The 72089-nt window shown below is 33.7% G+C and overlaps 1 protein-coding gene across 1 annotated transcript; it reads left to right on the top strand.

Moving 5' to 3' along the window:
* The first annotated feature begins 53668 nt into the window (after positions 1-53668).
* LOC107897630 (protein RADIALIS-like 3) lies at positions 53669-55171 on the top strand. The gene is made up of 2 exons (XM_016823144.2): positions 53669-54342; positions 54950-55171. The coding sequence occupies exon 1, from the start codon at positions 54094-54096 to the stop codon at positions 54334-54336; it is 243 nt and encodes an 80-aa protein (XP_016678633.1). The 5' UTR covers positions 53669-54093; the 3' UTR covers positions 54337-54342; positions 54950-55171.
* Positions 55172-72089: the final 16918 nt, after the last annotated feature.

The following is a 72089-nucleotide window of genomic DNA, read 5'->3' as shown; positions in this document are numbered from 1 at the left end:
CAACCTTCTCAAAACATATAAAGCAGTCGCCTTTGCACACGTTGAAAAGATCACCTTTTAAGGGACATGGACGGACGCGTCAGCCCCGTAATGTGGAGAAGTGATGAATATTTTTCGAAAAGACTAAGTATGAATTCTAAGCCTCAAGAACCCTTTTTGGGGAATTTTGACAACTCTCGGCTAGATAGATTTAGTGGCTCATGATTTTTAGGGAAAAAGAAATAAATATAATGAAAAGAGAAATTTTATTGAAGAAAATATGAAAAGAACAAAAAGACTAAATTTATGGGGGAGAGAATGTTTATAGCAAAAGATGGATCAAATTTGTGTCACTTCATCCCTTATTTATAATACTAAGAAACCTAACCTATTACTAATTAAATTCTAAAAGATAACTAGAAATAAATAAAGATAACTAAAGATAAATGATAATAAATCCAAAAATTAAATCTAAATAATAATCCTTAAGAATAATCCTAATATAATTAAACATTAAATAGAGTCTTGTGCCATAAAATCTCTTCTTTTGCACTTTTGCCCTTATTTATTTCATACTTGCATTTATGGCACCACCTTTTTCCTTATGTTGCATGTTGGCCATTGTATCTTCAAATTTACGCTTTTTGCCCTTAAATTTCCTTTTGCCTTCAATTTAGTCCCTAGAAGATAAAAAACCATAAATAGCTCAAATTAGTAGGGTCATACTCAAAATAAACATGCAATTAGCACATAAAAATATGTCGTCCTAAAATATTATCAGAAACCAACTCAGAACCCAACAGTCGATGTTTACCCAATAACACAACTCCTTAATATATCATCCAGTATCTGAATCACCCTCCCCGATTGACCATCGGTCTGAGGATGGAACGCAGTAGTGAAGTCCAAACTTGAACCCAGAGCCTCATGTAGCTTTTTCCAAAACCGAGATGTGAAGCGAGGATCCCTATCAGAGATAATGTAAATCGGTACCTCATGCAGTCTCACTATCTCAAAAATATAAAGCTTCACCAGCTTCTGCTGAGAATAATATGTCCTAACCGGTATGAACTATGCAGACTTGGTCAATCTATCCATGGTGACCCATGCTGAATCCTTCTTAGTGGGTGTTAAAGGCAACCTACTAATGAAATCCAGCATTACTTGTTCTTATTTCCATAAAGAATCTTAACCAGTTGCAGTAAACCTGAAGGTAACTGATGCTCAGCCTTAAGCTGCTGGCATGTCAGACATCTAGCCACAAAATCAGTAACCTCTTGCTTCAATCTTAGCCACTAATACAACTTTCAAAGATCTTGGTACATCTTATTCCCACCAAGGTGCATAGCGTAAGGGCTACTATGCGCCTCTCTCAGTATAAACTGTCTTAAATCAAAATCATTCGACACACATATCCGGCCCCGGAAAAACAACAAACCCTCAGAGTTCACCCCAAAGTGCGTAGTACTACCACTCTCAATCTGTCAGAACCGAAGACCCAAAGACTAATCCTTCATCCATTTACCCTTGATCTACTTGATCCTAGTTGGTTTGACTTGCAGCTCAGCCAACAAACTCCTATTGTCAAACAAGCTAAGTCGAGCGAACATCGCTCTTAGATCTGTCATAGCCATACGGCTTAATACATCGACCACAATATTGGCCTTGCCAGGATGGTACTCAATGGTACAGTCGTAGTCCTGAAGTAGCTTAATCTATCTATGCTGCCTAAGATTCAACTCCTTTTGAGTCAGGAGGTATTTGAGGCTCTTGTGATCAGTGTAGATGATACACTGCACACCATATAGATGATGCCTCCAGAATTTTAAAGAAAAAATTACGGCGGCCAATTCCAAATTCTGCGTTGGGTAGTTTGGCTCATGTGTCTTTAGCTGATGAGATGCATATGCTCCCACCTTACTATCCTGCATTAGCACGCAACCTAAGTTAACATGCGATGCATCACTGTTCACTACAAACTCCTTTCCAGACTCCGGCTGTATCAGAACAGAAGCCTTAGTCAATACGGTCTTGAGCTTCTCCAAGCTCTCTTACTGCGCATCAGTCTAGACAAATGGTACACCCTTACGTAGCAGCTTAGTTGAGGGTGCTGCAATCAATGAGAAGGCTTCCACAAACCTTCGATAATAACCTTCTAGCCCAAAAAGTTGCGGATCTTAGACGCATCTTAGGTTGCTTTGAATCCAACACAACCTCAATTTTTCGAAGATGGAATTGAATCCCCTTAGCAGACACAGCATGACCCAAAAATGTTACTTCACTTAACCAAAACTCGTAGTTTCTAAACCTAGCATAGAGCTTCTTTTCCCTCAAAGTCTGAAGAACCACTATTAGGTGCTTGTCATGCTCCTCCTCAGTCCTCGAATAAACCTATATGTCATCGATGAACACCACTACAAACCAGTCCAGGTAGGGCTAGAACATACGGTTCATCAGATCCATGAAAGCTGTCAGTGCATTAGTTAGTCTAAATGGCTTCACTAAGAACTCATAGTGACCATAACGAGTCCTAAATGCCATCCTTCTTAACCCTCAACTAATGATTCCCAGAACGCAAGTCAATTTTAGAGAACATAGACTCCCCTCAGAACTGGTCAAACAAATCATCAATCCTCAGAAACAGATACTTTTTCTTGATGGTCAGCTTATTTAGTTGCCGATAGTCAATACACATCCTCATGGATCCATCATTTTTCTTAAGAAATAGTACCGGTGCTCCCAATAGAGACACACTAGGGCGGATGAACCCACGATACAACAACTCTTGAATTTGAGCCTTAAGCTCCGTAAGCTCCGTAAGCTCCTTCAGTGCCATTTGATAGGGAGCGATAGACACCGGAGCTGTACCCGGAAGAAGCTCAATCCCAATCTCCACTTCTTGATTCGGAGGTAAACCCAATAGCTCCTCAGGGAAGACGTCTGGAAAATCTCTTACAGTACGGATATCCTTTACAGTAGAGTCCCTAGAAGCGAAAACACTTACAAAGGCCAAGTACACGTCACATCCCTTGCGAACTAGTTTCTCAACTACCAGTGTCAAGATCACGTTAGATAAGTAGTTTCGGTGTTCTCCAATCACGGCTACTTTATCATTCTCCTCAGTTCTGAAGACGACCCTCTTAGTCATACAGTCTAGACTGACACGGTGCTCGACCAACTGGTCCATCCCTAAAATCAGATCAAACTCCCCAAACGAAAGCTCCATTAAGTCAGGCAAGAAGATCGCCCCTTTAACCTCTAACGGTACACTCTGAATAGCTTATTAACCCTTATAGACTGCCCTAACGGACTCTGTATAGTAACCTTAATCGTAGTGCTCGCAATTGAAATCCCCAAGTTTTCAGATATGTTGCTAGCTACGTATAAGTGAGTAGACCTTATGTCTATCAACGCAAGATATGGTATATCAAGAATTAAAAATGTACCGTTGATGACGTCAGAAGCATCTCTATCCTTTTGACGACATGTAGCATAAACTAAAGTAGGCTCCTTTAGCTCAGTCTGTCTAGAACCTCTATTCAGTGCTTTCTGTCTATGGCCCATACCATTACCACCCTAGCCTGATCACGACCTCTCGGTGGCTGCTGTGCTGCCCTCTATGGCTATGTAGTACCAGTACACTGAGCTTGCATCTAATCGGCCCTCAACGGATATTCCTTAATACGGAGATCCATTGAGTCACACCTCAGACACGCCCTAGTCCTCCTCTAACACTTCCCTTGATGGCGTTTACCACAATCTCCATACAACTGTAATCCAGTAGAAGAAACAGGGGGCCTAGCTTTAACTGGTCCATCAAATCTGGTCTTTTTCTTAGGCCTCTGTATAGAACTCGAGGGCTCTGAATCACTCTTGTTCTTACCCCTTTCTTTATCTCCATTTTGTCGCTTAGCGCGCTTAACCTCCTTGGTGATCTTCGCCTTCTCGACCAGGATAGAAAAATCTCGCTCCCTCTGTAAAGCTATCAGAACTCTCAAATTATCTCTGAGGCCATCCTCAAATTAGACACACATCTCATACTTCGTTGCCACCATAACTCGTGCATAGTGGCTCAATCATAAGAACTTGGCCTCATACTCAGCCACTGATCGATCCTCTTGAGTAAGATCCAAAAACTCCCTTCTACGAGCTTCTACGTAATTGACTCCCATATATTTCCCCTAGAAGGTGGTTTTAAAGAACTCCTACGTCAGACGTTCAGGCTGAGTGTCCTCCTTAACAATCAGTTACCACTGATAAGCCTCATAATGCGGCAACGAGACTGCACCCTTTAATTTTTGCTCAGGGGTGAAATCTAGGTCATCCATGATCCTCTTCGTGGCCTCAATCCAGTACTCAGCCACATTAGGGGCCACTCCAGTGACACCCCTAAAAAGCTCAACTCTATTGGACCGGAGTTGTTCCGTAACCGACACAAGGCCCCCAGATCCAATATTTGGCCTTACGACCTTCTCCAATATCCTTAGCATAGTCTGGGACAATGCGTTGTCCCCAGCCATGTGATCTTGAGACCTAGTTTCCGTAGCAGGCGACACTAGCGTCTCACTCGTGTCCAGATTTGGCATACTACCCAGTGAAGAGGACTTAGCTCGAGCCCCTCTACGGCCTCTACCTCGGCTTCTAGTACCTTGTCTGCGGATACCTCATGCACTCATTGCAGATTCAAGATTTTATCTACATTAACAGTTTTATGAATTAGTTACAGTTTCGATATTTATTAGCAAATATTTTATGTAAACAGTTTCGGTAATTTAGAGTGGTTTTCAAAAATCACAATCTTTATCAGTTTTGCTACAGTCTTAGTTTTACTACAATCTTAGTATACACTATCTAGAGTGTTTTCAGTTTAAACTTATCACAGTTTTAGAATACTTATAGGATCGACACCGGAGACTCGGTGTACTACAAACTAAGTCAAATCATTTTAAAAAATTTCAAGATTAATTCTTTAAAAACTAATTTTTTTGAAACCTAAAATCTACAGCCGTGTTTTGTAACCTGCCTCTGATACCACTAAATGTAACACCCTAAACCTGGCCCAGACGTTATGGTCAAATGTAGCAGTGTCACATGATAGGGTGTTTGAAAACTAAGTTTTTATGATAAATCCATTTCCGTTTAATTACCCTTCTTATCTCTCATTAATTTCAAAATCCTTACCCGTTTAATCGATTGTTTTAAACATAATTCGTTGCAAAAGCTTTTAAAATCGTTTTGAGTAAATCGTGGGTTTAGAGAAAACTTTATTTTTTTGAAAATCGAGTTTTCCTACATCTAGCAGTTATAAATCCATAAAAATAAGTAAATACCAAATTTAAGCAAAAGTTCCAACAAGTCCCCAAATTACATCCAAATAAACCACGGTAACTAAAACCATAAATCATGAATTATAAATCGTAAAAGTCCAAAAACTGTGGTAACCATCAAGTCCCCCGCTGTTCGATCTGTTTAGGTTTGGGGATTACCTGTGCACATTAAACAGAGAGGGGTGAGTTTACGTAAGCTCAGTGTGTAATCCTACAGAAAACAAACAACAGTAAATAAAGTGCAGCGTCAAAAAAAGTCTTGGGCCTAAGCCCCTTTCAGTATCAGTATCAGTATGCTCAAGGGCTTTAGCCCATCACAGTATCAATAACAGATATACAATATTCAGTAACAAAATCCTACCCAATCAGCCTCTACACATCATCTCCGTCCAACCCTACACTCCATGTGGGGATTAAATCAACACACCCATCCCCAAGCTCCAGGTAGTACTGAATGCGGCACAAAATAGTAGTTTGTAGCTGAACTGCCAATATATTAGGCTTAAGAGCCTTTCAGTACACTTCCTCCAAATAAAATCAACCCAACACCATGCAATGCAACATCCAATACATGACATGCTATCTCATGAGATCAATACATATAATCAGTAAATGTATACATGCATACTATCATCATATTCAATATATATCCATCAATCAATCAGCTCACATAATTAGGGGTATAAGTAATGCTTACCAACCCTACAATAGGTTCACAGTCAACTTGGGTGACCCGTGTGACCTTCGCAATCAATTCAGTGAAAATGGGCTCACACATCCATGTGGCCTGCTTATGTGGCCCACATGGCGAAAGTTGGAGCTACACCATCTGGCCCAAAATCCTGCAGCCAATGTGGCCCACACGACCCAAATCAGTCTAGTCTGTGTGCCGCACACAGCCTACTTGCCATCACATGGCCGTGTCTTACGCGCACGACCTGGCCTTTTCGATCATACGCCCATGTTAGGCCACATGGGCTACCACACGGGTGATCACATGCCTGTGTGGCATCGACAGTGGGGTGTTTGATTTTTGCTAAAACCCTACTTTCTACGTTTTCAGGTACACATCTTATCGTTTTTGACGCGTAAGCTCTCCTAAGCCTCTAGAACCTAAAAATCGACTAATGTAACACTCAATTAAACAATTGTTCGTCATTCAATCAAAATCCTATAAAATCTATCATCGGTAATCTAATGAAACCCTTACCGTCAACAATCGAAATCGCAACTCTTAATTTTCTATAGCAGCACCGATCAATTATTGCCCTTCGCCTAATAAAAAAGAACCACAACAACCTTCTTTAAGAGACTGCACACGAAACCAAAAAGAAAAAGGCAAAACCGATACTTATAGAACAACGAAATCACATGCTTATACAACGAGAACAAATGGAAAAAGAAAACGAAAAGAGAATAGATGAGGGGGAATGGATTTCGGCAGCAATGGTGGGGGATGAAGCAGGAAAACGAAAGAGTGAGAAATAAAATTTGAGATGGGAAGTATTTTTGGAAAACAAAAATCAAATCCTATCAAATTTTCCCCAACTCCTCACTAACACACAACTTTCACAGACTTTCAATTCCAGTGAAACTCATCCACGCCAAACGCTCCGTGCAAAAAGAATTACTCCCTCGCTCACGCAGGGATTTGAACACAAGACCTTTAACAAATTAACACTCCACTTAACCACCAGACCAGCAACCCCATTCTGTTATTTACTTGCAAACTTTTAACTAAAAGCCACTGACCAGAGATAAGGATTAATTCATAAAATATCAAAATTTTCCCAAGTCATGGCTTGAACTTGGGACTTCCCAGATACACCTAGAACACTTAACCATTGAAGCAGACAGATATTTCTGCCATACATACGTAAAAACAAAAGTTAAAATTTTTGGGGCGTTATATGTAGTCAGTTAAATTCTCCAACATTTGATCTATAAATGGAAAAGGAAAATGATCTTTCCTTCTAGCATCATTCAACTTCCTGTAATTAATACAAACTCTAAATCCCATGACTGTTGTTGTTGGAATCAACTCGTTCTTCTCATTAACCACAATAGTCATGCCTCCTTTCTTATGAACAACCTGCACAAGATTTACTTAAGTACTTGACAACTTCCTTCATGTTGGGATTTAATCTTGTTTGAACTTACACACATGGTTTACATTTTTTTCCAATTAAAATTTTGTGGGTGTAAAAAGAAGGATTGATCCTTCTAATATTAGAAACTTTCTAGGCTATAGCTATTTTGTGTTCCTTTAGAACTTGCAGTAACTCATTTTTCTGATTCGGCTTTAAATCTGAAGCAATAATCACTAGCAATGTAGAATTGTTTCCAAAGGAAGGCATACTTCAAATGATTGGACAATTACTTCATTTTTAATTTCTGAGGTTCTTTAGTAGAGGGTTTCAACTTCAGTTTTTTACTTACCTTAATGGCATAGAAAACTTTATGTCTCAGTGGAGACTCTTTAGTATCTAGATTAATTTTTATCTCATTTATCACAGTATTATCTCCATCGACCTCCTCTCCTTGAATAAGACATAGTTCCAACGTGTCCTTATGAACAATTCTTGCAATCAATCTTGAATAGCATGATCAATAGAATCAATAAAATAATAGGAATTATCTTGCTTTTTAAAAAATCGCATTGAATCATAAATTTGAAAAGTGATCCCATTATTACCTACCCTAAGCACAAGTTTATCATTACCCACATCAATAATAACTCTAGCAATGGCTAAAAAGGGTCGACCTAAAATTAAAGATACCTCAATATCCTCATCCATGTCAAGTATAACAAAATCAATAAGGAATATGAATTTATCTACTTTCATAAGTACATTTTCAATAATGTCCCTTGTATATTTAACAGATCTATCAACTAATTGAATACTCGTCCTAGTGGGTTTTGGTTCCCCAAGACCAAGTTGCTTGAACATTTTATAAGGCATCAAATTAATACTAGGACCCATATCAGTTAATATTTTTTCAATGTTTAAACTACCAATAAATTAAGGGATAGTAAAACTTCCTAGGTCTTTCAGCTTAGAAGGCAATTTATTTTGAAGAATGGATGAGCACTTCTTGTTTAAAAATTTTACATACGTGGGCATTTACGAAAGAACTTCAACAAAAGGTAAGTTAATGTGTAATTTTTTAAAAAGCTCAAGAAATTTACCAAATTGTTCATCCATGCGGTTTTTCTTCAACTTTGCTGGATATGGGATTGGTGGTTTATATTCTTTAAGCACGGTGTTTAATATTTTTCTATTTTTGTCACTCCATCATCTTTCTCATCAGTTTCTTGTTTTAGCTTCTTTTCAGGTTTAGACAATACCTTCCCATTCCTCAATGTAACCACCTTTACATCTTCCTTTGGGTTTGGTTCAGAGTTATTAGGAAAGCTACCTTGTTGTCTTTCCAAAACCAGTTTAGCAAGTTGTCCAATTTGATTTTCAAGTTCAGGAATTGATGCTTGTTGATTTTTCAAAGGTGTTTCAGTGTTTTGAAATCGACTTTTTGACACCAAAATAAGTTTAGCTAACATCTTGTAATAGTCCGGTTTAGACCCTAGTTGGAATAGTGGTTTCGAGACCACAAATTCGAGTCAGAGAAATGTTTAAATGTTATTTTCTGTGTTTAAATATTATTTCAAAATCATCATCAAAATTAGAAATTGAGGCATGGGTTTGATAGTATACGAACCAACGATTACAAAAACGTATAAATTATCAAAAACCGAACAAAATCCATACCTTAAACACCAATCAATGTGTCGAAACCCTAGAACCAAATTTTCTTCTTCTTTTTCTAATATTCGGTTGATGAACCAAGAAATAAAATGAATTTGATAGCTTTTCTTTTAATTATTATGACTTTAATAACCAATTTCCTATTTTTCCCCTTTTAAACAATTATAAAACCATTTAATGGATGGTTGTTTTAGTCCATTAACATTTCTGATGGACAAATAACAACATAAGGACCTTTGCTTTAGGAAGCCAAATCAAGTAGGCACTTTTAACATCTAGCACATAGCTTTTACCTTTTACGCTATTAGGTCCTTTTTATTAAATTAAGCACACAAACATTCAAAATTTCATATAAGACTTTCACACATGCTAATTCACTCGATTTTTGGTCTCAAAACCACTATTATGACTAGGGTCTAAACCGGACTGTTACAATTCTCCCATTTGGGAATTTTCATCCCTGAAAATCTTACCGTTGAACCGATACGTAAATTGCTGTCTCATAGCATCTTCAGGCTTCCACGTAGCCTCTTCGACACCATGTCAATGCCACAATACTTTTACTAACGAAATTCTCTTATTTTGCAACTCTTAAACCTCACGAGCTAAGATACGAATCAGTTCTTCGTCGTAGGTCATATCAGACTGCATCTTAATCTCAGACAGAAAATTACATGCGAGGGATAGGATCTATATCGTCGAAGCATTGGTAGTTGAAATACATTGTGAATCTTTTCTAGCTCGGGTGGCAACAACAATCTATAAGTAACTGGCCCAATACGCTCAGTAATCTCATACGGTCCGATGGACCTCGAACTCAGTTTACCTTTTCTACCGAACCGAAATATTTTCTTCCATAGGGACACTTTCAAAAACACTTTATCGCCAATCTCAAATTCAATGTCTTTTCGTTTTAAATATGCATAAGATTTCTATCGATCGGAAGCTACTTTTAAACTATCTCGAGTCACTTTTACTTTCTGTTTAGTTTCATTAATCAAATCAACCCCGTGAATTTTATTATCGTTGAGCTCAATCCAATATAAAGGTGTACGAGATTTGCGACCATATAAAGCTTCATACGGTGCCATTATAATGCTCGATTGAAAACTATTATTGTAATCGAATTCAATCAAAGGCAAATATTGCTCCCACAAACCTTCAAACTGAAGAATGCAACATCTCAACATATCCTCTAGTATTTGAATAATTCGCTCAGATTGACCATCAGTTTGCAAGTGAAAAAACTGTACTGAAGTGCAATTTCGTACCCAGAGCATCTTGCAATTTCGTAACCAATAGATGATGGGACACCATGCAATATCACAATATCGAAAATATATAACTCAGCTAAATTATCAAGTGAGTAATCAGATCATAAAGGAATAAGATGGGCTAATTTCGTCAATCGGTCAACCACGACCCAGATAGCATCTTTCTTTCTAGAAGATAGGAGCAAACCCGAAACAAAGTCCATTGTCACTCTATCCTATTTCCATTCCGAAATCATAATTGGTTGTAACAAACCAGATGGCACCTGATGTTCAGCTTTAACTTGCTGACAGATTAAACATTTAGAAACAAAGTCGAAGATATCTCTTTTCATTCCAGACTACCAGTAATGCTATTTCCAATCATTATACATTTTCGTATTACCCGGATGAACAGATAAATGGCTGTTATGAGTGTAACGCCCCTTACCCGTGTTCAACACCGAAACAGGGTACGAGGTATTACCAGAACATAACACATACCATTAAACAAAACCGAGATAGAAATATGTCATCCAATTAGATAATGTATCATTATAACATATTTCTTGAACAATATTAGCCAACTTCAATGGCTTTGTACAAAATAATTGGTCAAATACTGTAACCAATATTTTAAACCTAGGCAATATGACACGTAACAAAACAACGAAGCCTACTATACATGCCATAATTCAAAATGTTTAGTTCAAATACCCAAAAGTATTGATAGTGCGGGCAGATCTTCAACGATCCTTAACTCCTGTGTAAGCTGGACGACACTATAAGACAAAAGAGAGAAAACAAAGTAAGCTTATAGCTTAGTAAGTAAGTATATAAATAATAATTAAAGAATCTAATATGTTAACACAATAACTCAAGTGTATCTACTTTTAATTTCACTATTTACTCCATTTTGATCAAGTTATCTCTCCTGCGTCATGTTCAATAAATAAATCATAACTCGAGTTAAAAAACTCAAAATTCAAACCTGTAAAATTTTTCTAAAACTAGACTCATATTACTTCTTACTAAAATTTTTCTAGAATTTTTAGTCTAGCCAATTAGTACATTTTATTAGTTAAATTTTCCCCTGTTATACAGCTCGACAGATCTGACCTCTGTTCACTACAAATTTATTTTCTCCTAGTAAAAAAGTCAAATAGCCATGAAATTTGTTTCATTTAAAACTAGACTCAATAAGGAATCTAGGTATATAAACTATATTTCTTAATTCTTTTTGTACAATTTGTAATGATTTATGAAATTTAGAACAGGGGATCATATGTCATTCTGAACAAGTCACACACAAATATAAATATCTCAAAATATAGAGTTCCTTTAGTTGCTCTGTTTCTCTTACATGAGAATAGACTCATTAATCTTTAATTTAATATCTCATTCAGCCTCTAATTAAATTCATACTATTTTTGGTGATTTTTTAAATTCTCATTGCTGCAACTGTCCAAAATAGTATTAGTATAAATTCACTCTTTCACACTTTCTTTGTATTAACCTCATTTAGCATACATATCACAATTCATTTTCACCACATTTCATACATCACAAGTATAGGTCCATGATTACAATGTCATCGTAAAATCATCCCGTTGAACACTTCGGATCAATTCTCGATACTTGGTGGTTTCAGCGCACAGCTCCACCCATCATATTTCATATAATTCGGCTCTCTTGTACACATGGTGAACACTTAGTACCACCCACATGACCTAGCCAATTTATCTCGTAGCTCTCTTGTTTACATGGTGTCCTTCACTTGGGATCACACATGCGACCTAGCTACATTTATCTTTCCCGTAGCTCTTTTGTCTACATGGGATACATCTCGTATCACACATGTGACCTAGCTACTACATAGTATCTCGTAGCTCTCTTGTACACATGATGTGCACTCAGCACCATACATGTGACCTAGCTAAATTCCATCTATATTATTCAATCTTTCTGAATGTTCAATCGGGATTTCTCTCTATTACTTATTTCCATTCTTTCAATAGTCGATTTATGCTTCAAAATCAGCTAAAATATATATAATAGGCTGAAATATAAGAATGTAAATGAAGTTAATGTATTATTTACATACAAACTTACCTTGGTGCAAAATATGGGAATTTTGCAATTTAGTCCAAAATCTTTTCTTTCCCCCGTTCGAGGTCGATTCACGCCTTTCTTGATTTATAACAACCCATTTAGCTCATTTAACACTCATACTATTTATTTCAATCCAAAAATCAAATTATGGAAAAATTACATTTTTGCCCCCTAAGTTTTACAAAATTGTGATTTTGCTCCTAGGCTCGGAAATTTAATTTCAGCCCTTATTCTTATGTTTTATGACATGCTGAACATTTTTCTCTTCTATGACAACGCTAAATTCTCACTCTAACACATAGTTATGAACAATAGATATTTTTACCAATTATGCCGTTTTGCTCGTTTTTGCTAAAAATTGCTTAGAAAAGATCGTTCTCCTAACTTCAAACATTCATATTCTACCATCAAACATCAAAATACATGTATATCATTCATGGGTAAATTTTTAAACATAAACCCTAACTCGAAATAATGGTAGAAATAGGTAGACCGAGCTACGAGGATTTCAAAAATGTAAAGAAAATTAAAAACGGGGCTTGAATGCACTTACTATTGAGCTTGAAAGCTTTGGAAAAACCCTAGCTATGGAGAACATGTAAGTTTCGGCCAAGCTTAAATGAAGATGAACACATTTTTGTGTTGTTTTTCCCATTTTATTTCATTTAATATTCAAATGACCGAAATCCCCTTACTACTAAACTTTCTAAAAATTCCATCCATGTCCAAATTTTTGTCCATATAAAGTATAATGGTCTAATTTCCATTTAAGGACCTCTACTTAAAACCCCTATTTCAATCAAGTACTTTATGAACTAGAACATACACATTTTTCACCTATTTCAATTTAGTCCTAAACGTCAAATTAAACACCCAATCGTTAAAATTTAGCAACGAAATTTTCACACAATTATGCAATCATAATATAAACACTAAAAATAAATCAAAATAATTTTTTTTTCAGCCTCGAATTCATGGTTTCGAAACCACTATTCTATTTTGGCCCTAAATCGGGCTGTTACAACTCTCCCCCCTTTAGGGATTTTTGTCCTTGAAAATCTTACCGGTAAAGAGATTTGGGTACTGTTTTCTCATGGCTTCCTCCAGTTGCCACGTAGCTTCTTTTACTCCATGTCTTTTCCATAACTCTTTCACTAAAGCTATACTTTTCTTTTTCAACTGTTTTACTTCTCAAGCCAAAATCTTAATCGGTTCCTCATCATAGGTCAAGTCCGATTGAATCTTAATTTCTGTTGGAGAAATCACATGTGAAGGATCAGAACGATAACATCGCAACATTGATACATGAAACACATTATGAATTCTTTCTAATTTTACCGGTAATGCCAACCGATATGCCATTGGTCCAATCCTCTCAATAATCTCGTACGGCCCAATAAAACGCGGACTCAACTTGCTTTTTCGGCTAAATCTCAGAATCTTCTTCCATGGTGACACCTTCAAGAACACTTTTTCACCCACCTGAAATTCAATCTCTTTTCTTTTTAAATCCGCATATGACTTTTGTCGATCTGAAGCAGCTTTCAAGCAATCACGAATTATTTTTACTTTCTCTTCGGTTTCTTTAACTAAATTAACTCAGTGGATCTGTTTCTCACTAAGTTCGGTCCAATATAAAGGAGCCCGACACTTGCGACCATACAAGGCTTCGTACGGTGCCATCTGTATACTTGACTGAAAACTATTATTGTAGGCAAATTCAACCAAAGATAGATATTTCTCCCAACTGCCTTCAAATTCTAAAACACAGCATCTAAGCATATCTTCGAGTACCTGGATTACTCTTTCTGGCTGACCATCTGTTTGTGGATGAAGAGCGGTACTAAAATTCAATTTTGTACCCAAAGCTTCTTGTAACTTTTTCCAGAATCTCGAGGTAAACCTCGGATCTCTATCTGATATTATAGACATAGGTACCCCGTGCAACCTCACAATTTCAGTAATATATAATTCAGCTAATTTATCAAATGAGTAATCGGTATGTACCAGTATAAAGTGAGCCAACTTTGTTAACCTATCAACCACTACCTAGACATCATCCTTCTTTTTAGGAGTCAGAGGCAAACCGATTACAAAATCTATAGTAATTCTATCCCATTTCCACTCACGTACCATTACCGGTTGGAGTAATCCTGAAGGCACTTGATGCTTAGCTTTTACTTGTTGATAGATCAAACACTTGGTTACAAATTCAGAAATGTCCCTTTTCATACCTCGCCACCAATACAACTTCTTTAAATTATTATACATTTTTGTGCTACCAGGGTGAACTGACAAACAGCCACTGTGCGCCTCATGTAATATTTTCTGAATCAATTCATCATTTTTCGATACACATATCCTGTCCCGAAACATCAAACAGTCATCCGGTCCAACTCGAAAATCTGAGTCGTAACACGATTCGCACTGAGTTCTCTTGGTTCGCAACTCACTATCGTTCTTTTGAGCATCACAAATTTGCTAGAGAAATAACTGTTTAACCCTCATTTCTGCCAAGATTGACCCATCAACAGATAATGCTAACCTCGTATTCATGGCTCTCAAAGTAAAAAAAAAGATTTCCTTCTCAAGGCGTCAGCAACTACATTCGCTTTTCCCGGATGATAATCAATCACTAGCTCATAATCCTTCAATAATTCAAGCCATCTCCGCTGACGTAGATTCAAATCCTTTTGATTCATCAAATACTTCAAACTTTTGTGATCAGTAAAAATTCGGCATTTTTCACCATACAAATAATGTCGCCAGATCTTCAAGGCAAAGACAATAGCGGCCAATTCCAAATCATGTATAGGATAGTTCTTCTCATGAGGTTTTAACTTTCACGAGGCATAAGCTACCACTTTACCCTCTTGCATCAGCACACATCCAAGGCCTGTCAATGATGCATCACTATAAATTATGAACTCCTTCCCTGGCTCGGGCTGTACTAAAATTGGTGCTTCAGTCAATCGTGCTTTCAGCTTTCCAAAACTCCGCTGACATTTATCAGTCCATTCAAACTTAACATTCTTTTGCAGGAACTTAGCCATAGGAGAGGCAATCATCAAAAATCCCTCAACAAAACGTCTATAATACCCGGCCAAGCCTAAAAAGCTTCTAACCTCGGATACATTCTTTGGCAGTTTCCAATCAACGATCGCGGAAATTTTGCTCGGATCCACCCGAATACCATCACCTGAGATTATATGTCCTAAAAATATGACTTCACGAAGCCAGAACTCACTTTTACTAAACTTAGCAAACAATTTCTTTTCCCTCAAGATCTGCACTATGGTTCTCACGTGTTCGGCGTGCTCAGACTCATCCCGAGAATAAATTAGAATGTCATCTATGAACACTACTACATATTTATCCAAATATGGCTGAAAGATTCGGTTCATCAAGTCCATAAATATAGCTGGAGCATTTGTTAAGCCGAAAGGCATCACAAGGAACTCATAATGTCCATACCTTGTCTTAAAGGAGATTTTCGGCACATCCGACTCCTTAACTCTCAACTGGTAGTAATTGGACCTCAAATCGATATTTGAAAACACTGTTGCCCCCTTTAACTGATTGAATAAATCATGAATCCTCGACGACGGGTACTTGTTCTTTATAGTCACTTTATTGAGCTGACGGTAATCAATGCAAAGCCTCATTGAGCCATCCTTCTTCTTTACGAACAATACTGGAACACCCCAGGGAGAGAAACTTGGTCTCACAAATCCCTTATCTGTTAACTCTTGCAACTGAGCCTTCAATTCTTTTAATTCAGTCGGAGCCATTCTATATGGAGAAATCGAGATCAGTGTAGTCCCCGGCAACAAATCAATGGCAAACTCTATCTCTCTGTTCGGAGGCAATCCAGGCAATTCCTCTGGAAATACATCTGAAAATTCACAGACTATCGGTACTGATTTAAGCTTCAATTCAGATAGCTCAGTATTCATTACATAGGCCAGATAAGCTTCACACCCTTTCCTCATGTATTTCTGTGCAGACATGTGCGAAATCGCCATAGGCAATTTATTTGATTCATCTGTTTCAACCAACAGAATTTCACCATTTTCACATTTCAACTCTAGTGTTTTCTGTTTACAATCTACCTTGGTATCATACAATGTCAACCAGTCCATTCCCAAAATAACGTCAAACTCATCAAATGGTAACAACATCAGATTAGCCGGAAAACAGTGACCTTGAATCATTAATGGGTAATTCTTGCAAACCTTATCAACTAGCACATATTGGCCTAAGGGGTTTGACACTTTAATCGTAAACTCAGAAAACTCAACAGGAAACTTCTTATTAGATACTAAATTCATACAAATATAGGAATGAGTAGACCTGGGATCAATCAATGCAATAACAATAGTATCATAGAGAGAAAATGTACCAGTAATCACATCGGGAGATGATGCATCCTCTCGAGCACGTATAGCATAAGCTCTAGCAGGTGCTCTAGCTTCTGATCTCGCCGCTGAATCTTTCATTATAATTTTACTGCTAGCTCCACTTCCAGTATTTCTCGGTGGTCTACCTCTGCTAGCGGTAGTACTCTGAAATTTTTCTTCGTTAACTTTCTCTGGACAGTCTCTGATAAAATGCTCGCGAGAACCACACCTGAAACAAGCTCGCTCGTTTACCTAACACTCACCATAATGTTGCCTGCTACATTACTGACATTCGGGCTTTCTAGACTGCACATTACCCACACTTGCCACTGAAATAGCTTGAGCTCTAGACCCCGAATATGCCCTACCACGATCTCTATGTGAATCCCCAGCTGAAACTGTCATTCGAGGGTTTGTCTCTTTGGATCTCTTTGATTCAGATTGAAATGACTTGCTTATCGGCCTCTTTCTGGCATCTCGGGCCTCAATGGCAGCTTTTCTTCTTTCTTTGTTTAATTCTTTGGCTTTAAGAGCTCGATCAACCAATGCTACAAATTCTTTCAGCTCCAGAATTCCCACAAGCACTTTAATGTCCTCATTAAGTCCATCCTCAAATCTTTTGCACATAATAGCCTCGGTGGACACACATTCCTGGGCATACTTGCTGAGTCTTACAAATTCACGTTCATACTCTGCCACAGACATCTTGCCTTGTTTCAATTCAGGGAACTCCTTCCGTTTTTTATCAATAAATCGCTGACTTATGTATTTCTTTCTGAATTCTTCCTGGAAGAAATCCGAAGTAACCCTTTCTTTTGGCACCACTGCTACCAAAGTCTTCTACCAATGGTAGGCCGAATCTCTCAAAAGTGATACAACACACTTTAAGCACCCCTCGGGTGTACATGAGAGCTCATAAAGTACACGGGTCGAATTTTCAAGCCAGAACTCCGCTTTCTCGGGATCATCGTCGATCTTTTCTTTGAACTCTTCGGCCCCTTGTTTTCGAATCTTGTAGACCGGAGGCTTGTTCATTCTTACCGAATCTATGCCTTGAGCAGTTACGGGAACCGTCTGAGGTATGGGAGGGGGTGGAGGAGGTTGAGCATTTGGGTTTGCTCGAATAAACTCAGTATACCAATTGTTCATCATTTGGAGAAAGGCATCCCGAGCATCATCTCCCTGTCTCAATGTCTCAAGTCCACTTTCTACAGGCGCGGTCCCTTGTGCGAGAGCCGGCGCATTACTGGCAGCATCATCAGCCTATTTATGGCATGTATAGCTAGACTTTTACACACACTATATTAGTCTGAGAACCGACTAAATCATAGCTCTGATACCACTAAATATAACACCCCTTACCCGTGTTCAACATCGAAACAGGGTACGAGGTATTACCAGAATATAACACATACCATTAAACAAAATCGAGATAGAAATATGTCATCCAATTAGATAATATATCATTATAACATATTTCTTGAACAATATTAGCCAACTTCAATGGCTTTGTACAAAATAATTGGTCAAATACTGTAACCAATATTTTAAACCTAGGCAATTATGACACGTAACAAAATAACGAAGCCTACTATACATGCCATAATTCAAAATGTTTAGTTCAAATACCCAAAAGTATTGATAGTGCGGGCAGATCTTCAACGATCCTTAACTCCTGTGCAAGCTGGACGACACTATAAGACAAAAGAGAGAAAACAAAGTAAGCTTATAGCTTAGTAAGTAATTATATAAATAATAATTAAAGAATCTAATACGTTAACACAATAACTCAAGTGTATCTACTTTTAATTTCACTATTTACTCCATTTTGATCAAGCTGTCTCTCCTGCGTCATGTTCACTAAATAAATCATAACTAGAGTTACAAAACTCTAAATTCAAATCCGTAAAATTTTCCTGAAACTAGACTCATATTACTTCTTATTAAAATTTTTATAGATTTTTTGGTATAGCCAATTAGTACAGTTTATTAGTTAAAGTTTCCCTTGTTATACAGCTCGACGGATCTGACCTCTGTTCACTACAAATTGATTTTATCCAAGAAAAAGATCAAATAGCCATGAAATTTGTTTCATTTAAAACTAGACTCAAAAAGGAATATATGAATATAAACTATATTTCTTAATTATTTTTGTACAATTTTTAATGATTTATCAAAGTCAGAACAGGGGATCACATAGTCATTCTGAACAAGTCACACACAAATATAAATATCTCAAAATATAGAGTTCCTTTACTTGCTCTGTTTCTCTTACATGAGAATAGACTCATTAAGCTTTAATTTAATATCTCATTCAGCTCTAATTAAATTCCTACTATTTTTTGTGATTTTTCAAATTCTTGTCACTGCAACTGTCTAAAACAGTATTATTGTAAATTCACTCTTTCACTCTTTCACTCTCACACTTTCTTTGTATTAACCTCATTTAGCATACATATCACAATTCATTTTCACCACATTTCATACATCACAAGTATAGGTCCATGATTACAATGTCATCGTAAAATCATCCCGTTGAACACTTCGGATCAATTCTCGATACTTGGTGGTTTCAGCGCACAGCTCCACCCATCATATTTCATATAATTTGGCTCTCTTGTACACATGGTGAACACTTAGTACCACCCATGTGACCTAGCCAATTTATCTTGCAGCTCTCTTGTCACATGGTGTCTTTCACTTGAGATCACACATGCGACCTAGCTACATTTATCTTTCCCGTAGCTCTCTTGTCTACATGGGATACATCCTGTATCACACATGTGACCTAGCTACTACATAGTATCTCCTAGCTCTCTTGTACACATGATGTGCACTCAGCACCATACATGTGACCTAGCTACATTCCATCTATATTATTCAATCTTTCCGAATGTTCAACCGGGATTTCTCTCTATTACTTATTTCCATTCTTTCAATAGTTGATTTATGCTTCAAAATCAGCTAAAATATATATAATAGGCTGAAATATAAGAATGTAAATGAAGTTAATGTATTATTTCTATACAAACTTACCTTGGTGCAAAATATGAGAATTTTGCAATTTAGTCTAAAATCTTTTCTTTCTCTCGTTCGAGGTCGATTCCACGCATTTCTTGATCTATAACAACAAATTTAGCTCATTTAACACTCATACTATTTATTTCAATCCAAAAATCAAATTATGGAAAAATTACATTTTTGCCCCCTAAGTTTTACAAAATTACGATTTTGCCCCTAGGCTCGGAAATTTAATTTCAGCCCTTATTCTTATGTTTTATGACATGGTGAATATTTTTATCTTCTATGACAACATCAAATTCTCACTCTAACACATAGTTATGAACAATATGTATTTTTACCAATTATGCCATTTTGCTCGTTTTTGCTAAAAATTGCTTAGAAAAGATCGTTCTCCTAACTTCAAACATTCATATTCTACCATAAAACATCAAAATACATGCATATCATTCATGGTTAAATTTTTAAACATAAACCCTAACTCGAAATAATGGTAGAAATAGGTAGACTGAGCTACGAGGATTTCAAAAATGTAAAGAACATTAAAAACGGGGCTTGAATGCACTTACTATTGAGCTTGAAAGCTTGGAAAAACCCTATCTATGGAGAACATGTAAGTTTCGGCCAAGCTTAAATGAAGATGAACACATTTTTGTGTTATTTTTCCCATTTTATTTCATTTAATATACAAATGACCAAAATGCCCTTACTACTAAACTTTCTAAAAATTCCATCCATGTCTAAATTTTTGTCCATATGAAGTATAATGGTCTAATTGCCATTTAAGGACCTCTACTTAAAACCCCCATTTCAATCAAGTACTTTATGAACTAGAACATACACATTTTTCACCTATTTCAATTTAGTCCTAAACGTCAAATTAAACACCCAATCGATAAAATTTCGCAACGAAATTTTCACACAATTATGCAATCATAATATAAACACTAAAACTAAATCAAAATAATTTTTTTCAACCTTGGATTCGTGGTTTCGAAACCACTGTTCCATTTTGGCCCTAAATCGGGCTGTTGCAATAAGCTTCATTCAAAATCATCTGAATCAATTCTGGATTTCTCAAAACACAAGCTCGATCTCAGAATCTCAGGCAATTATCTTTATCAACTCTGAATTCTGAATCAGAATCTAAATCACTTTGAGTTCTTTTTTCTAAAATCTCATTATCAACTTTCTGAGCTTCAATAATCTGTTGCAAAAACAACAGTCTCGTTTTCAATTCGGCTAAAACTGATCCATCATCAGACACAACCAAATGAGCATTCATCGCACGCAGAGCAAACAGTGATTTTTGACTCAAAGCATTAGCAACAACTTTTGCTTTTCCCGAATGATAATCAATCACAAGCTCATAGTCTTTTAGCAATTCTAACCATCTTCTTTGTCGCAGATTCAGATCTTTCTGAGTCATCAGATATTTGAAACTCTTATAATCAAAATATAAGTGACATTTCTCACCGAATAGAGAGTGGTGCCATATTTTCAAAGCAAACACTATCGCGACTAGTACCAGATCGTGCGTCAAATAGTTCTTTTTGTATGGCTTTAACTGCCTTGAAGCATAAGCAATAACTTTACCTTCGTACATCAACACATATCCTAGACTGTTCAACGAAGCATCACTGCAGATCATAAATTCTTTACCCGTTTGGTGTTGTACTAATACTGGAGCTTCAGTCAATAGGGCTTTCAACTGATCAAAGCATTTCTGACACTTTTCGGACCATTCAAACTTCATATCTTTTTGAAGCAGTTTCATTAACGGAGTTGCAATCATAGAAAAGTCTTTTACGAACCATCTATAATAACCGGCAAGTCCCAGAAAACTGCGGACTTCGGAGACATTCCTCGGAGGCTTCCAATCCAAAATAGATAAAATTTTGCTCGGATCAACTTGGATACCTAATATTGATACAATATGACCTAGAAAATTGACTTCTCGTAACCATAATTCACATTTATTGAACTTCACATACAATTTCTTATCTCGCAAAGTCTGTAGCACTATTCTTAGATGTTCAGCATGCTCGAATTCATCACTCGAATAAATGAATATGTCATCAATGAATACAACAAAAAATCGATCTAAATACGGTCTGAAAATTCTATTCATCAAATCCATAAATATAGTAGGTGTATTGGTCAATCCGAAAGGCATAACTAAAAACTCATAGTGGCTGTACCTCGTTTTGAATGTAGTTTTCGGAATGTCTAAATCTTTTACTCACAACTGATAATAGCCTAATCTAAAATCTATCTTCGAAAACACAGTAGCTCCTTTCAATTGATCAAACAAATCATCAATTTGAGGCAGAGGATACTTATTATTTATAGTCGCTTTATTCAACTAACGATAATCTATACATATTCTCATCGTACTGTCTTTCTTTTTCACAAACAGGACAGGAGCACCCCAAGGTGAAAAAATCAGTCTTGTGAATCCTCTATCCGTCAATTCTTGCAACTAACACTTTAATTCTTTTAATTCAGTCGGAGCCATTCTATACGGAGCTATCGAAATCAGAGTAGTTCCCGATACTAACTCAATGCCAAATTCTACTTCTCGTATCGGGGGTAATCCTAGAAGTTCTTCAGGAAACATATCAGGGAATTCACAAACAATAGGCACTGTTTCAACTTTCTTTTTTGACACTTTCGAATCAATCACATAGGCAAAGTAAGCTTCACAATCTTTTCTCACAATACTCAAAGCTTTCATTGAAGATATCACAAAAGACAATTCATTCAAATCACTAGATTAAATTCGAACTATTTCATCATTCTTGCATCTCTAATCAATAGTCTTCCATTTGCAGTTCACAATGGCATCATGCAAAGTCAGCCAATCCATACCCAGAATTATATCAAACTCATCAAAGGGTAATAACATCAAATCAGTTGGAAAACAGATGTCTCGAAACATTAATGGGCATTTCTTGCGGACTTTATCAACCAGGACACATCTGTCTAGGGGGTTCTATACTCTAATCACGAATTCAGTAGACTTTACAAGCAAAGTCTTACTGATAAACCATAAAAGTAACACATTTTAATCCCATACTTAGCATATTTTTTTGGATGGTTTATCATATAATTTAGTGAATTAGATGCTCCTAATCCCTCAATTTCATGTTTTATACTCAGAAGAGCATAGGGGAACAAAAGGAGCATAAACGGGCCAAAAACGGGCTGATTGAAGGACCTAGATAGCCAAGACAAATTCCACACCAGTGGAGCGCACGCCTCCATTTGGCATCCCGTGTCGATATCGCTTCCTGTTTCCCAAATAAGCAGAAAAAGCCAAATTTTAAGGTTTCTGTGCATTCTGAATTCTTTATAAACACACTAGAAGAGGACCTAAGGGGAAGATGCAGAGTAGAACACAGGAATTACTCAAAGAACACCAACGGATTCAACTCAGAAGCAGGATCGCCTTCAAGAATGAAGATCTCCCTCCAATTTCTCTCCCGAAGTTTTTGGGTTTCTTTATGTTTTGTTGTTTTCCTACTACAATATGAACTAAACACCCTAAATACCTAGGAAGGATGAAATCTAAGATGGATCTTATTATTTAATATTCTTAATTTAATGATAAATACTTGTTCTTGTTCTTAATTATGTTTTCTTAATTCTTGTTTTAATATTTTCAGGATATTAATTCAAGTTGATGTGCTTATTTAGTGGAGTAAAAGTCTCTGTTTAAGAGTAGATCCACCATAATTAAGCGGATTTGCATGCAACCCTAAAAATAGGGCGACATAAATTTGTCGGATTAGAGTCAAATATAATAAGAGAATCTATAGATCGAGTTAATGCGACAATAGGGGTTTTAATTAGAAAGAGATTTCAATTAATCAACCTAGAGTCAGTTGTTTTTAGTCTCGAAAGGGATATTAACATAATTTAGGGATTTCTACGGATCTAGACAAGTGAATAAATCGTTAGATTTAGAATCAGAATAATGAGTGAAGTCTAGGTGAATTCCTTCTTGGGTATTGTCTTTATTATCAGTTTATTCGATCACTGTATTCACTCCCTGTCGCGTTAAGTAGTTAATTAGTTAGTTAATTTTAGATTAAAACAAATCCCTTATATTTTAGGCTAAATAATAGAAAGAAAGTTAATACTAGTACTTTTAGTCATTGTGGATACGGTACTCTGGACTCACCGTAACTAATACTACCATTTGATAAGTGCGCTTGCCATAGTCGTGATCGTAGTCTAGTTTAGTGGTTCATAAAATGATCATCACTTACTATTCACTAAATTCATACATATATATGAATGTGTTGATCCTGCATCTATCAAAGCAATCACAGAAGTATGATAAAGAGTAAAAGTACCCGTAATCACATTTGGAGACGAAGCTTCCTCTCGAGCTCAAATGGCGTAGGCTCTGGTAGGTGCGCGAGCCTTAGATCTAACAGCAGTGTCTTTTGTTCCCCTCAGATTGCAACTCACATTTACCGAATTTTTGGGAGGTCTACCTCAAGTTGAGGTGTTACTCGATCTCGAATTTTGCACAATCTCTTGTTCAACTGATTCTGGACAATCTCGGATGAAATGATCTAAAGATCCACATTTGAAGCAAGCTCGATCATATAATCTACAATTACCGGGATGTCTTTTACCACAGTGTTTGCACTCAAGACGATCAGATCAAACATTTCCAACACTGGCAACAGATGTAGCTGGAGCTCTGAAACTCGAATACGATCTAGCATGATCTTTACTCGAATGTCCTACATTAGCCTTTGAACGGTTATAATCATCTCGAAACTTCTTTGATGTAGATTGAAATGGCTTGCTTAATGATCTTTTTCTCACGTGTCTAGCTTCAGAATCGACTGTTCTTTTCTCTTTTTCGAGTTCTTTGGCTTTACATGATCGTTCGACAAGCACAATGAATTTCTTTATCTCTAGAATCTCAACTAACAAACTGATATCTTCATTCAAACCATCCTTAAATCTTTTGCACATTATAGCTTCAGTCGAGACACATTATCATGCATATTGGCTTAGTCTCACAAATTCTCGCTTGTATTCTGTAACAGACATACGACCTTGTTTAAACTTAAGAAACTCTTTACATTTCTGGTCGATAAATCTCTAACTGATGTATTTCTTTCAGAATTCAGCTTGGAAGAAATCCCAGGTAACTCGCTCACTCGGAACCACATATATCAAAGTCTTTCACTAGTGATATGCCCTATCTCTCAGAAGTGAAACGACACATTTTATGCATTCATCCGAAGTCAGAGATAATTCATCAAATACTCTTATCATATTCTCTAGTCAGAACTCAGCTCTTTCAGCATCATCATTCATAGTAGCGTGGAATTCTTCTGCCTAATATTTTCTAATCTTATCATCTGGAGGCTTATTCAACTGATTCAGATTAACTTGTGTCACAACAGGGACTTGTGGAGGATTAGCTGGGGTTAGGGGTTGTTGAACAGCCGGATTACTTCTAATGTATTGACTGAACCAATAATTCATCATCTGATAGAAGGCTTGTTTAGCCTCTCAATCATGGCTACTCATAGCCAATCTAGAATTGGAGGGCACTGTCACTTACGTGGGAGCAGGCGCATTACTTTCAACATCGTCAGCTAGAACTCGTTTAGGATCCATTTTCTATATAAAAACACATTTTCATTATTAGGATTCATTACACTATTGCATTTCATAAATATGGCATGTATAGCCAGACTCACATACGCTATGTTAGTCCTAGAATCGATTAAACAGTAACTCTGATACCAACCAAATGTAACACCCCTAACCTATATCCGTTGCTGGACTAGGGTTAAAGGCATTACCAGACAAATCAGGAGATTTCAAAAATAATTCACAAACATTATTTGCACATAATCATACATCATTACGGAGTCCCTTACATAGGTCAACGAGACCTTAATCATGCTTTTAAAAGGGGTCGGGACTAAACCGAGTTCATACAAAAAAATTTCAAAACTTAAACATTTTTTTTAAAGTTGTACAGGTCACACACCCGTATGAACAAGTCGTATGCTTCACACGGCTTTAGACATGCCCGTGTGTCTAGGCCGTGTCAAAATAGGGAATACATACTGACTTATCCATACGGCCACAAGACATGCCCGTGCCAGACCGTGTGAAAATTAGGGAGGCTACTAACTTGGATCTCACGGCTAGTAACATGCTCGTGTGTCTAGCCCGTGGTTGAGACTGACTTGGCCACACAGCCTAGCACACGCTCGTGTGTGCGGCTATGTGGTCTGCTTAGGCTCATTTCGAAATGGCTCTCAAGCAACACGGCTGAGACACATGCCCGTGTAGGCAAAAATAGGCCATTTACAAGGCCAATTTGCCACCCATTAATGGTCCTCCCTACAAGCATAAAACCAAAGACAATTTATACCAAATTCCCAACCATTTCACAAACAAAACATACATCATTTATACCAAATCATTATTAAAATATTTCATGCTTGAAACACATACCAAATCATATCATTCCATAAGCCAAAAACATACCAAATTATATGATTTATAACCTTGATATTCACATTCAAATTCACACCACATTTTTTACCAATTCTATAATTAAGCACATACCAAAACTTACGAAACTTACCATTTCTTTTGGCCATTTATGAACACATCAAACATACCAAAATTGTATCACATATCATATACCAAAACTCATATTATACACCACCAAAACCTAGCCAAATCACATGGCTAGATATATATACACTTCACAGTACATATCCAAAAACTTCTAGCCTATACATGCTATACTTTAATATTCATATTTTCAAAAGGTACCAAAATATAGTTCAAAAGTGTGGTGATGATCCTTGATTATCCTCGATGATCACCGAGCTTTCAGTAGCTTCGATATCTATAAAAAAGTTGAAAAACACACAGAGTAAGCTTTCAAAAGCTTAGTAAGCCATATACAAATAAACTTATCATCTTAATCATATAAGCATCATCAATTTGCATATAATCCATAACTAAATACTATCATCAACCATATGATTCATATATATATATCACATATCTCCCATTCATTTTCATATATTTCATATTTTCTCATACATTTGCCACATTTCATCATTTGTTCACTAAGGTACATATAATTACCTTTCAACATCAAATATATTATACATTTCAAACATACCTGAATCGGATACATGTTCACATAACCTTTCATTTTCTCAAAATGGCCGTTGAACCATTCGAAATAATAGGGATACGCGGATAGCTCGGAAAACTCGTACAATGGCAATGTCCCAGACGCGTATGTAATCAAATATCGATGCCACTGTCCTAGATAGGGTCTTACACGAAATCAAATATGATGCCAACGTTCCAGACGTGGTCTTACACATAAATCATAATTCGATGCCAACATCCTAGACATGGTCTTACACAAAAACACATATCGGATCCTATGTCATGACATATGTATCCTAACTATTCCTAAGGTTCGTACGCGGCTTTTCGGACGTTGGAACTTTATCGATACTTTCTCGGACGTCTCATGCTCAACTCATATAACCATTCATCGATGTTCAATATCATATTAACAGTAATATTTCAATTCAAAACACTTTTATTTGTATATCGACTTACCTCGTTCAGATTTGGATAGACGGAATAGGCTATTCGACGACTTTTGACTTTCCCCGATCTAATTTCATTTTCTTTAGTTCTTGATCTATATGAATTCAAATTTAACTCTTTTATTCACCAATTCATTCAAATCAATCCACAAAAACATATTTAGGGCATTTTACAAATTAGCCCTCACATTTTCACATTTTGACAATTTAGTCCCTAGGCACAAAAATCACAAAATACACAAAATTTGCATATACCCATGCTTAGCCGAATATTCATAACACTCATACAAGTCCAAATATTTCATTTATTTCATATTTTAGTCCCTCAATTTACAAATTTCACAATTTAGTCCAAATTACTCAAATTCATCAAAAATTCAAATACAAAATATGTTAACCAAAAACATATCTTTAATTTACGAACAACTAACTTCACAAAGCTTATAATTTCATCAATGGCATATCTCAAAATCATCAACAAATCAAAAATTGAGACATGGGCTTGATGGAACTCTAAGCAACGATCACAAAAACCTAGAAATTATTAAAAACGGAACAAAACTCACACCTCAATCAACAATTTGTCGGCCAAACCCTAAGAAGATTATTTTCTTTATTTTTCTTGTGATGTTCGGAAATAAGGATGAATGGATCATCCATTAACATGTTTTGTTTTATTTAATTCATGATTAATATGCTAATTACCAAAATACCCTTTAATAAACCATTATAAATTCACATTATTAAGGCCATTAATGTCCATTAACCATGTAAATGGCATATTAACCACATAAGGGCCTCTCATTTTCAAACACATAACAAATAAGCATACTTAACATATAGGAAGCAACTTTTACATTTTATACGATTAGGTTATTTTCGTAATTTAAGCACACAAATGATCGAATTTTCATACGGAACTTTCACACATTCTAATTCACATATTATAAACATAGAAAATAATATTTAAATATTTTTTAACTAATATTTCTGGTCCCAAAACTACTATTTCAACTAGGGTCTAAACTGGACTGTTACATTAATTTTCACCCAACCTTCCTTCAGGAGCTTTTCACTCACATTGGTTCCCTTTGGCTTTGATGTCATTTGCAACCAAATTCTATGTAGATAAAATAGAACCTGCCTAAGCAGTACTTACAACAATAATATCTCTTTGAAAAAGATTAACATTATTCAAAACATAGTCATTCCTAATCTTCCATAGCAACCAACAGGTGATTCCAAAGAAAATACTTTGATACTACTTCCTTACTAATGAGATCGATATTTGTAAGGTTCCAGATGATCCAATCTTCAAGTTCAATAGAGAAAAAATAGTTTTGAATTCTTTGAGGTAAGATGGTTAGCCATAGAACTTTAGCAAAGCAATGATTTCACACCACATATATGTTGTTTTCAACTTCAGTTCCATATAAAATATGCAAATCAACTATCGACATCTCTTAGTATTGGTAAGAAGTCGATTCTTGTAGAGAATCCACCTAAATTGTTTCATTCTTTGTTCCCTTCCGCTCTTCCACATAACAACCCATCGTGAATCTTTTTGGTCCCATTCGAGTTCATAAACTTTCTATATGTTTCGGCCACTAAAAACTGACCAAATTTAGAACATTTCCATGCTAATATGTCTGCACTATCTTCACCATTGGAACTATAGTTAATGATATCATGAGGTAGAATATTGGCAAACTTATGCCACTTCTATGATCCATCTGCACCAACTATATCCCTTATTGTTGCATTTGGATTGGTTGCTTTATTATTGGGAATGTAGCTTAACAGGGAACTACACTCTCGGAGCCAAATTTTTTTCCAAAAGCTTGTGATCTTTTATCCCCTATCGACTAATGAATCCCCGCAATGATGTTCAACCAAACATTGGTAAGAGATTTCCATGCAAAAGAGCACTTTGGCCATGCAATATCAACAATAATAAGACTGAATATTGTAATTGCTTGTTAAAACTTGAATGCAAAATTCATTAACATTTGCAACAATTTTGAACCCAATATTTAGAAGAAAATATTTGTTGTGATATCAAGTTTCAAAGGTCAATATCACCATTATCTAAATGCATGCAACAGCTGTTCCAATTGACTAAAATTGGCTTTCTATTCTTTATCGTAGAACCCAAAATAAAGCCATGAACTAATTTCTCTATGTCATTACACTGATATGGGGACAAAAGCAGAATTTCATAAAATAATTTTGAATGGTAAGAAGAACAAACTTTACAAGAGTGATTCTTTACGCCAAAGATTAGTTCTTGGTAACCCATCCATTCAATTTACTACAAACTTTATCAGTCACGAACTTGAATGCATTTGTGGTAACCTTTTGATGAAATAACGGAACACTTAAATGCTTTCCTAAATCCCTAACTTGTTTAAATCCCAATATTTGGCTTATCAGTTTAGCAAGTTTAACCTCGGTGTTCTTCGAGAAGAAGATAGTAGTCTTGCTAGTGTTAACCTTATGGCTCGAATTTGCACAAAACAAATTCAAGACATTGTCCAACATATAAGCTTGCTCTAAATCCGCCATTCAGAACAAATTAAGTTATCCTTAAAAAATAAATGTAAAATCAAATGACCCCGTCTTGTAAGATAAATTACTTTCCACTTTTGCCGAGACATTACTTGATCAATCAAATGACTAAGTCTTTCTATTCCTAACAAGAAGAGATATGGGATAAAGGATCCCTTGTTGAATCCCCCAGTTGATTTGAACCCCAAAGTAACTTTCCAATTTCAATTGACTTGCATGCGAGGAGATAGATAACTCTCATATTTTAAGTTATTTTAATATAGTTTTTATAGTATTTTAGGAGGTACTTTTAACATTTAAATTTGTTTTATTATATTTTATAATTTTTTAGCTTGCTATTTTTCTTTTCTTATTGTAGGTTTTAGATGAAGAATGGAAAACTCGAAGCATAAAATAAAAAATGATGAAGATAAGCCTTCTGCTCCACCAAATTTAGTTCATTATGGTGGAGCATGCTCTTAAATTAAGAAATTTTGGCAGCAAGTAGTCCATTCCATCGCAATTTTTGCATATGGTGGAGCGGAGTGATTAAAAACCCTAAAAACAAAGGTGACAAGATTTAAAAGAAAGAAGAAAAATAAGAGAGAATTACTTGGAGGTTAAAGAACAACTCTCTCACACCAAGGGAAACTACAAGCTTTCAAAGACAAGAAGAAAAAGAGATCTAGAGCGCTCAATATAAATTCTAAAAACTAATTTTCTCTCTAAATTATTTATTTATTTATTTATTAATGCAAGTTTGATTTGAATCTCTTGTTGTGTGATTTTCTCAATTCAATATGAACTAAATTTTATTTTGTTGTAACAATGATAGATCCTATTTCTTAGTTAATTAACTTATTTTCTCTTTTATTATTTCGATCTTTGCTAATTATTTATTTAGATCTGTGTTTATTTAATCTGCTAGTCTGACCTCCAAGTTGTATTAATTTGATTATCTTGATTTATCTTGGATGAGAAAATTAAGATTAATAGTTAGATCTAGACTGAATAGATTAAGATTAACTTTAGTAGCACCGATGAGCAAGTTAATTTACGGCTAGGATAAGAATATATCTAAGGTCCTAATCAACTTAATAGGTTTGTTCTTAGTGACTTCACCCAACTTGTCTAGTAATATAACTAGTGGGGAAAAGTGATTTACTTAGGAAGATACTAGAAGGGTCTAGCTAATACCATTGAATCCTAGATTAGTAATTATATAAATTGAACACTTAAATAAGAGATAATTAATTAATTGGATTAGGTCTTTAAAATTGATTGAGAAGCTTTGAATGTTTTTTTTTGGTTTAATAAAATTCCCTTAATTAGCTTGGTTTAATTTTAATACTAATTAAAATTTCTTTTATTGATCTGAATTAAATAAAACTGAATAATTAATATTTAACTGCCTAAAATTTGATCTTTATAAGAACGATGTTTATTTTATTACTTGTCTGATACATACACTTACATTACAAATTTTCACACAAAATTTACACTAATTGAGATAGAAAACCAACATATATCAATGTATCTTCAACAAAAAATCATTTTACTCTATGATACGATTTTTTTCAAAATCCACCTTAATAGTTATCTATTTAATACTTGGTTGACATGTCTGAATTGAGTGGATGTTCTCTTCTTTATCTTTTCTACACAATCTTCCATGGCCAAATCATGAAAGTGATATTTTATATTTTTTTCTTTTAATATTTATATCTAATTCATATATGAATATAAATATAAATGTAAGACGCTTCAAATACATAAAAGAAAACTGATGGTCATGAAACTAACTAAAAATTCGACTTAAGGTAAGTGCACTTATCGAACAGTAGTATAGTTATGGTAATACCGGAAATATCGTATCCACGAGGCTAGAAGTACTAGTAATTACTATCTTTTTATTATCTAGCCTAAGAATTAAAGGATGTTTTTAAACTAAACTAATTTTCTAATTTAATTAAGATTACAACAGAGATGAAAGTTGAAAAATACTTTAGAAAAATCAATGGAGAAGACAATACCCAAGAAAGAATCCACCTAGACTTCATTTATTACCTTTGACTTAGACGATTTATTCACTTAACTTATTTCGTAGAAATCCCTGATTTATGTTATTATCCCTTTCGAGACCTAGAACAACTGACTCTAGGTTGATTAATCAAAATCTCTTTCTAATTAAAACCCCTATTGTCGCATTAACTCGATCTATGGATTCCCTTATTAGATTTGACTCTAATTCGACAGATTTATGTCATCCTATCTCTAGGATCGCATGCAACTCTGCTTAATTATGAGTGATCTACTCTTAAATAGGGACTTTTGCTCCACTGAATAAGCATATCAAGAACCTTAATTAATATCCTGGAATATTAAAGCAAGGATTAAAACTCACAATTAAGAATAAGAACAAATATTTATCACATAAATCAAAGAGTAATAAGATTCATCTTAGGTTTCATCTCCTTTAAGTATTTAGAGAGTTTAGTTCATAATATTAATAGAAAACATTTTAGAGTTTGGAAAATAACAAAACATAAAGAAACCCAAATAACATCTAGAAAATTAGATGGAAATCTTCAGTCTTGATGTAGATCCTAGCTCCGAGGTGATTCTGATGGCTATTCTCGAGTATTTTCTGCCTCCAAGTGTCCCCCCTCATACTCTTCTAGGGTGTTTTTATAGGCTTTAGAATGCTTCCAAACCCTCAAAAGTGGCCTTTTCTGAGTAGAACTAGACTTGGGCTTGACAAAGACACAGCCATGTGCCACGCCCGTGTGCAAGTGCTCAAACCGTATGTAATTCTGAGTTTGTTTCTAGTCGACACAGCCATGACACATGGGCGTGTGGTCTACCCGCCTGCCTTACACGGGCGTATGGTTTACCCATGTGGAAGTGCCTAGGCCGTGTGAAACACTGTATTAAGCCCAATTTGTCAGTTTTTGGCCCGTTTCTTACTCTTTTTGCTATTCTAAGCTCTCCTGAGTATAAAACATGAAATTAAAAGATTAGGAGTATCAAATTCACTAAAACCAAGGAAAAATCATTCATAAATATGCCAAGCATGGGGTAAAAATATGTATAAATTATGGTTTATCAAATATCCCCACACTTAAGCATTTGCTTGTCCTCAAGCAAAATCCTCAACTCACAATTAAAATAAATTCTTCTCAACTTATAATTCTCATCAATAATGTTCTAAGTAATTCACAAGTAATCATACATTAAAAAAATTTAACTAAAAGAACATTAAAGTTTCAAATAGTCAAAGTTGAGCATTTTAATCATAAAATTATAGGCATCCCCCTTTATCTAAGTAATTATATTTAATTCCAAATTGACAAAGGTTGACATCCTCACTAAAGATTCACTCAAATCACTCAATGTGTTTAAGGTTCAATGATTAAGCACTCATTAGTCAAACATGAAAAGTTATTACCATAGGCTTACATGAAAATAAAATCTCCACCATTATAAATGATATGCTACACAAATCAAAAGGTCTTTGAAGGGTTGTAACGAGGATTTGGGTTAAAGGTGTGGATACAGGCTGAAAAAGACAGTTAGAATCGAGATTAAATTGATAAATTACCTAACTGGAAAAATAACTAACATCAATTGAATAAACATGAGCTTCTTCTAAGAGTATGGAATTAAATACTAAGAATTACTACCAATATGTATGTATGTATGTATGTATGTATGTATGTATGTATGTATGTATGTATGTATGTATGTATGTATGCATGTATGCATGTATGCATGTATGCATGTATGTATGCATGTATGCATGTATGCATGCATGTATATATGTATGTATGTATGTATGTATGCATGTATGCATGGATGTATGCATGGATGTATGCATGCATGTATGTATGTATGTATGTATGTATGTATGTATGTATGTATGTATGTATGTATGCATGTATGTATGTATGCATAAGATTAAAAGAGAGGGAGAGAATTGAAACTGCCCTGAATTTAGATGTAATCCTTGAAAGAGCGGGAACAGGTTTAGAAGCATTGAAAGTGATGTGTATGTGACATGTAGATAGAGGTGAAGATGGTGGTAGAGGTTGGGTTCCACAATCACAGTGCCCAGTGAATAGGTTATCGTGGTGGTAAGTGTCGTCGTGGCTATGGTCGTGGTTGAGCAGGACATGGAAGTTGTGGATGATTGTATGTGTATGCCTTAGTAGTACCCATCGACTGAACCTTTTGAAACTACGATACCATCGATAATATTTAAGGGATTTAAATGTATATGGTTATTAGGGTTAGTAATAATAAAATAAGTAGATGAAATAAAACTCAAATTATACTAATAAAAGTCTTGTAAGTAATTGATAATAAAAGTGCTAAAGAAATGCCAAAATAAAAATAAAATAAAAAGAAAAGCAATTTAAAAATTTAATAAACTTAATAGTCCTCGTCGACAGCTGGATCGTGCGATGGTGGTGCTGGAGGCGATATGTGAAAATGTTGGCAGATTTGTTGTAGCGTCGCATCGATGCTGTCGAATCGCTGAATGCAATACTGCTCAAAGCGATGAAGGTGGTTAGAAACTTTAGATATTGAAGCAACCACATGAATTGGTCTGTGACTCGGTAGTGGCTGTGATGGTGGGTCCTCCTGAAATGCAGGGATATCATCAGGAATATCCTTGGCGTCATCCTCATCAATAGCTCGTGCAAGTCGGTACTAAGGAGGGTCGAACCCACGATGACGCTCAATCATTCGCATATGGAGCATACTTTGGATGCCCTGTGGGGACATCTAACCAATGAGAGTGAGTGATGAAGGTTGTGCCACTGTATTTAGGAGCCCAAGGTAGCGCGCTAGACGAGTCACATATAGGCCTAGGCTGATGACTCCTTTTCAGTGTCACTCAGTTTGATGGTGAAAAGCAAGGAAAATGAAGTAGGCGAGGTAAAAAATGTGCCCCTACCTCATGCTCCACAGGAAGTATACATTGTGAGTGTTCACTACACCAATGCTCTCTCGTTTCCCTGTTAATGTGTGTGCCAAAAGAGCTTGGAGATATCGCAGAGTTGGAGCTAGCCCCAATGCCTTGGAACGGCTGGGGTCATAGATGCCTCTAGGGTGTTTTTATAGGCTTTAGAATGCTTTCAAACCCTCAAAAATGGCATTTTCTGAGTAGAACTAGACTTGGGCTTGACAGGGACACGGCCGTGTACCACGCCCGTGGTGCAAGTGCTCAAACTGTGTGTAATTCTGAGTTGGTTTCTAGTCAACACGGCCATGAAACATGGGCCTGTGGTTTACCCGTGTGGAAGTGCCTAGGCCGTGTGAAACACTATTTTAAGCCCAGTTTGTCCGTTTTTGGCCCGTTTCTTGCTCTTTTTGCTATTCTAAGCTCTCCTGAGTGTAAAACATGAAGTTAAAGGATTAGGAGCATCAAATTCACTAAAACTAAGAAAAAATCATTCATAAATATGCCAAGCATGGGGTATATGGTTTATCAAAAACTCAAATAATTTAAACGTATTGATGATGAAGATGTACTTATGTTGGATGCTCAATTCAAATACCTTTACACAAATGCATTAGCAATATTACCTTAGAAGTGATTAAATAGGTTCCCAGCTTTCAATATACATTAATATGGATGGATTATAGTGCACGATCGTTTTAGTTTTGTAGCCCCCTTACGGTTAGCACAATTTTTTAGGTTATTATTTTTCAAAGCAAATACAATGCAAAACAGGCAAAATCCACTTTTTCGTCTCAATATCAAATATGTGCAAATTTTTTTATTCATTTTTACACTTTCTTTACTAAAAAAAAAGCAATTCTATTCTTTATGATAAATTAAGCGGTAAAATAGTTCTTTCATTAAAATTTAATCATTAATATTTATTTTAGTATATTATACATAAAATATAATAATAAATTTAAAATTTTCACACTTACATTTTTATTCAATTTGGCTTATATTATTTTATTTGGAATAAATTGACACTAAATCTTTCATCGATGACCCGCTATTATTTTATTTTATATGTTATATTATCAAATAATTTAAAATAAAAAAAATCAAAACTTAAAAAATTCATAAATAATAATTAGAATTCTAAAAAAAAATTATCAGTGTTATAAATATCTTATTAAGTGGATGTCCATCAAAATCATGATAATTTTTTATGTACTTTAAATTCTAATAGTGATTAGAAGTAGATCTCTACTTCATTTATACTTATTATGCCTATAAATAGAGAATGTCGTATGAAAATTTTGTTAAGAAAATTTTATAGATTACATGTCTAATTAGATGGAAAGGACCAAATTACATAAAATGCAAAAGTTGAGTTTTAGTAGCTATAGGTATCAAATAGCTATGGAATTCAAAATTTGAGGTCCTTATATGGAAAATAGACCAATTAGAGGAGTTAGTAGATAGGTATGATTAGTCATCAATGGAAAATTAAATAAAGAAAATGACTAAATTGGAGAGTAAAAGATAAAAAGATGATAAATAATAAAATAAAGAAAAATATCATCATTTTATCATCTTTCCTAAATAAAAAGACATGGAAACCCTAGTTATGGAGCTTGAAGATAGACAAGTTTATTTGGCTTAATTAGGTATGAATTCTTGTCTTGTTTTTAGTACTTTTTATATTTTTGAGATCGTAATAGCTTAATCTAGCTATCTTGGGGGATTAATTTGTAAAGTTATCAAAGTAATAGGGTTTTGTCATGTATGAGTATGCATGAATTATGAAGTTTTATTGTAGAAAATGAAAGGTTGTTGATAGATAAACAATTTTTGTAAAGTGAATTTTGATGAAATTGCGATTTAGGGACTAAATTGAAAAGATATAGACTTCATGGAAACATTTTGAATTTTGTGAAATACATGGGCTGCTAATGTTATATGTAAAAATCTGTTAGGCTTGGAATAAGGATTAAATTGCACGAATTTCATTTTCCAAGCCTAGGGACAGAATTAGAATTAATTAAAATTTTAGGGGCAAAATGGTAATTTTTCTTAAAATGTGAATTGGATTAAATTGAGTATGAATTGTATTAAATTAATGTTAAATTCATTCATATAGATCCAGATAGACTAAATATGGAGTTAGATCGAGGAAAAGAAAAAGTGTCGGATTAGTAGATTTTGCGTACACGAACACTTGTCGAGGTAAGTTCGTGTGACTAAATTGTGTATTTATATGTTTGAATTGAATTGTATGTATATGATTGTACTATTTCCATGTATATGAAATTAACCACATATTCGACGATGACTGACAAGTATTAAGTCCCGTTTGAATAAATGAAATTCGATGGATACAGGGATCCCGTATTGGTTGTGGTCCTGTATGTGTTGCAGACACACCACAGCTCAAAATAGCGTCCTGTTATTAGCTCTCATGAGCTTCCCATTATATGGTTCTTGTGAGCTTCCCGTTAATAGCTCTTTAGAGCATCCCAATTGGTTGTGATCCTACATGTGTTGTGGACACACCGCAGCTCTTATGAGCGTCCCGATATATGGCTCTTCAGAGCTTCCCGATTAATTGGTTCTCAGGAGCTTCCTGATTGGTTCACTTGAACCTTCCCGAAATTAGCTCATATGAGCTTCTCGTTAATGGCTCTTCGGAACTTCCCATTTATGTGCTCGTAGGAGCATTCCCGAATATGAATTGACAGATTTTAGATTTGTGCACTTCGTGTGTATTACCAATGTATCCATCGACATTTTAAATAATTTAACGGGCAAAATCTTGACATGAGAAATTTAGAGTTCGAAATGGATCATTACCGTATATGCACGGCATACATGAAATTTAATATTTGATGAGCTCATATATGATTATTGGAATTCATGTGAAATTCATGGCTAACATGTTTGATGAGATTATGTGTTTAGGTTGTTAGCCAAATTGTTTTGGTTATATTATGTATGCTCACCTTAAATGCAAGTGTATGGTAAGTTAACTTTGCGTTATATGAACTTACTAAGTATTAAATGCTTACTCTGTTTTATTTTCTCTGTCTTATAGTACTCTGAAGCTCGTAAGGGTTGGAAGCTGGTCGTAGCTACATCACACTATCCATCGGCCCATTTCGGCATATATAGAAAACTAATTTTGGTTATAATGGCATGTATAGGGTAATTTAGCCAATGTTGGCTTGAAAATATTTTGTTGTAAATAGTCATTGGAATGGCTTGAGTTGGACATAATTTGATATGTATATGTATGTGTGGCTTAATATGTTTTCTGAGTTTAATGGGGTTGAGTAATGGATAATTTATGAGTACGTTAACGTATGGTTTGAAATAATATGATTTGAGAAATATGCATATAGGTTTATATGGTCAATTAGGTAAGATTGAAAACTTGGACATACAAGGTGTTATGATATTGTTAAACTTGGTTTTGGCTTGATTTAAATGTCTAGTATTGGTTGGTGAAAGTGTTGAAGTGTTGATGTAGGTGGAATACTAATTTGGTGAGAAAAGTGGCCTTGGAAATGGCCTATATTCGTCCACACGAGAAGAGACACGAGCTTGTGTGACACACGGCCTCACACATGGGCGTGTGGTTTGGCTGTGTGTCCCTTGCATATTAAAAATTGAGAAACAGAATGCTCAAAAATTTTCACATGGCCGAGCACACGAGCGAGTGGCTTGGCCGTGTGACCCTTGCACCTTATTTAATGCAAGTCAGTATGCTCACACAGCCTAGCACACGGGCGTGTGGCTTGGCCGTGTGACCCAAGTGAGTAAGCACCCTAATTTGGACACGGGTTGGGACATGGTCATGTGTCCCTAATTCGAATGCCCACACAGCTTGAGACATGGGCGTCTGACCACTGCACCTTAGAAAAATTTTGACATTTTTCGAAAAATTCTCGGAGTACCCAATTTAGTCCTGATTTGTTTCTAATATGTGTTTTGGGCCTCGAGGGCTCATATAAGAGATAGTATGATTGATCCATGATTGATTTCTAATATGAATGTGAAGTGATATGAAATGTCTGTTTTTGATCTGTAAAATTCGGTAATGCTCTGTAACCCTATTTCGACGACGGATATGGGTTAAGGGTGTTATAACAGTATTCAGAATAAGTTCTCAATTAAAATTATGTGGGAAAATATTACTAATGAGAACCTTGCAAGAGAGAGATTATTCAACTTTAATGATTCAAATGTGCTTTTACGGTAACAATATCATGAAATGTTTTTTATTTATGATTGAACAAAAATTTTTAACCACGAAACCTAACCATTTCCTGAAGAGAGTGTAACAATATGTTATAAATTCAAAAGATATAATCTTTGACGTGAATGTAGTAAATTGGAGTATAAAAATAGTCATGGGCGATGGTCGTAATAAATTTTCTCACGCCAGAAGTGGAAAAATGAAGAAAGCAAGAAAATAACAAGAATTTCGAAGAACATTTTAAGAAGAGAGACAATTTACTTATGAAGAGCTATTGGTTATGTACCTATTGTACACTTGGAAAATAAGATTCACTCTCAAAGTTTGCTATTAATAGATTTTGATTGGATTTAAAGTGTACTACTGAAGTTTAATTTGCTTACTTCTTATTATCAAGACTCAACGTAGAACCAAAAAAAACAAAAAGGTACGTCTTTAAATATTAAATCAACTTGATAAATGATTTAAATATTTTGAGATGGTCTTATTTTTAAGTTTTGATTACATGTGTTACATATTGTTTTAAGCATCTCATTTGTTCATGAAAATGAATATTAATTTATTTATTTATGTCGCTATAGTAGGTTTTATAATTAAATAATATATTTGATTAAAACATATCTAGTATGCAAATTTATGTTAACAAATCAATGAATTTTATAGTTATTTAGATTTGATTTAGTTCAAAGAATTGTTAAAGGTAGTAATTCATACATTTTATATCATTTCATTTGTTAATTGTTTAGTGAAATGACATGAGCAATTGTAAATGAAAAGTTCTATGAGCTTGAATAGTTGGATTTTGAATTAAATTTCATGCAGGTTTCTGATGATGGTTATGAAAAAAAATGCTAATTTTTCATTATGTCATATTTTTAAGTTAGAGATGCGACGTTTATTGATATATTTAATATAGGTTTGTTTCTATACATGATCTAGGCAGTTATTCTTGGTAGTTAATTAATTATGCAAAACTCTTGTTAAAAGGGTTTTAAAAGTATTTTGAATCGAATTTGAGACTTCTCGCATCCGAAGTGAGAATCATATCACTAGACCAGATACCTTACATTTGAATATTTTGGCATATTCCCTGAAGCAAATATTGCATATAATTAATTGGAAATTATATTTATTGAATTAGTGGTATTATAGACTTCGCATTGATTTAGACATTTCCAGTAGCAAATCTCACAATAGTATTTATATATGGATACAAAGTAAAATGAATGATAGTAAAATTGTCAATTTGTTACAATTTAGCACAATTGAAACGCATGTTAAAGTAAACCAGAAGTTTACTGATACAAATGCATTTACTACTTGGCATGACCAGTTAGACCATCTTGGATCATATATTATGCAAAAATTAATTGAGAATTCATATGAACATTCATTAAAGAACTAGAAGATTCTTTAATTTAAAGAATTCTCATTTGTTCCTTGTTCTCAATGAAAATTGATTGTTAGAAACTCACTCGCTAAAGTTGAGATTTAATGTCTTGCATTTCTAAAATGAATATAGGCCAATTTATCCACCATATGGATCGTTTTGATATTATATGATTTTGGTAGATGTATTTACAAAATAATCACATATGAGTTATCAACATGCAATCTATCATTTGCAAGATTGCTTGTTTAAATAACTAATTTCAGATCATGCAATTAAGACAATTTATCTTGCTAATACTGATGAGCTTATATCTCAGTTTTTTATTGATTGAGTTTGAAAAACTTTTGTTAAAGTTTGTTATTTGTGCGCATTATAGTTTAGAGAAATTATTGATGGAATGCCTCTGATTAATGTCTAAACTATTACTTATGAGAATTGAACTTCCTCTTTCAACATGAGATTATGTTGATTTACGTGTTGTACGCATCAAACCAATAAGTTATAAATACTCCCAATTACAATTCGTTTTTGATCTAAAGCTAAATATTTCTCATCTTTGAATTTTGTATGTGCGTATAAGTTCCAATTGCTCTACCACAACAAACAAAGATGAGTGAATCCTCAAAGAAAGGTGGGAATATATAGTAATTACAAGTCTATTTGTATTATTAGATGTTTTAAATGTATTGAAGATTCAATTATGATATGATTTTTTATTACCACTTTGATTCGATAGTTTTCCTGACATTAGAGGGAGAGAAATAATAACTTGTAATGAGTTAAGGGGAGAGTAATTTGAATTAGAAGTTCAACAAGGATAACTCATTATAAGTTAACTGTTAAATATATTTACAAACCTAATGAGAATAACCAAGTGTTATATATCATCTAATATTTTAATTTGAGTCAAAGTCCACTAGGATAATCAGTTAGAATAAATAATATATTGATTGGTTCTAAAGATGAAAATTCTTCTAGATGGTCATATAGTGGAGGCAGGTGCTCTAGAAGAGACCCAAGACATAGCTAATAAGTAAAAATCTAGAAGAGATTCAGGTACTTGAAACTGAAGATTAAAGTAATGAAAATAAAGAAATCTCGATAAGTTATATCAATTCGAGAAAATGTGGATCGAATAATAAACCTGGTCAACAATGGTTTTGCATGCAGTATTATTGTTGAAATAATGAAACAAAATGAAGATATTGAATAAATCTATTGAGAAATATAGATATGGAATAAATTGGTCAAAATAGAAAGACACAACTCAAGTACAATTAAACTCGTGGAGTTTTTGGACTAGTAGTCCAAATATCTAAATGTATAAAGCCAGTAAGGGTACAAATGAAGTAGTTTTGCAAAAAGCGGAATAAAAATATGAAGTTTTTCGCTAAACCTTGGCATTGATTATGAAAAGATGTAATATTATTTTGTGGTGGATACAATAATCTTTAGATTTATTATTAACTGACTGTTCATAAAAGATTTAATTTGCGTCTAATGATTGTTGTTATAACCTTTTATGAATCACTATATAGTGCAAAATTTATATTAAAATCCTGGAAGGATTTAGAATGCCAGAAGCATATTAAAATTATCGAGAAATTGTTAATTTATATAAATTGAAATAATTTGAACATATGTGGTAAATTTGACTTAGTGAATAATAGTTGAAGGAGAATTATAAAATGATCCAAAATACCTATTTATGTTTTTATAGAAGAATCATGATTAACGTTTGCTATAATTATTGTTGAAACTCCTGAAGAAATCAAAATATATTTCCCCCAAATTTTCCCTAGCTCATGACTTTCAAAAGAATTGTAATATAAATGCTTATCAAATACATTCAAATAGTAATTCGAAAAATTAGTATTCAAGATTGAATACGAAGAATATGAGAAAGTATGTGATGTTTTCATGAGGGAGAGTAAATATACGCTGTGATCTTTTTCCCTTAACCTAGGTTTTGTCCCATTGGGTTTTCCTGATAAGGTTCTTAATGAGACAACATATTATGTGTATTATAGATATGTGTAATCTTTTTCTTTCACTAAGATTATTTTTTCTCACAGGGTTTTTATCTTAGTAAGGTTTTAACGAGGCACATTATCTACCAATGGTCTTCCAAGGGGGAGTGTTATGAATATTTTATTAAGTGGATGCTCATCAAGATCAAGATGGGTTTATGTACTTTAAATTCTAATAGTGATTAGAAGTAGATCTCTACTTCATTTATACTTCTTATGCCTATAAATAGAGACTTTGGAGAAATTTTGCAAATATTCCGACACTCTCTTTTTTGCTTTCCTATTTTCTTTATTCTTTACTTTCTATATTTTTATTTTATAACAATTAATTATTTTTCTAGTAATTGCAATGCTATTTTCAAACACGATAAAAAAAATAGGAAAAATGATAATAATGATAATCATATTTATGAAAATTATAACCGAAAATACTAATAAATGAATGCACTGCTTTTAAATATTACCTTATTAGTCATTACTTAGACATTTTTATAGATTTTATAAAAGTTTTAGTAGAATCTTTAGAATATTTTTTTAAAAAATTAAATTATTTAATTGAGTTTAGCTGGGTTGATATGGACGTTATTGTCAATACAAGAGAATTTGAGTTCAAGTGCGCTGAAGTGCATTATCCTCTTATTTATGAGTTGGAGAGGGACTATAAGTAATTCTAGGTATTATGCCAAAAAGAGCATATGACTTTGAAGTGACTACTTCCTAGATACGTAGATCATGATATATTTTTTAATTGATTCAATTTAAAAAAAGATATAAAGTTAGAGATTTATCAATCGGTAATGTTGCTCTAATACCCAACCAAAGGGTTACTACAGCACCAATAAAAAAAAAACGATTGTCTCTACTAGACAACGAAATGGATTTTGGAATTTATTAACATTTTTCAAAAATGGTACTATTAATAATCCTGCGGGTACAAAAACCATTAAAAGAACACCCAATAACTTGTTACGTACTGTACAAAGTATTTGAAATACAGGAAAGAAATACCAATCGGGTAATATTTCCAAAGGAGTTGCAAATAGATCCGTAGGTTCACCTATCGTTAAAGGTTCTAGAAACATTAAGCCCACATTACAAGTAATAATACCGAAAATTACTACTGGAAAAATATATAAAAGAGCATTGGGATACTTTAAAAAAAATATTTTTTAATTTTTAATTTGAGAAAAAGAAACTCATTAGGCTTCGATCACGCATGCAATAGACATACAGAAACCATCATCACATTTCCACATTTGGGTAAGTTCAGCATGGAATGATCGACTATTATGGACAAAATACTGGGGTAAGGAATCCAAATAGTTGCCTTTCAGAACGCCTCCATTAAGGATTTGATCCCTTTGATACTCCATTCCAACAAGTTTACCTACAAAACTTCAATTGCTCATCGATGTATCAATACCCAATTTAAAACTAGATCTACCACCTATTCTTTTTTCTAGCAGTGAAAATAACTATACTGCGGCAATACCTGTGGATCGATCGGATCTGTTCATATAATTTTCTTCATCTCTGAAAATAGCTACAATATCACTGTTGTTGCTGGAAAATGAGACTATAATATCTTGTTAATTTTGAATAGTTTTATTTCATCATTATTGGAATTAACTTTTTATTTATTTATAATTTTTAAACTTTTTATTTTTATTTATAAAATTTAAACTATTTGTTGACATGATATTTAAAATAAGATAGTGCCAAAAGATTAAGGTCAATTTGGTCAAAATAAAAGAATAGGTCCAAATTGATTAAAAGTGTAAAATTTGAAGTAAAGTTATTTTTTTTATTATGCCTCATATAAAATACCAAAATAAACATTCAACACTAAATTTTGATGGAGGGACTATTTTGCTCGTTCATCTAACGTATAATGATTAGTTTATTTTATTTTTTTTGTGGAGGGACCAAAATGCAATCTAGAATGTAGCATAGGGACTCCCATGGTATTTTGACCATTTTTTCACAATAATTTTTTAAAATCTAAACTTTTTCTAAACCGAATAACCGTAAGCATACGCCTTTATGTATCCTTTGTAAAAGAAAGAAAGATAATTGAAAGTTCGTTTGCTTCCTCGATCAGAATCACTGGTTATTAACATTTTCCTAAACCGTGTGTTCTTTTGTCCTAAAAAGAGTTGTTTCCATGCATATGACTAGGCAAAAGTAGTGGATTTACTTTAGTATAAACGACTGAATTTGTATACGGGTTTGCAAGCATCTTCAGTCCTTTGAGTAAGGAATCTAACCACAAGAGAAACCAAACGGCTACCGAGGCATCTTCTTTTTGTAAATACTAAGTCACAACCATTAAATGAGAACAACAGCTAGCAAGGGAAAATTAGGAATCCATCTGTGTTTCCTTTATAAGACATGAGGTGATAAGGATTACAAATCTTAACAAGAGGAGATACTAAAACACGATAAGTGCATCTTCTCTACACCTTTACCCAAGCCATTGTCATCCAATGATTAGTAAAAAGAACTATATTCTTATTATATTTTACGCCAACTAATAGCATTTTGTGCTGCAAAAGAGAACTATATTCTCACAACCATGGCTACCGGAACCTCGTTTTACTGGTCAAGTACTGGTGTTAAAGTGAGAGGCAAGTGAAGACAAACAACAAGTACTTCCTTATTCTGCGAATTTAAAAAACGGTACAAAAAACCGAATAAAAATGTCCGTACCTCCTATACTCCGAAAGCAATTCCTGGAATCTAGCTGTGATTGTGAAACATACGCATGATCAAGGTTCCACTTGAAAAAGGCCTCTGCATAGTAAATCAAGACATTATCATTGGTTGAGAATCAATATGCATCACATTCTAATCAACAATTTGTGTTCCGGTACGAATTGGATTGATTTCTTGCGTGCAATAATAGTGAGTGGAAGAATCAAAGGTCACACTCAGTTGACAGATTAAAAAAGACGCAAAATGACAACATTCATTAGCGAGATCTACCAAGATTTGGTATCAGTCCAGAAAGATGCTCACCCTTTGACAAATTCCCTACTCACCTTGCTTTTTTAATGTTGGACCTCAAAGCTAACCCAAATTATGCCTTTGTATGTATAACCGGAAACCATACGAGTAATTAAAGAATGAAGAAACATTATATGCACAGTCCTGATTCCATGGAAGAAGCTAGCGTCTGCAGGCCTTGGATGGTTTTAAGAAATAATGTTTTTATATATATTTGACTTAATAAATGAGTGGACGATCCTAACAAAACTATGTGTTTAAAAAAACTGAAACAGACTAAGTGACCAAAAAGATGATGCATGTCTTGAAGAGTAGAAATATGCTGAGCAGGTTAAGTGTAGCAAAATTCACTTTGAAAAACAAAGCTTTTTGATCATCCGACTTACCTTAAGGTAAAGTTTTTTTATGACTTGAGCTGGCCTTGAAGCAAAATTGCTATGGATTGAAGGCAGATCTTTTTGATGATTCAAACACTTCTTGAAAGCAATGTTGCTATAGACCGAAGCTTGCTAATTATATAATATATGATTTTTGACAAATTAATAATAATTATGTAGTATTTTTTTATCATATTTTAATTATTTCTTTAATATTATGGTTATGTTACATATTAATTCTACTTATCTAATTAATCATATTTAAATGACAATTCATAATGAAATACTATTTTCCCTTGACATTTTTGTTGGTGTATGAAGATAAAAATATTTTAAGAAAAATTAATCAAATGCTTTAAAACATGTAACTATACTATTTATCTTTAAGGTTCAATTCATCTCACTTATATTTTAGCATGCAAAAGAGTTACTGGCAAATGAACCTGAAACATACAATGAAACCCAATGGTTATCTGCCTTTTGCAGGCATTAAGCTGAGCATAACAAGAATATCAAATTTTATAGAGAATTCTAGAATAATCTTTGAACACTAGAATATGAAGGAGAACAAAGAAACTTTTTTTTGAGTTTTTTGAAGTACAAACAAATGAAATTTGACTCTTATTTATAGGAATTCTCGTGTCTCTTTGTAAAAATATTAATATCCTATAAATTTCTATTTGGATAGCCAATAGATATATACTTGAATAGTTATTTTTATCAATTAACCAAGTGACATAACTTTCAGTATTTAAAAAACATAACTCATCATTTTAAATAGTGGCACTCTTGGTTAATAACAAAGAAACATAACTTTTTAATTACTTATAACTTTTCATTTTCAACTATTAAAACAATATACATATTTTGAAATTGTTTCAAAAATCTCCCCCAATTTTAAAAATATTCTAGATTTTGATAATCTTGAAAATCAATTGCATAAATGAATGTGTTTTACTATTTAAAAATATTCTAGATTTTGATAATCTTGAAAATCAATTACATAAATAAATGTGTCTTACTATTGAACCTTCACTTAGTGAAAACATGTTAAAATTAATTGAAATTGCATGATAGACTAAACTTTGAATTAACTATTCCATATAATTAACCAAACACATCTCATAGACGACTTCAACATTGGTTAATACATAGTATGTAATGAACCGAAAGTTACGGTATGGGAAATCGAGTCTTGAGTACTGTTTCCGTGAAATTAATTCATGAATATTTATTAGAAATATTTATGAATTCTAGTTGAGTGGTTGATTAATGTTTGATTAAGTTAAGTAGCTTGTTAGAAGAAGGACTAAATTGCATAAGGTATAAAAGTTTAATTATAGATTAAAGGTTAGTAAAGGGACTAATCTAGCAATTAGACCCTAAGTGACATGTGTGTGTTAATATTGTATAACATGTGTAATAGTTGGTAAAAATATTAAATGTATTAAAGTAGTTTTTCTTATAGATTAAGTTATTTTATTAGAATAATATTATATTATTAATATTATTATATTGAATATAGATTTATGAATAAAGGAAATAAAAAGAAAGAAAGATAGAAAGAGTTACAGAGAGTAAACGTGAGAAAGAAAGAAAGAAAAAGAAAAGGGAAAATTTGAGGATTAAGGCTCTAAAGCTTAATTGGTAAGTTGTTTTAACTCATTTTCTCGTGATTTTTATGTTTATGGATGCCTAATTCAAAGTTCTACATGTATGAGGTTAAAATGAAGAAAAATAGTGAATTTTTAGATGTTTATTAAGTTGATTAAATTGAGGATTATGGGTTAAAATGATAGAATTTTAAGTTAGAAGTGATTTGTTAAAGGAATTTTTAAGTTAGGTTTAACTAGGGACTAAGTTGTATAGAGCTCAAAATTTATGTTTTATGATGATTTTTTTTATGAGCTTGAAATTGTTAATGAGTTGATTAAATGAAAATATGATGATTTAGTTAAAAAAAAAGATTAGTAATGGGAAAAGGACGAAATTGGAATTTTTGTAAAAGTTTGATAGAAAGTGAAAATGTGTTTAATGAATTAGTATATTGATGATTTTTAATTGTATGATTGTTCGTAGCTAACGTAGCACCGGATACGTCATCAAAGAAGGGAAAAGAGAAAGTGAACGAAGATATCGATTAAATTCGATAAATAGTAGTTTGTATTTCTATAAACTGAGCTTAATCGTTATTGCTATATTTGATAATTATATTGTATGAAAATGTGAATGAGGTAAGTATTCTTACCATATTGAAATGAATGTGATTTTGAATACCCTATTAACAGTGTCGGGCTAGTCTGATATAGTTGACATGTCATAGGAATTGGAAGTATTGGGATATTCCGACATTGAGCCGATGAGACACTATGTGTCGACTACTGTTAAAGTTTCGGATTTGTTTTGATGAAGTACTTTGTGTACTATAATGTTAAAGTTTCGAATTTGTTCCGATGAAGCACTATGTGCTTATCCCGGAGTGTGGGTTGGATCTGTGTATCCGTCAGTATCCAAGTTATGTTAATAAGGGTAAATAAAGTAAAGATTATTAAAGTACTGATTGATTGACTGTTATTGAAATGATGATTGATATTGAATAATAGCAATAATGTGTTTGAATTACCATGTTTTAAAGTTGATTAAGCTATTGTTTATAGAAATACCACTGAGAGTATTCTCAGCGTACGGTTTGTTTCCGTGCGCAGGCTAGGTACGAAAGTATAAGGACTCAGCATACAAGTCGATCCCCGAACTCAAATTGGTGAAGTTTCTATCTTTTTGGAAAATGGCATTGTACCTAGGATGTGTTTTGGTCATTTTGAAAGTACCTAAGTTGTTAAGTGATATTTTGGTATGTTTTGTAAATGTTACCAAAACCTTAAGTATGGTATGTTTTTGATATGTTAGTGAAGAGAAATAAGAGGAAGTGATGGTAAATATTGTAGAGAGAAGAAATGAAGATGTTATAAACTTAGTTATCAACATTTTATACTAAAACAGATTTGGACAGTAGCAGTAGTCCAAATTTGAAAATACACCAAAAATAGTAGAAAGTGAATTATATGATTAATAAAATATGTAATTGAAGCTTAATGAATCTATTTTTATATGGAAGAAACAAAATAGGTAAAAGAGTTGTATTTTATGAGATATTTACGTTTTGGTGAAACAGGGTTAGAGCAATTTCAGGATTCCCTATTCTGAATTTAGAAATTCACTATAAATTGTGTATAAATAATTAGGACTCATAATTTATATGTATGGATTCCTTATTGAGTATATTTTTAACTGAAACAAACGGCATAGCCATTGGATTTCTATACTGGAAGAAAATTGATACGTAGTGCACAGGGGTCAGAGTAGCTGAACCCTGAAACAGGGGAGAATTTTACTAATAAACTGTACTAATTGGCCTGACCAAAAATTCTAGAAAAAAATTAGTAAGTAGATATATGAGTCTAGTTTCAGGGAAAATTTACGGAATTAGATTTCGATTTTTGTAACTCGAGAGCAGCTGGATAGTTTACTACGAGAATTGTTTAAGTGCTAAAATAAGTTTAGTAATGTCTCATGCTCGACTCCGGTGACGGTCTCGGGTAAGGGGGTGTTACATAGTATCCAGGGATACTATTATTGTTATATGTCTGTAACTTCTTTTCATATGTGCTATTAGAGCCAAACCCTTGAGCTCCTAGAAGCGGTCACACTTTCACTCAAATAGGTAGATCCCATCAATTGTATTTCGATTAAGAGTATTTTCGTAATTATAACACTCTAGCACATTTATGTTATGGATCTATTAAGAATATATTACTCATCCTTTTCCTTACCATACGAATATCTAACATTTTATATCCTGGGTAATAATGATATATTATTTTATAGTGCTAGCAGCTACATGCTAATGATATTACTTTGTTTCATTGAATTCAAGACTTGAAGTTATACTAAGCGTTAAGTTGAGCTTCCATCATAGGTGACTCAAATAGTATAGGCTTGAACTCCATCCCTAAATTTCCATCATGTCTATATTAATTATTAACACTACATGGTGAAATTTCCTATTTATTTGTGTCTTGAAAGTTCACAAAACCAACATCTCCACCATGTTCAATTATCTACTCTTTCACAAAAAAAAATGCTATGAAGGATATTATTTCTACTATTATAAAGTTGTAGTGATCACTTTTATCTTTTCTTATCATGATTATTTCATATTTATCTACATTATTTATATCTTGATATCTAAGAAATTAATTTCACAGTATGGAACTATACCATATCCTTTTCACTAAGTAGGTTGTTGTAAACAGCCCTCAAATCCCTTGATGAAACAAAAAATATATATTTGTCATTTTTTATAGCTTCTTTTCATGTCCAATGGATGATTTTAAAACTTATCATATATGCAAACTCAAATAGCATTATTTTTTCAACACAAAAGTGTTCCATATATTATTTTAGAGCACAGTTATATTAAAAAGCCATTAACCGTCTAATCATTTGACTATAACATTACGTATTTATACACCATTTATTATGGGCATTATTAGTCAATTTGTGATTATGGTCAAAACTATGTCCACCACTTAAATGGGTCAACTAACATTAATATTGCTATTGCCTTACGAGATATTTGATTCATGGGTGAATTTCAAATTTTCACTATATTTCAAAATTATACAACCATGAGATTATAGATTATACCCAAGCAATATATATATATACCATGTGCACTAATATGATCTCGATTTTCAAATATTTAATTATCAAGTTCACATTGTTACTAGAAGATTTCATACTAAAATAGTGATTTTGTGATATTAGCTAATGTTTTCCACTAATCTACCTTGACTAGAAAAATTAATCATGCATATTACATACGACTTATTTCATTTCTAGTCAAAACCACTTCTAGCCCAACTTTCCACTTCTAGCCCAACTTTTGTACTGTAGACTAAAAAATGTGCAATCATAAAGAAAACTCATTTATTTTATGCTTATTTTTGTTTTTATTTAGAATAATGGTTATTTTTTAAAACCAACCAAGATTGTTCATATTATATGATAGATATACAAATTTTCATTTATAGCAATGAATACATTTAACATAATGTCTCACTAATAACATCTAAATGCCAGTTACTTATATCATAATTTGAATAAAAAATAATTTTATATATCAAATTAAATATATATCATGAAAAAGAAGGAATAATTTTATACTAAAAAGTCTCACTCACAAATTGGATAGAATTAATTAAATTTCAATTATACAAACTTATTGTCTATTTATAATGTGCTAATAGATACTTAAGTGACTCTTTAAAACAACATCACTTATCAAGTTGTACTTTTTGGATTCAAGGAACCGTTCCAATCCAATATTTTAAAAGTATACATTGGATCTAGTGAAGAACTTTTTAATTTGAGAAAACTTACCCGAATGGTCATAATACTTCTACTAGATAGAAGCCTATTCAACTAATGTTTAAACAATGATATCACCATTCAAAAAGTACTACTTTTTAGGGGTGTTCATTCGGTTAACCGACCGGTTAATCGACCCGAAATTACTATAACCGAATTAACCGACCTTCCAAAAATTTTAACCGTTAACCGAACCGATTTTTTTTAAAAAAATTTAACCGAACCGAAATTTTTTCGGTTAATAAGGTCGGTTAACCGAATTATACGAAAATTATGTATTTTTTATTTTTGGTTAAAAATTACCCGAATTACCCGAATTACCCGAATTAACCGAATTAACCGAATTAACCGAATTACCGAAAAATACCCGAATTTTTTTTATTTTTTATTTTTAAAATTTAAAAAATTTATAAATTATTAAAGTAAATTGGGTTTTAGACTTTAGTAAATTGGGTTGTCTTTTAGTTTTAGTTTTATTGGATTGGGTAATTGGGTAAACTTTAGTTTTAGTTTTATTGGGTTGGGTAATTGAGTTTGGGTTGGGTTGGATAATTTTATTTATTAATTTTTTCGGTTAACCGAAAATTTTCGGTTAACCGACCGGTTTCGAACCGAATTAACCGTTAACCGAAAAATCATAAAAAAATTAACTGACCCCCGACCGAAAAAATTCGGTTAACCGACCGATTAATCGAATTCGGTCGGTTAACTGAATTTTTTCGGTTTTACCCGAATTATGCACACCCCTACTACTTTTGTCCAATAATAGAACCTTTCTCAACCGTGCAGTTGCATTTTATCTGTATTTTTTTCTTTCTTGCATGGTATATAATATATATTACATAAATTTATACCAATAATAATTATGCACGTTAAAACATTATGCATATGATAAATTAATATTTGATTTTTATCAAATAAGTAATCATGAGACAACCATACTTTTGCATAATATAATTAATATCAATATAACTTAACCATTAAAATATCATTCATGCAACGTTGTAAAATAATAAATTTGACATATTTTTTCTCATAATAAAAATATCTTCTAAATCAAAATTTAATAAGATCATTGACCTCTATCCAACCACATTTGTTGATAACCACATTATAATATCATACTTGTAGAGGTATGTGAATACGCGGTGAAAAGACACTCCTTTTTTAATTTCTCATAAAATTGCAAAAATAGAAATTTACAATTGTTGGTACATAGGGATTAAAATACACTTATAAGAAATTAATCGAAGGCTTCAAAACGTGTAACCATGCCACTATTTTTAAGGTTCTATTCGCCCCACCTATATTTTGGTATACAAAAGAGTTACTGACAAATAAACCTCGAATATTCAATGAAACTCAATGACTATATGTGTTTTACACTAACAAAAACAGTCTATTGAATATTAACCGGAGCATGAGACTAGTATCAAATTTTATAAAGAATTTTAGAATAATCTTTGAACATTAAATAATAGAGGAGAATGGAGAAACTTTTCCTAAGCTTTTTGGTGTACAAAATAAATGAAAATTGAAAATATAACTATCCAATAAATACTTATTAAATTAATTACATCTATTAAAAATTAACCTAACTTTCAATAAATATATATTTAAATAATTATAAATTTTTAATTTTTCATTCGCATTTATTAGAATACCAGTGACGGAGGGAAGCAAGAAAAGAAAGAGGTCACTTGTAAAGAAGTGAGACTGATTGCCACTTATCCGAAAGGTCAACTGCGTATTAATTATCGTTACCGGGAACTGGTGGGATAACGAAACTACCCCTATACAGCCTTAGCACAACAAATAATTCAACAGCTATATCACCATCTTAACATTTTCCTTTATTGGATGAATATGTTGTCTGCATTATTTCTTATGTGGATTAGTCTAGATACTCATGGAACAATGCCAATGGGCTGTAAGTTCCTGAAAACTGGGTAGAACCATTAGCAAAGGGTAACCAAGAGTGGAATCTTTCTTCACATGCTTGTGAAACAAGAATAGGATAAATAAGAAACAAAACTATGACAAAGTAATTATTGTACTTGCCAAGGAAAACCTTTCACTTTCGTACCAAAGAAACTGGATTAAATTATCCTCAGCTAATTAAGAAGTAGTTAGTTTAACAGATGCATCATTAAGAACACAACACTGGATGAGTTTGCTCCAGCTTATAGTATCTACATCTCTTATATTTCTTTTCACTGACAATAACTAAGAAAGCAAATTCCACTTGCCACTGACCTCATCAAGGAATAACGTACGGTTTGATTTTAAAAAAAAACAAAAAAAACAAGAGATTGCCCTTTGATTTTGATTCTTTTCTTCTTGTTCCTTGTGCTGCTCCGTCTTGTGGTTCACATGGGGACGGGTCACACTATAATCCTTTTGGAGGATATATTCGCCCAACTGTCTCAACCTCACCTCACTTTTCCTCCTGCTTATAAGGAGCTCCTTTCATGATATCCCTCCCATACCACTCCCTTAACTTCAAACAAAATCTTCTTTTAAGAGTCCCTTCCATCACCTTGCTTTCACATTCAGGCACCTGCATACTTCTTTTAACTTTTCAGCCCTATAATTCTCTCACTTAAGATTTTCACCAATGGCATCTAATTCTCTCACTTCCTCACGTACCTCTGGCTCGTCCTGGACGGCAAAGCAAAACAAACTGTTCGAGAAGGCTCTGGCTAAATATGACAAAGACACTCCTGACCGCTGGCATAACATTGCCAAGGCTGTGGGTGGAAAGTCAGTTGAGGAAGTCAAGCTGCACTATGAGATCCTAGTCAGGGATCTCAAAGACATTGAGTCTGGCCGCTACCCTTATCCATATCCAACCAACTAAAGCGCTATGAGTTTACTACTTACTATTCACTACCTATCCACAATCACTATAGATAACCAAGAAGTGAAGGCCACTTTCATATGCATGAATCACATTCCTAAAAATGCAGCTGTCATGCTTTTTTGTTGATGTAGTTGTGGATTTAAAGAAAACGTGGTTCTTAGAATTATCATACATGCGCATATCCATGACGTCCTTGTCCTTCCAGCTCCACACACCCACAACCCCAAAGTCCTTAAGCATTGAAAACTCTCAAGTACCCAAGTGGGTCCATAAAAGAAAATCCAGAAAAGTAGGGAATCTTCATGTGCCTCCCCCCCCCCCCCCAAATTTCTTTCTGTGGTCTATCACTTTAAATTTTTTTCCTTTTTCCACTGAGCATATACAGTTCATTTGCATTTAATGTTCTTATAGACCTAATTCCTTACAATTACTCAATCCTAATCTCAAATCTTTCGACTCTTTTTGTCTTTTTGGATTTTGGACAACATGCCGATGGTACTTTTGTCATTTCCAACATATTTTATCTTAATTATCTGCATTTGTTTTTCTCACAGGAGCAAATCAATAAATTCCGTTTCTAGAGACTTAACTTGTCCTACTTGTCTTTCAGGTTAGCTGAAGACTATGAATATATATATGCATCTAGAGACCTCAGTTGCTGAGAGACTAGCCTAGTTCCCCACCTAAAGAAATCCATACAAAACTAATTATCCCATTGGTGTAATACTAAATGCTGTTACTACTATTTACCTTTTTTTTTCTTTGTTATTATCATCTATTTGTATTTTCCTTTGGCCTTTATCTAGCTAAAGTAAATGCTATATTTTGGTAACAGATTTCAAATTTCATTTGCTATATAACTTTCTTTGGTTCAAAGGGCAGCTTCTGATGACGAGTTAGAAAAATAAGCAGGAAATAATCGAAAGACTAGTTTCAAAATTACGAAGAAATCTGGTTAGGTGATCATTGAAGAGAGACGAACCTGATGAGTTTCTAGAAAAAGAATATCCAATCAAGAACCCCGTACATCTTGAACATCAACTTGATAAAGTACCACAAATAAATGCTTACGTCAAAAGATATAACAACAATTTTAAAGTATTTGGATACTAGAAATATAGCCTCGCTATCTCTTATTACTTATATTATATTTAAGGCTTTATTTACTATTTGGTCTTTGAATTATAGCCATTTTTCTATATTGGTATCTAAATTTTTTTATTCCATTTTGAGTACCTGAACTATAGTTTCATTACACTTTTTGACCCCTACTATTAACGGTGTTAAGATAAAAAAATAGCAACAAATCAGAACTGTCACGTATCCCTGTTGACCTGTAATTTAGTTGTTGATAAACATTTAATTAATACATTAAAATGCATTAATACGCAAAATAATATATGCAAATATAATAATATTATATATATGGAATAGGGTGAAACTTGATATTTTATTTTGGACAAAATTAAGTTATATATTTTTATGATAGTTAAAATAAAATTTTTAACATTTTAATTGCTTATACTTTTATACATTTTTAAAAGATTAAATTAAAATTTTATCATTTTAAAAGAAAATTTAACATATCCTAACTTAAAATTTTACAAATTATAAAAAACCAAATGTTAAAATTTCCATTTTAGAACCGCGACACTCCTACCAGCTCCAGCGACAATCAAATTGGGCAATTTTATTTTCAAAAAATATGGGATTGGAACAATTTTTACATTAAGAGATCTACTACTGGAAAGTTTAGAGTAATAATTTACGTTAACATTTAAAATTTAAAATATTTACTAATAACCTCTTAACCTAATAACAAAACAAAAGCTAATAACAAAACAAAAGTACTATGTTGTGAAATATGAAAACTGATTAATATCAAGCAACTTTATCCTTCACTCTTAATTATTAAAAATATAAATATAAATATTTGTAAATGACACACGTTAAAAATTAAAACAAAATCAATCAACTTTGGTTATCCAAATTGCGTTTACGCTTTCCTTATTTATTTAATATAAATGCAAAATATTATATTACGTCATATTTCTATTTATTTTGGTTTAATCTTTAAAGATGCAAATATATATTAATAGTTATAGTGTGCCATTATCAACTTGCAACCTGGGTACCCAATTGGGACAGACTTGATCCAGTTGTGATAGCTTGCATAATTGGCTAGCATGATTTTGCACATGGGGTGTTTGCATCCCCATGATGGGTTCGTATCATCATGCAAGCGAATTCATGTTTAAGGAATACATGTTAATCCTAGAGTAGGGTATGTGTTGACGTGCATGGGGGCCTACCTAGGATGTCACATCTAAGGGACAGTATCATATAAAAAGGAAAATTAGTCTCTTTGAAGGACAAACACACAAAAATACTCAACAATTTGGTGAGGTGAGCGTGGACAGGCTTCCGATCATCAGAAAATCAGAAAACCAAGATGACTCACCCTAATGAGAATTTCCCTAATAGCTTCCCATCGGACCAAACAGGAGGTTCTGACACCAGTAACTAACCCTGAGAGATGGATCTCTTTGTTGTCTGGTTTATTGATCGGCCAGAAAACTTAGGCAACTCAGGCCAATGAGGTGCTTCTAATTTATTTGATCTTAATACCCCTTTTAGTCAAGGGCCATCCTTCCCCGTTGATTAGGGAGCATCACCGCAACAATTGTTTGGTTTGCAGGAACAACTAAGTTTAATGAAAGAACAGATGACTCAATGAAGTATCAGGTTTGAACAACATCAATTGTTTCAGTAGGAGCTATTGATACAGAACGAGGAATTAAGAAGAAAGATACAGTTCGACCATTCTAATCTTCAAGGCAATGTCGTGCCTCTTCAAGAGGAGATTGTGAAGGCACATGCAAAGTCATGGCAGGATGAGATGGATGCTTTGCGTAGATATGTTCAAGCATTACACCCTGATGTTCAAGACATGGACTAATTGTTTCATTCTAACAACCTTTTGTCTTTAGAAATGCCAACTGTGAGCCTACCATCTGAGTTCAAAGTGCTGAAAGAAATGTTTGAAGGTAGAAGGGACCCCAAGGCACATCTTATGTAGTATAATGATTATATGAATGTGTTAAGGGCCTCAAATGTGGTAGAGTGTAGGCTTTTTCAACGATTCATAGGGAAGTGCGGAAGATTGGTACTTATCCTTTCCACAAGGTTCCATTTAGAGCTTATCGTAGTTAGGTCAGATGTTCTTATGCAGATTTCGTGTTCACAGGACAATAATGAACACTCTAATGGGTTTAATGTCAGTAAAGTAGAGAGATGGAGAATATTTGCAGGACTATGTGAAACAATTTTATGCAACGACATTGAACACGAAGAATTTGGAAGACAAACGGCCTATTGATGCCTTCATTATGAGGGTTCAAAATGAGCACGTGCAATATTCATTTATTGATAATAGACTGCAGAGTTTTGCAAACTTATACGAGAAGGCGCACAAGTCTGTTGTGGCGAAGGAAATTAAAAGAGCAGGTCGCAGTACCTTTTAGAGGAATGATAGGCAGTTTAGGGGTTACTAGGGTACGCATGGCCAACAAGGTCCTCTTTCTCAGAGTCTACGGGTCCAAGGTGGGGGGAAATAGAGGGATCACTCCCAGAATGAATCACCAAAGGCATTATAAAGGTCTCAGGGCGAGCACACAAGGAGGTATGTTCCTCATGGAAAATTTGAAGCATACACTCTTTTAAATGCTTTGTGTACTTGACCGCCTTTGGACGTACAAACGACTAGAGTATGAATACTGCAACGAAAAGATATGAAATCAAGGCAGTGTTCGCAAGTGTACGGGTCAGGTTGTAATATAATTACAATGAAGTGGGTGAGTACTCCGAGGATTGTACCCAAAGGAGGCGAGTTACTAGTTTAATTCTAACATACACAAATAGATCTAATTAATACTTTAAATAAACTATATTACGAATAAACATAAATAAAAAGTTTTTGGTTTTTATAAATAAAGAAATAAAAATAACAAAAACCTAAATAGAAAAGACTTCAGAAAACTAATTTATAAACTTAATCAATTTTAGGTATGGGTGATTATCTCGCTTCGGTGGTCATAACTAATTCCTATTTCGGGTTTTTACTCAATCAACTAGTTATTACCCTAACAAGATCTCTCGATCTTCCACTAAACTAATGATTCGACAAGAACTACTTATCTATTGACCTCACACTTCATGTAACACCCCTAACCCACATCCGTCGCCGAAACAGGGTTACAGGATGTTACAGAAGTTTATAGAATAATTACACATAATTCCACTATTTACTTATGTTCATATCAAAGCTGTCCACTCAAGTCATAGTCACTAAATTATTTATATCTTGAGCTACAAAATTATAAATTAAGATCCGCTTAATGTTTTTGAAACTAGACTCAAATATCTTTTTACCATAAAATTTTTAGAATTTATGGTTTAGCTAATAAGTAGAGTAAAATCTTGAAATTTACCCCTGTTCTGTTGTTTGACAGCTTCGACCTTTCTTTACTAAAAATGAATTATCTCTTAGTACGGGGTTTGGATAATACTCCCATCTATTTATCTTAAAAATAGACTCATAATAATTTAAACATATAAATTTAAAACCCAAATAATTTTTATTCAATTTTTAATGATTTTCCAAAGTAAGAATAGGGAACCCAAAATCATTCTGACATTATCTCACAAAAATTCAAATATCTCATAAAATAAAATTCTTTTGCTTACATTGTTTCTTCTATATAAAACTAGACTCAATAGGCTTTAATTTAATATTTTATTCAACCTCTAATTTGATTTCCATAATTTTTGGTGAATTTTCAAATTTAGACTACTGTTGTTGTCCAAAACTGTTTTAGTGAAAAATGTTGATAACTAAGTTTATAACACCCTCACTTCCTTTCAATTAAACCCTATACATGCCATATAAACCTTAAGATGCACAATAAAATTTACCGAAGTAATCTGGATAGTGTGTCCTGATGTGTTGATCCGATCCACCGATTTCACGTCAATCTACAAAGAACATTAAACACACAGGAGTAAACTTATGTAAGCTTAGTAAGTTCATAGGTTGTAAAGATAAACCTTACCAAACATTCTACGGTAAATCATAAACCACATAATTTACTATCATTTCCTGCCAATCACAATCACAGTCAATACACATCACATGATTGAGCTCAATATTAACAACTATTCAATTTCTATCACTTTAGTTAACATGTCATTTACCATTTTTTGTCAAATTAGAGAACGTTTTACGGATTTGAGTACGTCGTTTGCTTGATGCCACACATCAATTTTGTTTTGTGCACACTTTTCCATGGCCTTGCCATGTCTTGCACACTTGTCACTTTGCCATAGCTCAGCTATGGTTTTACACTTATACACATATAACTGCCATGGTTTAACCATGGACTTACATTCACTTTCACAATGTCATAACTCAGTATGGTCTTTTCACTGAAAAGCCATACCTACATTCCACATTTTTCCATGGACCAACCATGGACTTATTCGTCAATTCATCACTTGTCACTGAACGTACGTACTCAATCATGCTTATCCCTTGATTTGAACTTTCAATTCGATTTTTACATTATTTCAATTTCATAATTCAATAGCAAAAATAAAAATTATGAATATTGTATCATTCATTAATTAACAATTGAATATAAAAATTCAACCATATGAACTTACCTGGGCCAATCAGTAGAATTTGTAAAAATTCAGGGACTAGTTTGATATTTTCTCTTTTTCGCGTTTATCTTCGGATTCCCGATCTATAATATAAAATTTTCCATTCATTAGCATCTAATTCAATACTAATTCAATTCACAATTTATGCCCTTCAATTTTTGAAATTACACTTTTACCCTAAAATTTACAGTTTTTACAATTTAGTCCCTACTCAATTAACACTTTAATTGAACTAATTTTTCCTCAAATAACACTTTATCTAATCATTTTAGGCTATTATAAAGCCTCTGATATTCAGAATTTCAGTACAAAACCCCAATTCCTAGCTTTTTCACAATTAGGTCTTAAAAATCAATTTCTACTAAAATCACTTAATAAAATCATAATATAATGAAATTAAAGCTTCAAATCTATGATAATTCATCATAAACTTCCAGTAATCATTCATGGTAACTTTAAAAATCATTCATAGAATAAAAAACAAATGAATTCAATAGTTGGACTTAATTGTAAAAGTCACAAAACATGAAAAATTACAAAGAAAAAGCAAGATTTGAACTTACATGACAAAAAATATGAAAAAAAAGCTTTAAAAATTTCTCCTATGGCTTTTTGGCTGAAAAAAAATGATGAAATCTCTAGATTTTTCAATTTTATCTTTGTTTTATATGTTTAATTTGGAAAATTTCCAATTTTGCCCTTGTGTCTCCTTATTTTCTTGCTGATTTTCTTGCCCAAACCGTGAAGCCCATATAATTTGGGTCTAATTGCCTTTTAAATCCCTTCTTATTAGTCACTTAAGCTTTTTAATCACAATTTAACAAATTTTCTAGTATTTTCAATTTAGTCCTTTTTAATTAATTGACTATCCAAACGTTAAAATTTTCTAACGAAACTTCAATACTAACTCAATGACACTCCATAAATATTTATAAAAATATTTATGGCTTGGCTTATGAATTCGAGGTCTCAATGCCTCGTTTTAGTCCCAATTTACCTATTAAAATTTTATTAAATCACAAAATTCACTAATTCAAAAATTCTTCTAAATTCACACTTGACCCATAATTATTAATTTATTAAAATTTCAAACTTGTCAGATTTAGTGATCCCAAATCACTGTTTACAACACCACTGAAAATTGGGCAGTTACACTCCAGACAGTTTGGGGATAAGATGTTCACATATAGGCCATACCAATTTTGGGTTAATTCCCACCTAAATGACTTCCTAGGGTTGTCAAGCCTAGGGATTAAGTTCTTCCTCTCCCAAATAGTTGATCCTCTAATAAAACCCTACATAGTAATCAGATAATCACACTTCCACTCACTAATCCCTCATAAGAGGATTATTTTCTCGTGATCTCATGAACATAATAAACTTGATGATAAAGATAAACATAAATAAAAAATTAAGAGAAATGTTTAAGAGAATCCTGAATTGTATTGATTGAAGCATACAAATAGAAAAAAACTGAAATTAAACTAAAGCCTAAAAGAAAGGGAAAACTTAAAACTAAATTTACAAAGAAAAACTTAGGATGTAAAAATTGTCATCAAAAAAATGTTTTAAGAGCCTATTTATAGAGTTAAGGTTGCTGTTTCCCTCAACCCTAGGTTAGTTGACGTTCTTGTGTTTAATTTCCATTGTATGGATCAAAATGGCCCTGGTTCGTAAATGCTTCCTCTACAAGGTTGATGCGGCGGCAATCGACGCCTAGCCACTTTACCCAGCAGTCAACTCACGCGCCAACCTCTGTGAGTCTTCTATTACATTTTAATTTGGGTAGTTCATATGTGCTTTATTCATTAACTGACATGGAATTCGGATTTTGGATTTAGATTATGAATTTGCATGTTTTCCTAACTATGGGTCGCCACTGATGTCCATTTTCTATAATTTGTTAGCAAGTAGTGAGGTTTTTCATGTTTTTTAGTTTGGTTAGCAAATATGAATTTCCCTATTTCTATAGAACTTTGTATTATTACCATAAACTGCAGTTTTAATACCGTTATTCTTACCAAATTGTAAAATATGGAAATGGTTCAATGAAAAAAGTTCTCCTATCTTACTACCTATTAGACACAGTGCAATCTTTATTTCCTTAATCCTTTTTTTCATTTAACAGTATGCATTACAAACGCAGCTTAATAATTGAACTTGAATTTAGTTTTTGCATCCAATTTTCAATTAATCATTATTTTATAAGTATAGACCATAGCAACAAGTTTTCGTGCCAGACTCTATAGGTAACTCTTTAATTTGAATCACTATTGCTCACATAGATGATATAATAGTATGTCACATAATTTATTGAAAATTTATTTCACAAGTACTAACTTTGCCTCATGATAATTCATTAGAAATATACATTTGGTTCTAAATTTTTTCTCTGTTGACTATACAAGATGTAGTAGTTAGCTCATTATTGGGACAAACTAGCCCAGTTGCGAAGTCAAAATGTTAGACAGTTTATGTGGATGGCTCAACAGAAAAGACGAGATCATGAGCATGCATTATCCTTATAGACCCTGATTATAATGAATGGTAGTATGGACTCTCATTTGGCTTCCATGCATCTAACAGTGCTATAGAATGTGAAGCATTAATATTTAGGCTACAACTAACTCGACAGTTAGGGGCGAGAGAGTTGATAATATACACTGATTCTCAGTTGGTAAGAAAGCAGATAAATGAACAATATGAAGAAAAAAAGCCTAGTCTAAATAAGTACCATGCCATAGCTGCCCAACTAGTACTCAATTTGGTAAGGCAATAGTCAGACAGTTATCCAAGATAAAGAACACCAAAGCTGACATTTTATCTAAGTTGGCATCCTCTATAACTATTGAGCAAATAAGGAAAATCATGTTAGAACATAGAGCCACCTAAGCTGTAGCAGTCAACAAGTGCTTGATCTAAATCAAGAACAAACATGGATGACCCCCATAATATAAGCCTTACAGGGTAAAGTCGACAACTGAACAAAAAAGAGTTAGCCAAAGTGCAACACAAAATGGTAAGGTATGATGTTGTTATTTACATTTAATGCATCATGGTATCTACAAGTTATTTCTGGATCTATCAGTTTTAGATATATCATGTTAAGGGTGTACTTTATAAAAAGGGTTACTCCTAGCCACTTTTGAGATGCCTCATTCCCAATAAAGCTGAGTACGTCATGAGGGAGATACATGAAGGAATGTGTGGCGATCACCTGTGTAAAATCTTGTTTTTCAATGGCGTCGAAAATAGGAGTTTTGGGACTACAATTTTGACGAGTGGGTTCGTAAATTTTATTATTTAATCTTTAGAGTCAAGTACAATGTTGTAGTGAATTTTGATTTGAAAATTTTTGATAATTGGCCGGTTAATTAAACTACAAGTGGTTTGGTCCAAAAGTCGGTGATTTTGGAAAAATTAGGTATCGATACCTCGTTTCTGTAAACCAAACTCGTAAATATTTTTATTAAATATTTAAAAAGCTGTTATATAGGTGGAGAAGTTTGGTTAGAAAAATTTAGTGATTTGATAGTTAATTTAGATATAAGGACTAAATTTTAAAAACTGTAAAATTTAATTGCTTTAGATTTTTATTAGCTTACATGCTTAATTAATAATTGTTTAAGGTTTAAAGTAGTAATTTACCATCTTTTGAATGTGGGTGGACGGTCAATGCTTGTTTCTAATTAATTTATATGTTATTTTAATGTTAAATTAAATTAAATTAAATTAAATTAAATGTTTAAGCAAAATATTATAAAACATTAAACAAAAAAAAAGGGAAAAAACATTATCATCTTTCCTCTTTCCCCTTCATCACTGATTCTTCGTGGATGAGAAAACTTAAGTTTCGGCCAAGCTTCCAAGCTTTGCATGGTATGTTGTTTTAGTTTGTTTTTCATAAATTTTATACTTTTGAGATCATTGCATCTAGGTCTAGCTAACTCGTATCTCTATTTTCAAAACTATTAAAGATTTGAAAACTTTCCATTAATGAATTTTAGATGTTTTTGATAGAAAATAGTTTATTTGAAAGCTATGAAATGTTTAAGGATTTTTTATAAAGTAATTTTTGTTAATTTTGCATTTAGGGACTAAATTGTGAATATTTTACAAGTAACATTTAATTCCTATAAATTTGGATTTTGAAGGCTTTAGAAGGACATAATTGAAATTTGAATGAAAAACGAAGCTCAATTGTGAAAGTTATACTAGTTTCGGCTTTAGGGAATAAATTGAATAAAATATAAAAAATTAAGGAAATTATGTAAAATGAAATTAAAAGATTATAAACATGAATTTGAGTGTAACCATGGGATTGATACTGATATTTTTAATTATATAGATCAAGTTGTAAACTTAGGCGAAAAAGGGAAAATTGATGATTAATCCATGGTATCTAAAGTGTTACCATTTTGTGAGGTAATTTCATATAGCGCAATTTAAATTGCTTATGCTAATGTGTTATATTTCATCTATTAATATTGACTGTTGGTAAATTGAAATTGTGTTATAATGTGAGATAAATCCCGAATGGAATTAGTAAAAGTCTCGTATATGAGGTTATGGGTTCTTGCCCAGGTTCTGAGTTCCTACATGTGTCGCGAAATCAAGAGTACATGTAGAATTTTTGAGCTCCAGCAATTGTTGTAGACTTGAGAAAATAGGTTTAAGTTTCAAGCTTCAGCATGTGTTGCGGACTCGAGAATACAAGTTTATTAAGCCCTGGCCAAACAATTTGTTTTGTAGGTTCAACCTTAACAAGTGACCAGACACTATTATCTGATTTGTGTAGGTTTAACCCTTATGTGTGACCAGACACTATGATTTTTTATTCGTGTAGGTTTAACCTAAATAGGTTACTAAGCACTACTACTTTCACCTCTGTATAGAGTTCTTTTACGAAGTTTCATTGGGTATTATTGTGAATAAAAAGGGATGTTGTGCCATTGAATGTTGACTAAGTTATGCATATGAATCAAATATAAGGGATAAGTTAGATTGAAATAAAACTGAGAACATTGGGTTTATATATGTGATTGAGCTTAAAATCTTATAAATCGACGTTGTTTAAATCTTTATAGGTATATTTGAATTACATAATGAATTGTGTGTTGTGTTAAGTGATTAAGGTAAATAAATGTTTATATTATATGAGTTTACTAAGTATTTTAAATACTTACTGTATTACTACTTTTCTATAGATTTTTAGACGTTCAGTATGTGTAGATAGGATCATCAAGAAGCTCACATCTAATGTCTCTTGATTTAGTAGACTTTTAAAATTTGGAGTAATATCCTCGTATATATAAACCTATGTTTGTGGTTGGTTATTAGAGGTTTGGTATATGTCAAGTTCGGTAGTTTGAATGGCATTATACATATGTTTATGATGGTTGTTTGGAATGGCTATAGAATTTGGTTGTGTTAAGTAAATACTTATGTTTGGTATGATTAAGTTGTGATATGAAATAGATGAGACACGAATTGAGTTTATTGAATTGTTGGTTCCAATGAAAACATATTAGTTGTATGTTAAATGGTTAGGTGAATTAGTGTTTTGACTTGGAAATATGCATGCTTTAGTGTTGGTTTGAATAGCATGAAATGACATCATAGGTCACTTAAAGGAATGGTATGAAAACTTGCTCAAATAGTTCATTTTTGTTGCATAGGGGCAACCACATGGTCATGTGTGTCACATAGTTGATTGAAACGATCGTGTGTTAAGCATGTTCAGGGTGGTTTTTAGTTTGTACAGCCACAGTTTGTTACACAGCCTAGCGACACGGCTGTGTGAACCTGGATTGCACGAAATCAAGTTGTTGCATGGTTTTGAGACATGGTTGTGTGATAGCCCTGCACGACTTCAACCTTGTCATATGACCTCAAATACTTAATTTACTTAAAAGAGGTAATGGATAGGCATAGGAAACTTAAAAAGGGAGACCAAGTTAACATAGATGCATCCTGTAGTGCGATAATCACTAAATAGATACCCCAAAATTAAAAGACTTGAGGAGTTTCACAATTTCGATAGAGATAGGGGACATACAGTTAAGCAAGGCCTATGTGACCAAGGAGCCAATATCAATTTAATCTCTTTATCAATATATAAGAAACTCAGGTTAAGGGAACTTCAAAATGCAAACATCACACTATAGTTGAATGAAAGATCTTCCATACAACCGAAAGGAGTACTTGAAGATGTGTTAGTAAAAGTGCGTAATTTTATCATCCCTGTGGATTCGTAATTTTAGATTTAAGGAAGGATGTGAAATCCTTATTTTGCTAAGGAGACCCTTTCTAGCCATATCTAGGTCAACCATTAACTTAGAAAATAATGAACTGATAATAAAAATTAATGGTGAGACCGAAATGTTCAAATGTGGTAACCTAAAAAACGAGGGATGTGAGGAAACTTTAGGAAATAAATGCTATGAAATATTTGTAAATATCTCTAACGACCATGATCCAAGATGGGTGTATTTTGTGATAAGTGCAGGTCAAAAGAGTAAACCTAAGGAGCAAAAAAGAAGGAGCATGGTGGAGTGGCATGATGGACGTTGGATGAATTTATATAGACAACCGAGAGATAAGACATCAGTGTACAGAATTACGGAGCTGACGGATGAATCTTGAAGCCATACTTGATGAACCAATAGATAATATATTTATTATGTTGTAATTTGTTGTAATTTAATTATTGATAATTTGAACATTATTGATTAAATAGGAGTAGGATATAAATTAGGACTACTTATATAGATTAGAATTAAATTATATTAGAATTATCAGAAATAGGTTATAGATGTGGCCAACACCTTGAAAATCAAGAAACCATGCCAGAAAAGGTTTGATGTCGCAACACCAACCACAGACTTGAGAAATTGGACAATTTTTTTCGATATAGCCTGTGTCGCAACTTCAAAGGAAGTAGCCTCAGCACTTCAAAACTTCAACTTGTGTCTCGACATCAAACCCCAATGTCGTGAAAATGGTAAACTGTAAGGGTCGTTACAATATGGAAAGCCTGTGTCGCGACATCACTGCAAAAATCTATAGCATTTAACCTAAACCATACGTAACTTGCCAGTCAAAAAAAAATTTCACTCGATTTTCTCTTTAAAACAAACCCCTATATAAGTTTATTTAACCCCTAAAAACTCATATTAAGTTTTCTAACCTTAAACCCTCCATAAAAACCTTTACAAACCCTTATTTTCAATTATTTTTTATTTTCTCTCTAGTTGCAATCCTTCCTCTTTTCTTTTGTTCTCTTGTGTAGGTGCAAATCTATACATCCACGGAGAGCATATAACTTGAATTAGAAGTGGAATGAAAAGCATTCGGCGTAACAAGGTTAAGGGTTCATTTTTTATTTTACTGTTACATTGCTTAATACATTGCTTGATACTTAGTTTATTTAGTTGCAAATATTAGAAAATTGCCTTTTAGAAAAACTAGAAGAACTAATGAAAATAAGCACCGATGAGCATAAATACCTCTAACTTTCCCAACTCGGACCTCGAATTTTTTTCTTGAACTACAAGGGAAGACATTCATACAAGAGAGGGGTTTCAAACCATTGATGCACTTGTGCAAAGAAATTTGGGCGTTAGTTCAGTACCATGGGTGGGAGCACTTTTGCTTAACCCCGAAGGAACATGCTGTTATTCCATAGTACATAAAATTTACGCATCATTTAGGGACCAAGAATCTAGGAGACCTTATGATGTTGTTTGGGAAAACATAACAGTTAAGGGTCAAAAGGTGCGCATCACCCTTAGGGAAATTTGTAAATTCTACAATGTACCATACTATGAACCTGAATTTTTTTAACCAAGGGTAGTGATGAATGGAAACACCAACTAGGTACCAATGTCCCAACTACCTTTAACCAAGCAATTATGTTCCTGATTGCAAAATTGTGGAATAAATTTTTATGCACCCAGTTTACACCCGCTTTAAACGTATCTAATGTTAATACTTTTTTAGTTATTTTGTTATATTCTATTCTACAGAAGAAACATGTATGTCCCGGGAGGTGGATCTACCATAATATGAAGTGGTGCATAAACGAACACAAGGTCGGGGTCTTCTTTCCTCACTTAGTAAAGGTACTATGCAAAAAGGTAGAGGATCCAATAAAAGCAAATAAATAGTTCATAAGGCTAGCGAAGAGCTTGATCAGAGACTCGTTTTATAGTCAAAATGTCGAGCTGCATCAGAAGCAAATCAAAGATTGAAACCAACACAAGAAATAGAAAATTGATGTTCTAACAACCTTGAAAAGAAAAACAACATTAACAGCTCGAAAATGACTCGAGGAAAGTGATATCTTAGACATAGAAAGGGTAATAAGATGGATGCAAGAAATGGGCTCGGTTGGACAAGTATTCACACGACAAAATGGTATGCATTTACGAAATTTGCCTCTTAATAAATATGACCCATAACAAGTTGAGTCACCCAACAGTTTGGAGAACTTTTTGAAGGCATGCATGGCAAAGAGTGATGCCTTAATCTAAAGTCAAGTAGCAACACTTAAAAAGTTGGAGAACTAAATGGGTTAGTTAGTTATAGAGCTTCATAACTGACAGCAAGGAGTCTTGCCGAGCGATACAAAAAATCCAAGAAATTTGGGTAAAGAATGTTGCAAAATAGTTGCCTTATGAAGTGGTAAGCCTTTGGAACTCAAGGAGGTTGTGATTGAAGATGAACCCGTTGAGAATGAGGAAAGTGAACCAACAATTGAAAGTCCTACACTAGCCATAACTTACAAATTCGGATGAGGTAAAACCTAAACTAGTGAATTCTGAAAAACTAACAACTTCTTTAGATTCAGATTTATCTCCTCAGAAAAGTTGTCCAATCCAACCCAAAGTTCTATCACCTCCATATCCTTAAAATTTCTATCCATATAAGCAGAAACAAGAGGTGTAATTCAATAAGTTTTTGGACGTTCTAAAGCAACTTCACATCAACAGCCCGTTGGTGTAGGCTTTAAAGAAAATGCCCAATTATGTGAAGTTCATTAAGGACATCCTATCAAAGAAGAAATGACTTAGTGAGTATGAGACTATCACTTTAACGAAGGAGAGCAATGTGTTCTTTTAGAACAAGCGTCCTCTAAAACTGAAAGACCCTTGAAGCTTTACTATACCTTATAATATCAGAGAATCTTACTGTGGTAAAGCTTTGTGAGTCCTAGGAGAAATCATTAAATTGATACCCAAGTTTATTTTCAAACTATTGGGAATAGAAGAAGTAAGACCCACTACTGTGATAGTTCAACTGGTCGATCAATCTTTAGCATACCCCGAAGGAAAGATCGAGGATGTTTTGGTAAGAGTTGATAAATTTATTTTTCCTATTGATTTCATTGTCATAGGTTTTGAAGTAGATAATGAAATTTTGATCATTCTAAGGAGAGCTTTCCTAGCCACGGGAATAACATTGATAGACATGCAAAAAAAAGAACTCACGATGAGAGTTCAGGATGATCAGGTAATGTTTAATGTTCTTAATGTAACACCCCGTACCCGAGACCGTTGCCGGAGTCGAACACGAGGTGCTAACAGACATAATACATTTATTTTCACAGTCCATTTGAAAATTTTCCAGACAAGCTGGTTACTGCATCACTGTCGCCTTAAAAATCATATCTTGAGATTCAAAACTCAAAAACCAGTTTCGTAAATTTTTCCTGAAACTAGACTTATATGTTCATCTAAAAATTCTTTTCTAGAATTTTTGGTCAAGCCAATTAGTACAGTTTATTAGTTAAAGTCCCCCCTATTTCAGGGTTCGACTACACTGACCTTTGCGCATTACGACTTGGATATCTCCCTGTACAGGGCTTCAATACTGATGCCGTTTGTTTCTAATGAAACTAGACTCAACAAGGAATCTATAAATGTAAGGAATGACTTCTAATTATATCTGGTTAATTTATAATGAATTTCCAAAGTTGGAACAGGGAATCCAGAAACCGTTCTGGCCCTGTTTCACGAAAACTTTAACATCTCATAATATACTGTTCATATGACCGTTCCGTTACTGTCATATGAAAATAGATTCATCAAGGTTCGATTAAATAATTTATTCACTATTTAATTCCATTTCTACTATTTTTAGTGATTTTTCACATCCACATCACTGCTGCTGCCAGCATCAGCCTTTAGGGTAAACTTTACCTATTACATAGTTTCCATGATTCAACTAGCCCTTTAGCATATATAGTACAAAATATGATCATGATTAACCATTCCAATGGCTAATCGTTCCCAAACATTTCCATACCTCTTAATGAACATCATACAAGACGATTATAATATTAAGCTCAAAGTGTATATAAGCCATTTTCGCATGGCTATCCAAATTTATACAAAACCAAGGGGTCCATGACCAACAACAAAAAGGGTAGTCCTATACATGCCATTTCAAAGTTCAACCAAAATTTTACCAAAAAGGGGCTTTGATAGTGTGGGAGACTTCGACTTCAATAATTCCGAGTCCGATAGCTGACGAACCCAAAATCTATAAAACAGAGAATCAAAGAAACGGAGTAAGCATTTAATGCTTAGTAAGTTTGAGCCATGAAATTAGACACAACCAAAGTATAGCTATCATATGGCTAAACGGATAATCTCATATGCACAAATTCTCAATATCATACTTACTTCACATTACCAACCCTTATATTCATACACAAAAGATCAACTTAACCAAGGCCGGAAGCTCATTAATTTACTGAGCGAATATTATTTAAACGGAATCACCACCCTAATGCATATACGAAACGTACCTCATCGTTGGGTTTTACGAGCGTATCAATTTAAATTATTACAGCAAGATCACTTGTTCCCAAACCAAGTACCTTCGGAGTTTAGCCGGATATAGCCACTAGCTCAAATGCCTTCGGGACTTAGCCCGGTTATAGTAACTTGCACAAATGCCTTCGGGACTTAGCCCGGTATAATAACTCGCACAAATGCCTTCGGGACTTAGCCCGGACATAATATCTTGCACAAACGCCTTTGGGACTTAGCCCGGATATAGTAGCTCACACAAATGCCTTCGGGACTTAGCCCGGAATTAGCCACTAGTTCAAATGCTCTCGGGACTTAGCCCGGTTATCATCCGAACATTCATGCACATATCAATAAATCATGACACAACTAATTTCATTTTCACAATTAGAGTTCAAACACAAGTCACGTATTAAGCATTCCCATTTCGGCTCACTAGCCACATACAAACAGCATGGTTTAGCTTGCTTTATAACATGATCTCTATGCACATACATTATGACTTAATCAAATCATAAACTAAGTCTCATTGCTCGAAAACTTACCTCGAATGTGGTCGAATGTTTTCGGCGGCTATTCGATAACTTTTTCCTTTCCCTTATCCAACTGTGGTCCTCTAAGCTCTTGAGCTTATCCTAGACACAAGTATGGCCGAACCTCCTCCTAATCCTCTTCCAAGCCAAACATGAAGCAAGAGCTCCTTCCTTCTTCCTTAGAACTTTCAGCCAAAAGAAATGAAAAAGGATGGACACTTTTTTTTCTTTGTTTTCATCATATTCCCTTTCATTATTTTATTACCATGCTCCTTATTTTATTTTTCCTAACATACATCACTAACATAACATGTTTGTGACATGTTTCCACCCATAGCATGGTCGACCACTATGCTTTAATTTGGCTAATTTGACATGCAAGGACAAGCACTTTCCCACATATATTAATAGGCCTCTTTAACACTTGCCTAGCATATTTCTAAATTGTCTCACATAAGTCCCTACTAATAAATTTCACATACACTGACCAAATTAAAGTATGGAACTATCACACAAGCATTTACGCACATCATAAACACAGAATATAACCTTTAATTATTTATAAGACTCGGTTTCGTGGTCCCGAAACCACTTTCCGACTAGGGTCAATTTAGGGCTGTCATACTTAAAGCTATGGAATTTCCTAATCCAGTGGAGGAATTTTTAATGATGGAAGAGT

This window comes from Gossypium hirsutum, chromosome A10, assembly GCF_007990345.1.
Source record: "Gossypium hirsutum isolate 1008001.06 chromosome A10, Gossypium_hirsutum_v2.1, whole genome shotgun sequence".
NCBI classification, from domain to species: domain Eukaryota; kingdom Viridiplantae; phylum Streptophyta; class Magnoliopsida; order Malvales; family Malvaceae; genus Gossypium; species Gossypium hirsutum.
Note: the sequence above shows the minus strand (reverse complement) of the source record. Positions and strands in the feature narration are given on the sequence as shown.

What these genes read in the sequence shown, in the direction of transcription:
- LOC107897630 (XM_016823144.2), top strand. Translation starts at nt 54,094, where the DNA reads ATGGCATCTAATTCTCTCACTTCCTCACGTACCTCTGGCTCGTCCTGG.